The following is a 72,089-nucleotide window of genomic DNA, read 5'->3' as shown; positions in this document are numbered from 1 at the left end:
ATGGTTCTCCCTTTAAATGACTATGAGTATGCAAAAGTACAAAATCACCAGGTGGCATTTCCCGTTTGGCCCTGCTTCATCCACCTTTATAGTATGCAACTCACAGACCCATACAGCCACTCACACACCCACAAAAACACTCACACATCCAGTCACTGACCCATATGCCACTCATACACCCACTCACAGACCCATGCAACAACTCACAATCCCACAATCCCATTTACACACCAACACAGCCACTCACATCCACTCACCAATTCACAAATCCACTCACACACCCAATTGTACACCCATATAGACACTCACACATCCACTCAAAGACCTGTACAGAACTTACACACCCAGCCACTGACCTATACAGCCATTCACACACCCACTAACTGGCCTATACAGTCATTCACACACCCAATCTCAAAGAATACAGGTTACAGTTAGGATTTTTTTTTAAACCTTAGAAATCCTCTAAAAAATATAAAGGTTCCAGGCATGTTATACTTTGGAAATAACATTAAAAAGCCTTAGAAATTCACTGACAATTAAAAAGGTTACAAAGACATTATAGTTAGGAAATAGAATTAATAAACCTTAGATATTCATTGAAAAAACAAAGGTTAGAGGGTTGTTATAATTAGATTCAGATTTCACTTATACAAAACAGCAGTTATAGTTTCCTGATCTAACTATAATGTATAACCCTGCAATGCTCTGCTTATGATCTCAAATATGATATCACTAACAACATGGTCAGTGACATCACTGATCACATATCAAAGAACATCACTGATGACATAATCCAGTGTGTGAAAGTGTCTGGTAAACGTTTCTGAGACTTAAAGATATACAGTAAGCTGTTGAATAAGTTAAATTACTATTCTTTCTATATTACTAATGAGTGATACATTTTCTAAGTTATGTCATCAGAGTGGTTGTGTGACTGTCTGTATCTGTGTGTGAATGGGTATCTGATGCAGGGGAACCGGCTGGTGCCATGGGGCCTTGAAGCTTCCCCAGCAGCCCCCAGCGACAGTGTTGTGGGTGCCCTAGATGGGCACGAGGGCACCCACCATTTGTTGAACCAGGCCCCAGGGGGTGGGCTTCCCCAGGCTCAAATCGGCCCAAGGAGGGGGTTGCGTGTCTTTCTGCCTCTTTACAATTCTGCCAGCCCCAGGGAATGGGGTCCCCGGGGCCGAAATCAGCCCAGGGAGGGAGTACTTGTGCCACACCTCCCTCTTGAAGATACTAGCAGGCCCCAGGGAATGGAGTCCCTGGGGCCAAAATCGGCCCCTTAGAGGGGAGCTGCATGCTCTTTTCCAACCTGAATATGTTGATAGCCTTGGGGCCTGGGGAGGGGGGCCACGTGCCCCATTCAAAATTGCACCAGACCCTGGGGATGGGGTCCCTGAGGTCGAAATCGGCCTGGGGAGAGAGGCTGTGGGCCCTCTCCCCATAAAAGATAGCACCTGGCCTCAGGGAATGGGTTTGCAGGGGCTAAAATTGGCCTAGGGAGGGATTCCATGTGGCCCCTCCCATAAGAAGTTGTGACTGGCCCTGGAGGGTGGTGTCCCCGGGGAAGAAATTGGCTCAGAGAGGGGGGCCACATGCCTCCTCCCCCTACAAATATTCATGGGCACTAGGGATGGGGTTCCTGGGGCCAAAATAGCCTGGGAAGGGGGGCCACTTGCCTCTTTGTACAAAAATTGCAGCTGGCCCTAGGGGATGGCATCCCGGGGTTGAAATTGGTCAGGAGGCGGGGGGCTACATGCCATCTAGATTGCAATATGCAAAATGTTAGTTACTGGTTGATATATGCACATGCAAATAATATCTCAATAGTTTCTCAATAACTACTGCCACAGGCGATTCCTTTGTGGATAGACCCTTGCGTATCAGCTGCAGGTCCTGTCTCTTGGAAGATGGCGGTGGACCAGTGTCTCTAAATCTAGCATCTGATGAAAAAAGTAGGAGAAAAAAATTTCAGAATATGAAGAGAAATTTAACAAGAAAAGACAATCTTGCAGTACAAGGATTCCATCTGTAACAAGTATTGTCATCCGAGAGGCTGATAAAGGGGGTGAAGATGTAATCATCAATAGAGAACATTATTTATCAGAAAAAGATAGACAGTTGTCAGACATATCATGTAGTGACCCAGTAAAGAGTATTGCAATGAATGAGATCACTACATTCCTCATTGGAAAGATTCTCGATTGGATAGAAAGAGATTTAATCTCTGACACAGAACATAAGCATCTTTAAATCAGCAGCCCCAATTTCAAAGGCATCTATATACTTCTCAAAGTGCATAAAAAATCTGACTTTCCCCAAGGAAGACCTGATGCTTCCAGTATCAATTCGCCAACAGAGCGGCTTTAATTTGAATTGTTTTACCTTGGTACATAATTCCTGCTTGAGTAGAGAGCTGAGGAGTGCAGCAGCAGTGTGAACAACATTTCAGAAGGAAAACAATTCAACATCAAGGGCATCCATTTTGAACAAAGGCTATAATCCTTTTCTAAGGTGAAGACTTCGCTGATCAACTACTCGAGAAATACACAAAAGAAATTTGAATTTGAATTGTATCAACGAGTTTAAGAGTACCTGCACAACTAAGAATGCATCCAATTGTTGTCCTGAGGAGAACCCCAATAATGATAAGGGGGTACGAAACATGTCGGCATGGTACAATCTCTTGGGAAACATAACTGCAGTAATGGGACTATCCAGTGGGATTAGTGGCAATTTCCCAACCCTATACTACAGACTAAAATAGAGTCAGCAGTCCCCAAGAGTTACCAACAACAGATCAGAACCATTTGATTAAGGGAATTATGGTCTCCGCTGTTTGATTTCATGAATATTTGACTGGAAAAAGGTATTTGCGAAATTGTACACATGCATTGTTTCTAATTTGTGAATTTAGTTTCTCTGGTTTTCTGTGTCTGTTTTGCAATACGTTTTTCACATCTTGATTTTGATTGATGTATTTAAAGTGTTTGTATACATTTCCAAAATGATGAAAGTGGTCCCTTTTATGACAAATAATGAACTGTGATTTAATGGAAATGAATGAAAGAATCATAGTAAATTACTACAAGGGCCAAGTAAATTTAATTATTGGTCCTATTTTCAGAATTGGATAGGGGTGTAAATAAACATCTAGAACATTTTTGGGATGCTACTTTTAGAAAGTTGGCATTTTCCTGCCTTAGCAATTTAGTCCCTGTAGCCTGTCATGGGTCACTTGACTGGGTGTAGTTGACAGCTGGGCTTTGTGTATTCCTCCTAGACAGCCACACACAATAGAAAGCTTAGGTGCACCTGGATGGGCCATCACTGGTAGGATGGGAGGAATAAGCTGGATCCAGTCCTACGTACACTTGAATAGGTTGTGTCCTGTCTCTATCCAAAAGTACTGCATACCCCCCGTACTTAGTCTGTAGCAAGGGCACAGAAGACAGGATGCCTGGGTCTTCAAATGGAATCCTCTAGAAGCTTCCCCCTCACTTCAAAGGTACAACTAGGTATACATACTAGGCCTCATACTCTTTAGTACACTTCTGGATCTTTGGATACTCTGTAAGGAAGAAGGGCTGCTGTGCTGCTGCAGGCATGCCACTCTCAATTTTTTACACTCCCTCCTATACCAACCTATTTATGGATTGGTATGAGTGGGAGCATGGTTGGGGAACATTTGCTACAGATTGGATGGAACATATAGTTTTCTTGGGAAGGTGCATTGATTATATCATTATAATATGGACAGGGAAGATTGAACAACTTCACTGCTACCATAACTTCCTTTATGATAATCCATATAGTGAACATACCAATATTTTTTTTCCTGAGTTTTATATAGTGCAAACTTGACCCAGAGGTATCAGAGGACTTTACATGAGCACCAGGTGCACTATGAATTATGATAAAAAGGATATCTTTTTTAAGATCTCAAATTTTATTTTGAAAACACATTTTTTGTAACAGTATAGTGAATGGTGCCATTGAAAACATTTGTAATAATAAGCTTAAGCATAGAAGTAACTTGCCTATGGCAATGACTATACCCTACAATGGCTAGTGATGAAAACTTCAGGATCAAACAAAAGACTGGCCCTTACTATTGGAGGGGCTTGCCTTAAGAATTGATCTTACAGATAACCCTAAAATTGTTTCCCGTAGAGCGATGGTGTTACAAAACCGTTTATGTCCTAGTTACATTACCCTTGGCTTTAATACCACCGATTGGTTAAGTACCAACACATCTTGATGTTATCAATGCAATGATTGTAACATCTGTTAATGGGATATTCACATAAACAGAATTTTTGATATCACCCCAATAGGGAATACTATATCTTCCAATTTATTAATTGCATGCCTTGCTGTGTAATATATGTTCTTGGCTGAACCTGTAACAAGATATACATAGGTAGTGCCACAGCTTCATTAAAAATCAGAAAACAAGAACACATTAGAGCAATTAACCATGCATATATGCGATATCACATGGCTGCACTTTATGCTGAGGTACACAGTGATAACTCATTTTGGTTCCTATGAATGAAATTAGGTTATTTTCCCATGTGGGGGAAATGATTGTGCAAACAGTATATGCAATATTTCAGATGTGAATGAATTAAATGTCAATTATAATTGCATTTATGTTACACAGATAGGACAGCAATCAATAGGTCCAAGAATCATTCAATGGACCCGATTCTCAAATTGCACTTTCAAATAGGTTTTCAAGTACTACAAAACGTACCTTCAAATGTAAGTTTTGCCTGTATTTATATGTGCAGTGTTCTCTGCCCTGACTGTGGAGTCTCTGCAAATGTAAATTTAGATTTTAGTAGTAAATGTGGGAGGGAAACAGGGGAGTGGGTGGGAAAAATGGGCAGACTTACTACCAGAGGGGGTGGGATTACGGAGGAGTAAGAGGGGTTTAGGGAAATTGAGGGAGGGGCTTAGGGTTCGATCTCACCCACCCACACAGGAGTAAGACAATTGCATTATTCTGGTGGTGGAGACATGTAACTTACAATTTTGTAGCAAATTTACACTCTGAGTTTGTGAATATTGAAAGTAGTAAACCTACTACAAAGTGTTAACTTAGTCAAAAGTGTAACTTAGCTTTGTGAACCAGGCTCATAATGTTTATATGTATGTGAATGTTTTTATAACTTGTATATGATATGTTGTTTTATGTTATAATGAAAACTTCATGTATTACGTATAAGTGAATGTAAAATATGGCGTGTTTCTGTTAAATTGCAGCCTTGAAGAAGTCCGGAACATGTCAGAAATCGTACACATAGGCTGTTTTTTAATAAAATGAAGCATAGAATAAAATGAAATAAAATAAGACTGTACACTCCCTCGGCTGTGATTTATTTGTCTTTTTGCACTGTGTGGCGGCGATACCTGTTGCAGATGGGTATTGGTTGGTGATGCATCACCGGACATTGAGAAGACAAACTCAAATGTCTTTTTCTGTTGCCACAGATCCTAAATTGGACTGACAAATTGGACATCGGTGCCGAGACCCACCCTTATTTCTGTCCGTTACGTATTGGGATGGTGTTTGTCACTGAATCCTATAACCCACTTTCTAACTGAGCCCACTTGCACCAATGAAGAACTTCCAGTATTGCTGAACAACTTAGAGGAAAACAGACCTTAAAAAGTTTGGACCCAATACACATGCTCAAAACATTCTCATGTTTGCCTCTTGTCATTTTCCTGAAACAATGACAATGTGTGGCCAATAGAAGCCGACCATAAGTGGCCCGGTAACAAGACGCGGCAATAGCGAGGACCAGGGATTTAAGGGGGCCGGGTCTCACCGGGTCTGAGCACCAGCAGTTTTTTAAAGGGGGCCTCGAAACGGGTCTCTATTGGGCTCTGTTTTTGCCCTGGCACAGGCGGTCCCTATTTTTCCGGACGGCAGTGACTGTAGGCACATGATGTGTGTGTGCTCGCATTGCTCACTTCTCACTAGTGGAGAAGTTACGGCATGACGTTAGGGCAGGTGAGCGTTGTAGGGCGAAGGGAAATCCTTTAAAGAGTAAATTTCTCTCTGGATTTCCCCTTCTCTTTTTGAAACTCAGGAGCAGCAACATTGTTGTGGTGTCACCAGGGCTTTAAGTGGAAGCTTAGTCAATATTACATACAAGCCATAGTTGCTGCTTAATTATCTTTTGCAACTAACAACCATTGACAAAGCCAATAGTCCTGACTTGTTGTAGGTATATGATTTTTCTTGTTCTGTCATATATCTGGATACAATGACTGAAACAGCAAAATACGAGTAGGGCGGCATACTATGCTAAGCACAGATTTTTAGCTTAGGTGTTTTAAGCCACGCCCTTAATCACATTGGCCACGCCCTTTTGAGAGACCCCCCAGTTTTTTCATCCCACTTAAAGCCCTGCCGAGGACCATTACGGCTTCCGTATTTGGAATGGGCAGTGCAATGTGGCACTTTGTGTTTCCGGGTTTTGTCTCACGGGTTATTCCTCATTTATGGCTAGATTTTTTTTCACCCAGAAGTTTTGCCGTCTTTTAGCAGGTGAAATGCCCAGATGAAACCCCCTGCCATTGCGTTGTTTCTCATTATTCTGATTTGGCTATTTGGGGTTCGGGTCAACTCTTGATTGGACCGTGGCATTTACCTCCTGTGTTTTAGTCCATAGTTTTGTGTACAAAGGGAAGGGGTTCGGATTTGTGACAGGAATCTGGACACCGAACGCGGAATGAGATACAGTTATGTGAGTAAAGTCAAACAAGCACTGGACGTCTCTTTCTCTCTCTCTCTCTCTCTCTCTCTCTCTCTCTCTCTCTCTCCCTCCCCACAAAGAAACTTGACCTACAATATCTGCAGATTCCACCAATTACCTCCATCTTTGTGATCACATTCCTGTTTAATTGGATTGGCTCTCGAGGTTGTTCTTCTTCGCGTTTCATACCGATTGACCAAGATTGAAAGGAGTAATATTTTATTACGTGCCTTCTGAGAATGGATTTCAAAGTAAATTCCAATGTTATTGCAGAGCAATTTGTTCCTCCAAAACTGACTTCGCCAAACATGCTCTGTGCATGAATAAAATAGACTTTGTAACATTTGTGCGTTTCATGATGTTTATTATTAATATTGAAGATAATAGCAACTTAGATCAGAGCCCTGAAAATCTAATTAGTGTGGCCATTTTCCACTGCAAATTTCAAAATGTTAAAGGAATGCACACTTGGATTTTTCATCTATGAATGTATTTTAAAATATAATGATGCATGCTTGAAATACCGCAGGCACATAATTGGAGAAGATAGAAAAAAAGAAAAAAGAGTCTCCTTTTTATTATGTAACGCATGTCTCCATGTACTAACATATGCTCATATTTTAATGAGCCACTGACAGTCATATTTAATGGTGAACAAATAGAGTGAAACTTTTCGATGTCACTGTTAATGATGCTGTAGATAAAGAATCAGCAAAGATTAATAAGGGTATTCTGAATGCCAGAAAAATTGCTCAGTGAGCAACATTATTGCCAGTATCATCTTTATTGATTTGGAGATCACAGGATCCAATCTTGACCATGTCAATGCAGTCTTCCATCCTTCGATCCACTGAATCCTATTAGGTTCGTTTAAACAAATTCCTGTATTTCTCATTGGGCGCACTATCTTTGTTTGCACCAAGGTGCTCCTTTAAACAGGTAGGCCGGGAGCAAACAGGGAGAGTGAGCTCTAATATGATGATTGTGCCGCCCTCAGGTCAGTCGTGAACTTGCGCTGCCCTAAGTACAGTGCATTAATTGAAATGCAGAGTGGATGCTTCAAAGCTGCTCCATGTTAATCTGTTCTGGCAGCAACTCACCTACATCTTAAAGAGGGACACACCTGCAGACGGAAGAAGTGAGTGACTGCTCCCGCCTGCAGGAGGATGTCTGGGGGTTCCATGAATCCCCTTTCCCCCTTCCCGAGGGCTCTCTTCAGGGGTACCCTGACAATGCACCACCTTTTTGTGCTGCACTGTCAGTGCACCTCCTTAGGGCATGATTTCCTCTGCGTCCATGCCCATAATACAGCACAAGCGCAGAGTCTAAGTGATTCCTTCATTTACGTGGGGCCACGCTCCCTTGCAAATGAGGGAATGCCCTCTGAAGATAGCGCTGGTACTACATGTGCTGCATCTGAATCAGTAGTATAAAAGGGGCACCACAAGTGTCTCTTCCCATAATGTTATGGTACCCCGGGGGCACAAAAGCAGGTGCACATTACTCATGAATAGATGTAACTCATTAAAAGATACTCAAATATTATTATGTAGGGTTATAAAGAGCAATGGAAACCACAATGATTTTGTTTCGGCATCATATGTCACAGTAAGGAGTGAGTAAATGCTTAGAAAATGTATCCCCATTGAAATTCATTATAATAATGTTTGTAAACTATGAACTAAAGGCCAGATTTAACATAGTCTTCCATCGTTCTTCCACCACACTAGGGGGTGTAAGGCCAACGCAACACTAAAGTCAGCTCTATGAAGCCATGCAAGGCCATCTTTTTGTGGCCCTTTATGGCTTGATAAATCTAGAGCAACAGAAGGCTGACAAATTGCTGCCTTGAGTTACTCTGCCTCAAGGAGGCGTTCCATGAGTGGAGTGAGGGTGTTCCCCTGCATCCACCCATTGATTTTGGCGCATTCCCAGATTTACCATTAGCGGTAGACCTAGGAATGCGTCAAACTGCTGCGGCTCCCCAGGGGAGGCGTAATGTGGAGAAATATTTTTATTTCACCTACTTTCCGCCTCTTTCTATGTGTACTGTAGAATGCAGCACACATAGAAAGAGGAAAATGCTTCTGAGGATTGTTTTTGTGGAGGAAGGTGCCCCTTCTTCCACAAAAACAATCCTGACTACAAAACAGGCACCCTTGCAACATGACGCAAGGTTGCCTGCTTTAGTGCTAGGCAGGCAAATGTTTGCCAGCACAAGGAAAGGACAAGAATGCACTGTATAATGTTAACTGCAACACATTCCTGCACTTTTCATTTCATGCAGTGCAGCAATGTGGATTGCTGCACTGTGCTGCATGAAAGTTTGAAAAATGTGGCCCTGAGGGTGAGATGTTTGTTGTATCAAAATATTGTCGTCCTTTAAGAAATTGGGACAAACACAATAAAGGTTTTTGGGCTTTGCTTGAGCGCACACACCCGTTGTGCCCCTGGGCACTATCTGTAATACAGCCCCTGTTATATACAGTACTTAGACAAGGATAAAGTGCAGTTTCAACCACCCACATTTCAATACGAATTATTATTAGTCAGAGAGAAAGAGAGAGAAAGCGTGTAGCCGTCATTCATGCATTAGGATGTAAGCTATTTATCAAATAACTGCAATATTGTGTTATATTATTAATTCTATTATAGATAGTGTAGTTGCATGAAAATCTGTGAAAGAGTCTGCACACTTTGTGTTTCGAGTTTGAAAATAAATTGTGGCGTATTCAGGCACTGCATCTTCAGCATATTGTGGACCCCATTCACAATTACTTTTTTCGGCTGCAGTAATTACCTCGATTTACATCTGCCAGGAATTCAGAAAAGGATTTAGTTACAAATGGATTAACTACTATGGATTACTCTTCCATGAATGTGGAGAAATCCGTAATAGTAAATTCCACAAAAGCGTTGGGAAGTGGGCAAAACAAGTCATCATTAGCCTTATAAGTGTGCGAATGCTCACAATTGTGTCCATTTGTTGCCATTCCCAAGCTTCACACTGACACTGGCTGAGAATCAAAATGATCAGAAATGTACTCTAGACAGGTACTAGAGTCACTCCCCTTTTAGGATGTAAAGAGGACCACATATTCCAAGAGAGGTGTAGGGGAGGGCTTTGTCCAAAGTGAAAGAGCCACTCTGCTTTCCTGCTGTGGTGTTTTCGGTTCATGTGGTAACTAGTGCAATTTACAGATGCAGTGGAGACAGTGCCTTTTTCTAAAAATTGAATGCACTGCACGTAGCTTCACCAGCCACATTGCCTGCAACAGAGTTCAAGAATCTGAGGATACCTTAGGTCACACACAAGGTGTTCTGTTTGAGGACCCCAAATAAACTGTTTAGAAATAGATCTAAATTGTTAGAATGAAAAATAGAGCTGTCCATTTCTTACTTCAATATCATTCATTTAACATGAGATTTGGACAAGTGTGCCTCTTTATTGCAGCTCTCCATGAAGTTTGTGTTTCAGCCCATTGCTGTGATTCTGGAAATGATAAAGCATCCATCACTGGAAGTTGGAGAAAACTTATCACAGCTCTGAAAAAAACTATCTTATGATAGTCAACAGGATGTACACCTTTTCTTTGTTGTGTCTTGAAATAATGTTGAAGCCTATCTAGCTTCACGATACTTCAAAGTATTTTACAGATATTTGCCAATGCTTTGACAATATCATTTGTCCTTGACTGACTAAAGCTTTTATAGCATTATCTGTACTTTTTAACTATTAACCATCAAATTCGATTATGTGTCTTTCTTTTAGTACTTGATGTGGTGCTTAGATGTGACTATTTACCTTTACTATACATTCTCAAAGGTACTAGACTCCATGCTAGTCCCACGGACGCCATTCCCCCAATGACTGCTATGCCTCACACCATGGTAGGATCTTTAACCTGCACCCCCTGCCAGTTCTCCAGCAGCCATACACCCACCAACCCACACCCCACACAAATACTAACAATGCCCTCAACACCCCACCCAACATGCAGACCACACAAGCACCAACAACACCTACACCCCACCCTACACAACACAGCACGCCACAGTAAACCAGCAAATCAATACCCATTTGCATGCATGCTTCCCAACACATGAGGACTTAGCAAACACACAACGAAAATATGGGCCATCATAGAGAACCTCGGTCAACCCCTCATAGGCTCTCAACTGAATTCCAGCGGGCTACAACATCAATCGACAGGACCACCTTCACAGGCTAGGAGGGGGCTTGTAATCATCTACAGGGAAGCCATCAAATACACAATATACACAGAGTACACCACCCCACTCATGGAACACCTGCACTTCAATCGGCAAATCTCTGAAAACTTCACCCTAAATGGAACCCTCCCCTACTGATCACTTGGAACATGAACCACCTTTACCAACTTTGCCGCTCTGCTCCAAAGCCTGTATTCTCCTCGGTGACATTGTTGCCGGTTATGATAAGCAGAGAATCCAGCTTGACAGAGAGAGGACTTATCAAGGTCTGAAATAGAGAACAAGGCGGTTTCGTGAGGCATCTCTTGGATAGGAGAGATATGCGCCTTCCAAGAGGATAACATTATTGACAGTTGGGTTGACACCTCACCCTATATTATTATATTATATTAGCTTATCAAATCAACTCATACTATAAATCGGAAACGATTATTTCTTCTTGAGCCTTGAGAAAGCCCAGGGGGGGCGAAACATACGTCGGCTGCTGCTGTTCTCAATTCCTTAAGAAATGAAATAAAGTAAACAGAAGGACCTGATTTAAGAGTCTTTTTAGAATTCAACTTAAAGTACATTGAAACATATATTGTGAAGAAAAATAATTATCTTTACTCACAGATTGATTCTCCTATGCTTTTGGATAATAGTTACAACAATCTGGTGTGCTTTGGTGTATTTTGGTTGTATATTCTCCTCGGTGACCTCAACTTTCATCTGGAAGACCGAAACAACCGCTGCTCCACAGCACACTACTCAATTCTTGAGCAACATCGGTTTCATCCAGATTGTCTCAGAACCAACACAAACCACAGGATGCACACTGGACCCCATCTTCACCACGAGCAACAGCATCAAATACAACTCCACCACACTGCTGACATGGACTGGCCACTCCTTCATCAACTTCCAAATGAACACACCTCAACTCAACACCACTACTAGGTTCAGCATTCCAAGTTGCAGATGGGGCAACATCACAGATGCCCTCAGCACGGATCAACCTAGCCCCCCAGACAATCTAGATAAGGGCATTAACAACTTCAACAATTTGATCAAGAACTGCGTGGACTCCCTACACCCATCAAACCCAACAAGCATAGTAGATCAAACAAGCAGGCCGCCTCATACACAGAAAGCCTCTGAGACACCAAGCAACACTGTAAAAAGCTAGAAAGGAAATGGAGAGCCAGCTATGACACCACAGACAGAACTACCTACCAGACTACACTCAGAAGTTATCACCAACATATAAGAGATACCAAGACAAAAGCACTAGTGAACCACATTAAAGGAAGCTCTAACAGCTCCAAGGAGATCTTCTTGATCCTCAAAGATTGCACCTCACCCTCTGTCAACAACATCACTGCCTCCCAACAACTCAGCGACAACCTATCCAACTTCTTCCACAGCAAAATCGCAAACATTTACAGCAAATTCGCACACCAACTCAACCCTAGAGAACTCATTGCTAATCTAACCACCACCAACCAAGATTGCCACCTGACTGAATGGACAAACCTCATTAGAAAAGACACTGCGGCAATCATGAGGACCATTCACTAAGGGGCCCCAATGTACCCATGCCCCCACCACGTCCACAACCTGGGAAAATTGCCAATCAGCACCACCCTTGCCCATATCATCAAGACCTCCATCACGTCCGCCACTTTCCCGTATAAATGGAAACTTGCAGAAATCAACGCCCTCCTCAAGAAGCCACAGCCGACCTGAATCAAATGAGCAACATCTGACCCATCTCCCCTACACAGCCAAAGTGATTGAGAAGGCCATCAACAAACAACTCACAACCCACCTCAGATTTTGCCATCCTCTAGACAATACTCAATCAGGATTCAGAAAAAACCGCACCCCCAAAACAGCACTCATTGTTGCCACTGGTGACAGACATTCAAATCATCCTGGACCAATGAGAAACAGAGGTTCTCATCCTGCTCAACCTCTCCAAGGCCTTTGACACTGTCTCCCACAACAGCCTCATCAAAAGACTCCATGGGACTGGCATTCAAGAATCCACTTTCAAATTAATTAAAGAATGCAAAGTGTCAGTGCTACCTTTCACATCAGAGACCAAGACACTTATATGTGGAGCCCCAAAGGGATCGTCCCTTAGCCCCACCCTTTTCAAGATAAACATGACACCGCTTGCCAACACTATCCTATTGGAAGACTACAGCATCATATCCTATGCCAATGACACCCAACTCATCTTCTCCCCGATGGACAAGACAACCACCACCAGGACCAACTTAACCAACTGCATGGCCATGGTAGCAGACTGTATGCGAACCAACTGCCTGAAGCTCAACTCAGACAAGAGAAAGTACTGGTCTTTGGTAACAAGACCTCCCCATGGGACTCCATCTGGTGGCAATCGGAGCTAGGACCAATACCCTCACCCACAAACCATGTAAGAAATCTAGGGATCATCCTAGATGTCAAGCTCAACATGACAGTTTAGTCAATGCAGTGCACACCTCCAGCTTCCACATCCTATGAGTGCTGCAAAACATCTTCAAATGATTGCCTCAGGTCACCAGATGGACCATTACACAAGCACTCACCACCAGCAGGATAGACTACGGCAACACTCTCTGTGCCAGAATCTCGAAAGAACTTCTACACAGACTCCAGACAATGCAGAACACCACTGCAGGACTCATCCTCGACCTCCCACTACTCACCCACAACACACCACACCTCAGGAAGATTCACCTGCACAGCCAATACAAACTTCTCACTCACACATACAGAGCCCTACACAACACAGGGCCAGAATACCTGGACACCCATAAACAACCCACCAGTCACCTATGCTCAGCCTCAATCTCACTCGCACACAGTGCCTGCATCTGCAAAAGCCAAACTGGAGGCTATTCATTCTACATTGCACCCAAGGCATGGAACAACCTCCCTCAACACATCAAAGCCTCTTCCTCACTTCTTGATTTCCGCAAGAAGCTTATACATAGAGTGAATACTGGACTCTATGTATAAGCACCTTGAAGACCACCACACCCCCACACCCCTGTCCAAGCACCTGGACACCCTCTCATGTGATAAGTGCACAGAACAAATCAACATAACATAACAACATAACAATAAGTTTGACTGCCCTTATTTTATTTTCACATACCTTCTAAAACATGTGTAATCCTTCATTCAATGTGAGTGATGGTGAGATGTGCACCCTGCCTCGTGGGCCGAGAAGGGGAGTAAAAAGAAGGCCACAGTAAGCATTTCCCACTTTGATGCTGGATGTGGGTGATAAGAGTGTCTTGTCACAGAGCTAAGTATCCCTTCAAAACCTTAGCGTGGAATATCTATACCATATAAAAATAAAACCCATGAAATACAATCAAAGCTTATTTTTCACTGCAATTAGAAAAAGAAAAGTTAGATCAGATTGATACATGGCAAATACGTATAGTATTATGAAATAGACCAATGACCACTTTTCTTTCATGGTTTTGTCAATAACCTAGAAGTCAAGTTCTACTGGTGCAAAATTAGGCTCTTGGAAAAGGTGGCACTATTCAGAATGGGTGAGCAAGGTTGTTAATATCGAGGACTCTGCCGTGATGCATGAAGTAGAGGGGGACAGTGATCAAATGACTGCTAATGATGGTGCAACAGTGTGGGCCTCAACTCCGAGAGATCTCACAGCCTGGGCAGCATGACGGTAAGTGATAAATCTATAAGCAAGCTGGGAAACACAAAATGCACATAAAGGTTCGCAGTATGAGTCACAGCAGCAGACATCAAATAAGAATAAAGAGCAAACAACGCGTAAGAGTTGAAAAAACAATAGGGCATATCAACAACAACCGGCGATAATTATCGCTGAGCGCACTTAGCGCTCGGTTAATTATCGCCGGCTAGCACCGATTTTTATCGCTGAGATAGCGTGCTATTAGCAACGCTTATCTCATCAGCGATAAAAATCCTAGCGCTAACTGGCTAACGTGAGATTATCGCTGGAAACCCAGCGATAATCTCACAATAGCTAGTTGATAGGGACTCACAAACTTAGCCATGATATCCACCTTCCATAGGATATCACGGCTAAGTCAGTCCTGAAGCAAGCGTAAGGAAAGTAGCGATAACAGGGGTTATCGCTACTTTTCCTGACGCTATGCTTCATAGCGTTAGGCTTGCTGATAGGAGAAATGTCGCTTAGCGACATTTCTCCTGTCATGCCAGGTCAGGAACGCCCACTTTGCATCTCATTAGAGATGAAAAGTTAGGCGTTAGGAATCCTGACGCTAAAGAAAGGTTTCACGCGTCAGCGTGATCTTGCTGATTAGGCGATAAAATTATCGCTGCTTTTCGGCCAAAAACGGCCGCAAAAGCGGCGATAATTTTTTATCGCCTGCTTGTTGATATGCCCCAATGTTTGGTCAAGTTGCTCCTTTGATCCATTTGCTGTTCTCAGAAGTCTTAAATGAATGAGGTCCCTGAACTCTTCCCCAGCCCTTGAGGGTAAGAATGGTAGGTGGGTCATCCTATTGCTAACGGTGAAACAGAAAGAAAGCTAATGCAGTCCCTGGACAATCTGCAGTGGATGAAGCAGCATGTGCAGAGACCCACCCTGAGTGGCATGTACACCTGGCTTGTATTGTCTATCTTTTTGCCACAATTTTGAGTCACAAAACTGCATATTTCATTGGATCGTCAACTAAAATTTCTCCGCAACCCATTATGTCATTCCATTGACATATTTGTTGATTCAGAAATTATACCTCTTCATAGGCTACTGTGCAACTTCCAATGCAGTAATACCTCTTTAATGACACAGTGATGAGCACATGCATGAGCCCAATATTGATTCAGATATATTCAAAACACCCATAAAAATTCAAAAAGCGAACATAGACTTTGGACATAATGTCCAGGATATAACAGCCTTCGTGGGAAAAGTATTTGACTTTGTTTTTAGTTGCCCTCTGGTTTGTTTTCTTTTGAAAGAATGTAGGGTGTGCTCAATTATTGCATGATACGCATAAATGTCATTAAAGAAAAAGTTGCAGGGAAGTATTATTTTTAAGTGATAGTTGTTTATGGGGCTGAAGGATCAGTGCAAAATACACGTAATGATATTGACTTCATTGTATTGACATTTCTTGCAAGACTTGCGCTTACAATGCACCACAAGCTTGGACTATGAGACATTATGCTAACCGCACTCCCCTTGGTATAAAATTGCTCCCTTGTAGGTAAAATGAAATGACTTCACTGTCATCCACAGAAATACAGCACTAATTACTCAATTTCTTTGTGGCATTAAAAAATGTCAAGGTTTTAATGGAAGTCTTTTTTGACCGCTGACTAAATCAAATTGTGACCACATCGTATTGGGTATGCCAGCGTATCAAATTAAATTAAAGGAAATTACAACTCAGATAAATGAAAGATGAAAAGGTTGTTGCCTTCTTAGCGGGCACCAATCCAAGATATTCGAAAACACTCAGCAAATGCACAATACAAAATTCTAATGTTCCAAGGTGACCGCAGTTTGCGTTTTCCCACTCTTTTAATAGCACGGGTCAATTTAATGCATATATAGTACGACCTTTCATTAAAAAGCTGCTATTGAAAATGCTAGTGTAAGGTGCAGTGAAGAAGTACTTGAGTGATGGAAAATAGTTTTAAGGCAACTTTCATACCCAGGGGTCATATTTATGTAGCTCTCAAGCAGCGCAGCAAGCCACCTTTCTGCGCTGAATGAAAGGTAAAGGGCATGACTACGCCTTCTTTAACATAATATGACATATTCCTGTACATTCCTTGTGCTGGCGCCCTTTTGTCTAACTAGTGCAAACCCAGGGACAATGGTGCAAAGGTGCCTGCTTTGTAAGCAGCAATGTTTTTGTCCTGCACAAAAAAAATCCCCTGGTGCAGTTTCCTCTTTCTGTCTGTGCTGCAGAATGCTGCACAAGAAAAAAAGAACAGGAAGCATCAAGGAGAAATAAAGATATTTCTCCTCTTTAACCCTTATCTGGTGAGGCGTAGCATTTTGACACATTCTCAGGTTTACCACTGATGGTAAATCTGGGTATGTGCCAAAATCCCTAGGTGGATGCCTGGGAACACCCACACTCCACCTATGGGACGTCTCCCTGGGGCAAAGTAACGTAACACAGCGATTCGCGCTATTCTGGATTTATCAAGCCATGCAGGGCCAAACAAGATGGGCTTACATAGCTTGATAAATCATACTTAGAAGTTGCATCGCTCTTATGCAAGTCCCTGTCCCTGACCACAATATGCCACACAAATTGGGCATGCACAAATTGCCAATAGCACAAGGTTTGACATTTTCTGAGTGCATAATTTACGGACAGTTCAGACTTGCACACCTTAAAATGAGAAATGATGCTCTAATAGTGTATGCTATCCCACATTTCGAAGTATGACCTCAGTAAATGTATGGTATTGGTCTTGCCCATTTACCTCAGATGTGACTTGGTGAAAATTGGTATAAATTGCATTGAAGTAGTACTTATGAGTTAGGTGCACACATGGTTTTGCAGCAGACTCAAGGCAATATTAACACAAGTCATATTTTTGAAGTTACACAGTCATTTTGCATGGCTTTGAATGGCATAAAAGATATGGAGTAATGCCACACAGCGCAAATCGCGGCTTTAAATTACTCTGCGCAGGGGAGACCTTCCATTGACTTTGTGTGGGTGTTGCCACGCAGCTGCCAGGATTTTTTGACACATTCCTGGATTTACCATAACTAGTAAACCTGGGAATGCACCAAAAAGATATACCTCCTTAGGTGAGGCGTAACGAGGAGAAATGTCTTTATTTCTCCCCGTTGCTTCCTCTTCTATGTGTGCTGCATTCTGCAGCACACATAAGAACAGGAAAATGCGTCTCAGGGCTGTGTGTGTGCTATTCCTTCCTTCACAAAAACAATCCTGCCTATAACACAAGCACCCTTGCACTATGATGCAAGGGTACCTGCATTGGCGCTAGGCTGGCAAAACGGTGCTAGCACAAGGGAAAAGGACAGGAATGCACCATATTGGATAAATAAGGCACATTCTTGCCCTTTCCCATTGACGCAGTGCAGAGCAGCAAGGTGACTTGCTGCGCTGCCCTGAGCCACAAGGGTCATAAATATGGTCCTCTGTATTTGCTCTCAATCAGAATCTGGTACTACAAGTATTGCAGATGTTGAGGCACCCTATACTTGACTGACAGATTTTTCTTTAGCACAAGAAATCTCTTCACGAGTGCATAGACAATCATTCTTTTGCTATCTGAACTCAGCCCAAGATGGTCACTTGAGGTACTTAACACTACCTTGAGTTCACTTTATTTGACATTTGACCTCAGTCTTAATATTGACTGGAAATAGACAATATTCACACATCTGCACCCTGTCAATGAAATTGCCGTATACAATGGGACCTATGGTTGATGTTTAAATGATTACAGCCCTAACGTACACCCATCCTCTTTTGATCACTGTTTTTGTCCTTATTGGTCCTTATGGTGTGAAAGATGCAAGTGTTACAATATCACAAAATTGTGGTACTCAAGCAAAAAAGGCCAAATCAATTTGCACTATTGTTGCTACTTTTGTAAACTGAGGGGCACATTTATGGGAATTGGAAATGCAAAGCATTAATCCAATACGATGGTGGAAAGTGCCTGTGTTGTAGGCAAGATTGTTTTTATGCAAGAACAAGCAACTTCCTACCCATAAACAATCCTGAGAGGCATTTTCCTCTCTCTATGTGTGCTGCAGAATTCAGTACACATAGAAAGAGGGAAAAACGTGGAGAAAGAAACATATTTCTTCTTGTTAGGCTTCACCTGGTGAGCTGTATCTTTTTGGTGCATTCCCAGGTCTACCTAGTTTGTTTGGAACACCCACTGAAACGCCCATAGATTGCCTCCCTTGCACAGAGTAATGCAGCATAGCAATTTGTGATGCTTTGCATTACCCCATATTTATGAAGCCATTCAAAGCCACGCAAAGTGGCTTTGCGTGCCTTCATAAAAATGACTTGGAATTTTGCATCGTGTATATACCACAATGCGTGGTGTAAGCATACCTGGCCTGCTAAAATTTCCCCACGAGTTTGCTCCAGTCCACAATACAAAAACTAATTTCACCAGGGCTGAAAGCATATGCTCAATTATAAATATTTCTATGTGAGCCAAACGGATCATAATAAATACTAGGGCATATTTACAAGGGGATTGAGCCACTGGAGTGTCACTTTTTACAATGCCCCAGTGGTGCTATTCCCAGCTCCATATTTACAAAGTGGTGTTTACTCTGCTTAACACCACTTTGTAAATTTCATACCCTTTCATGGAGGAATCTGCATGAAAGGAGTGTGCAGTGGGTGTTGCTGTGAACGTTCCACTGCAACACCCATGGCTATTTAATGCTACCCCGGATTTACAAGGATGTGTACATTTAAGTCAGCACCAAAAACTAACGCCACTTGAAAGGCAGGCTTTAGAATGGCACAATCTCCTCGTTTGTGCTTTTTATATGTGTGCTGCATTGTGCAGCACACATAGAAGGAGGAAATCACCTTTAATGATTGTTTATGTGGTGGAAGGTGTCCCTCCCTGCACATAAACAATCATCCCTGCAACACAGACACCCTTGCACCATGGTGCAAGGGTGCCTGTGTTGCAGGGATGATGCCCTGAAAAGTAGGTACCCTTTCACCATAGCACAAGTTTCTGTGCTGGCGCTAGGCAGCTTTTTTTTAGAGTCGGAGCAAGGGTAAACACAGAGGTGCACTGTATTCTTGTGAATACAATGCGTCCCTGTGTTTTTGAAAATTATGCAGCACAGCACTGCTAAATTGCTTGCAGTGTCACACTGCACCATATCTTTGTGAATATGCCCCACTGTGTACCACAAAGCTGGATTTTCCTAAAGAAATAAAGTTACCTGATTCTGCACTACTTTTGCTGCTTATAATGAAACAAAACATAGAACAAACTGATTCTCCATCAAACACAAATCAACACGTCACATTTGAAAAGTTATGGAAACATATTTGTTCAACTTATAACTCAAATGAGTGCTCTTTAACAATGTGAACAAAAATTATTTTTACATAGACACTGGTATTCAACAAACAAAAGTGCTAAACATTATAACACTCAGGCGAAATCTTGATCAAGTCAATTTATTTCAAGGACATGATTACCCCCAGGTCCCTCCGTCCTCGACACCGTCATGGACTAGTGAGATGTAACTATCTCGCTGACAGAAAAAGAACGAAGGAATGCTGGACCTACCCTTCCCCCTCCCACTGGGAGTACATAAGGAGTACCGTCCCAGCATTCCTCCTGTTCTTTTTCTGTCATCCTGACGGTGTAAGAGGACGCGGCAGGAGCGGGGGCGCTCCTGCCTTCTTTCTGGATTTATCGTTGTGGCCGCTGGTTCTTACCTGGTGCCGGCGGCCCTTCCTTGTTGGCCTCTCCCTCCCTGCTGGGCTTGGGGGGAGTGGCGCGGGCCTCTCCATTTCCTAGTTCCACGCGGCGGTGTAATACCGCGTTGGTTTCTTCTTGGCCCGATGGCCGCCTCTCCTGGCCTGCTGGGCTTGCTAGGGGGCGCGGCCGTGATGCTCCTCTGGATTGGTTGGAGCTCCTTCCCCGGCCGGAAGTCGTCATGCCTGACTTCCGGTTTTTGATCGTGGGGACGGAAGTCAGGCGCCTCGAGGTTACCGGCTTGGGAGACTCGTTATAACGAGCGTTTGGGGTGAGTACCGCATAGCGGTTGTTATCTCTGGCGTTTTTGCTGTGTTTGGTGTATTCTTTACGATGGGAAAGCATTCCAGGAAAAGACATCACCGGGAGAGGTCTTCCTCTTCTTCTAGTGATTCCAGGTCTCCCTCTCCTGCCAGGTCCAGGCGCCGTGATGCTGGTGCTGATGCGCATATTAAGCGCTTAATCAGGGAAACCTTGACTGAGATGGGTGATGTTGGTTCCCGTCGCAAGTGTCCTGCTCCTGTTTCTTCAGCTTCTAGTGGCGATGAGTCTGCTGGACATTTGGGGGATGACGAGTTGAAGGGCAAATATGTGGACAAGGATACTATGACAGTTATTGTGCAGCATGTTAAAGAGAACATGGGGTTCCCTGACGGAGACGCGCCTAGTACCTCTAGGGGCCCTTTGTTGCGTCAATTTCAGAGTGCTGCCACTGTCGATGTGCCTGTCCATCCCTTCATCAAAGATGTTTTGAAGCGCGAGTGGGCTGATCCTGATCGCATTTTGATTCCTCGATTCATGACGAAACTCTATCCTCTGCAGGATATGGCCACTGAACTGCCTGATTCAATTCCTATTGACTCGTTTGTGGCTAGTTTGGTGGGGCGTACTTCCCTTGCTGAAGATGCTGTTCTGAAGGATCCGGTTGACAAGAAGGCGGATGTGGCGCTCCGTAAGGTGTATTCTGGCTCCCACCTGGCCTTGAGGGCAGGCATCTACGGGACTTATGTGTCGCAGTCCCTGTTGTCTGACCTGAAGTCTCTCTATCAGTCTATGGATAATGCCACGGACTGTTCTGGCTTGCTGGAGCAAATTGAGCGTCAGGTGGAGCTTCTGTCTGATGTCTCCTTTGACGTTGTGCGTGCTTCTGCTCTGTCCGGGGGGGCTTGTGTGGCTGCTCGTCGCAGTCTTGTCCTCAAGGACTGGAAGACTGACTCTGCGCAGAAGGCATGCGCTTTGAGGTTGCCCTTTCAGGGTACGATGTTGTTTGGAGGAGAGTTGGAGACGAAATTGCACAAGTTGTTTAAAGAAAAGAAACATTCTTCCTCTTTTAAAGTCTCTACTACTGCTCCTGTCCCTTCTAAACCCAAATCTTTCTTTCGCCCTGCTTCTCGTAGGCAGTTTGTGAGAGGCCAGGGTAGGTTTGCTTCTGGCCGTGGTCGGGACCGTAAGGGTAAGTCCCCTCCTCCTGCCAAGCCGCGTTCCTGACTCTTTGGCGGTGGTTCCCGGGTTGTTGGTGGGAGGGCGGCTGCACTTCTTCCTGGATGCCTGGGTTCAGTCGTGTTCCGACGTCTGGGTGTTGGACATCATTCGCCAGGGTTATGTCCTGGAATTTACGGCACCTCCACCAGACTCGGGTGTTCGGCCGACTCCTTGGCCTTCGAGTCGTGTGAAGCGGTCCCATCTTTCTCTCGGGATTCTGGACCTTCTTCGGAAGGGTGCCATTCAGGAGGTTCCTCCGTTGGAGATGGGGTTGGGTTTCTATTCCCTGGTCTTTCTGGTTCCAAAGAACACGGGGGGTTTCCGCTTGATTTTGGATCTGCGGGTCATGAACAAATGGGTGGCCAGGATTCCTTTCCGCATGGAGACCTTGCAGAGGGTGATTCCATTAGTGCTGCCGGGTCACTTCATGTGTACCCTCGATCTTCAGGATGCGTATTACCATGTCGCGGTCCATCCTCGATCCCGCAGGTTTCTACGGTTTTGTGTTCAGGGGCGTCATTACCAGTTCATGGTGTTGCCTTTCGGTCTCCGGTCGGCGCCAAGGGTGTTTACAAAGGTGGTGGCGCCTTTGGTCGCGTGGCTTCATCTCCAAGGGGTGATGGTGTACCCCTATTTAGACGACTGGTTGATCCATGCTCCATCTCGGGTCCTGTTGCTGGAGGCCAGGGAGGTGGTGTGCTCGGCGTTGCGGGCCCATGGGTTTCTGATCAACTTGCCCAAATGTCAGCTGACGCCGTCGCAGGACATGGTTTTCATTGGGGCCCGCTTCCGTTCGGATCTGAACCGTGTGTTCCTCCCCGAGCCTCGGGTTTTGACATTGGTGTCCCTTGCTCGTCGTTTCCGGGTGGGGGGTGCCTTTCCGGTGCGCCTTTGGTTGCGTCTTATGGGTCTGATGGCGGCAACAGTTTTCACGGTGGCCTGGGCTCGTTTTCATCTGCGCCCCCTTTGGGTGTACCTCCTGTCTCTCTGGGATCCCCTGTCCCGCGACATGGACGTTCTTATTCCTGTGTCTCCGGTGGTCCTCCCGGTTCTTCTTTGGTGGTCTGTGAGGGATCATCTGTCTTTGGGTCTGCCCCTGCAGTCTTCTCCTTCTCTGGTCTTGACATCGGATGCCAGCGCCTTGGGTTGGGGGGCGACCTTGGAATCTCACTCCCTTCAGGGTCGTTGGTCCCTCCTGGAGAGCCGCCGGTCGTCCAACTGGAGAGAACTCACGGCGGTGTCCCGAGCTGTGATGGGTTTTCGGGCTCTGTTGCTCGGTCGGAACGTGTTGGTGCGGTCTGACAACATGGTGACGGTGGCTTATCTGAATCATCAAGGGGGGATTCGTTCGGCTTCCTTGAATGCGATAGTGGTGCCCCTGTTTTGTTGGGCGGAGGGACATCTGCTGTCTCTGACGGCGGTTCATCTTCGGGGAGTGGACAACTTTGTGGCGGATGCCCTGAGTCGGTGCTTTCCGGACTCTCTGGAGTTGTCTCTCACCCCGGTTGCGTTTCGGCTTGTGTGCGGGAGGTTTGGGCGTCCCTTTCTGGACCTCTTTGCCTCCCGGCACAATGCTCAGCTCCCTCGGTTTTGCTCCCGGTTTCTGCAGGAGGGTTGCTGGGGGGTGGACGCTCTGTCTCTCCCGTGGCCGTCGCGTCTCCTCTATGCCTTCCCCCCCCTGGCTCTGGTTCCCAGGTTTCTGGCCCGTTTGTGTCAGGAGGATCGGGAGGTGGTGGCGGTCCTGCCGTTTTGGCCTCGGAGGTCTTGGTTTCCGACGGTGCGTCTTTTGGCGGTGCAGGGTCCCTGGTTTCTTCCCCTGTCTCCGTCTCCACTTCGGTCTTCCCCGTCCCTGTCGCTTCTCCGGTTGCGGTTGTCGGTGTGGAAGTTGAAAGGCAGGGTTGGAGACGGCGCGGTTTCCCGGAACATTTAGCGGTGGCTCTTCAGCGTTCCCGGCGGCCTTCCACCCTTAAGGCTTATGATAGGCATTGGGGTAATTTTGACCGTTGGTGTTCAACGTTGGGGGTCTCCCCTTTGTACTGTTCCTTGCAGGTTGTCCTTCAGTTTTTGTGGGAAGGTTTCGAGAAGGGTTTGGCTGTGTCTACTCTGCGGGCACAGTGGGCCGCTGTTCGGGCTTTTCGTTCCCCGTGGGGGAACCTTTCGGATATTGAGGACTTGGTTTCTCGTCTTCTTCGCAGTTTTGCTGTTTCTCGGCCTGTTCCTCGTCCTTCTTTTCCCCTGTGGGATTTGCCTTTGGTCCTGCGAGTTTTAATCGGTCCTCCTTTTGAACCTTTGGATGTGGTGGACTTAAAATTTCTGACTCTCAAGGTGGTTTTTCTGGTGGCGGTCACCTCTGCTCGTCGTCTTGGGGAGTTGGGAGCCTTGATGGCTCGGCCTCCTTTTCTTTCCTTCACGGAGGAGGGTGTGGTGCTCCGACTGGATTCTTCTTTTGTACCGAAGGTTTCTTCGCAATTTCACAGGTGTCAGGAGTTGGTTTTACCTGCCCTGGGCTCTGTTTTGGATTCTCCTGGTGGTCCCCAGTGGTCTTTGTTGGATGTGTGCAGGGCTTTGCGCATTTATCTGGACCGTTCGGCGGTTTTTCGCAAATCGGACTCCCTTTTTGTCTCCTTTGGTGCGGCTTCCCTTGGGAGTAAGGCTTCTTCTGTGTCCATCGGCCGTTGGCTGAAGCAAGTCATTTCCTTGGCCTACTCTCTGTCTGGTTCTCCTCCTCCTCTGGGGGTTCAGGGTCGTTCTACGAGAGGGGTGGCTGCTTCTTGGGCGGAGGTTCAGGGTGTTCCTCTCTCTGAGATTTGTAGGGCTGCCACGTGGGCCTCTTCCAATACCTTCATCAGGCATTATCGCCTTCTCAATCTGTTGGGGGATGATGGAGGTTTTGCATTGGGGGTGTTGAGCTCTGTTCGCTCCTGATTGTTTTTCTGCTTTATTCCAATAAATCTCTGGGTTTGTTTGCTGTCCTGGTGGTTTGTTGTGTTTTCTAGTATGAATGCCGGGGTTTGCTTTGGTATTTCTCACTAGTCCATGACGGTGTCGAGGACGGAGGGACCTGGGGGTAATGTCCTATTACTTACCGGTAATCTTCATTACTCCGGGTCCCGTAGTCCTCGACACCGTCATGACTTCCCTCCCTCCCTCCCTGTCTGCCGGCCTTCATTATGGCTTGGTATTTCAGGAGGAATGCTGGGACGGTACTCCTTATGTACTCCCAGTGGGAGGGGGAAGGGTAGGTCCAGCATTCCTTCGTTCTTTTTCTGTCAGCGAGATAGTTACATCTCACTAGTCCATGACGGTGTCGAGGACTACGGGACCCGGAGTAATGAAGATTACCGGTAAGTAATAGGACATTCTTGTCAATAAGTCTTCCATATGAAAGCTAGTCTTAAAATTTTCTTGAGACTAGCAATATAATTCATCCCAATGCATTTCGGGCTGAAACAGTAGCCCTTTGTCAGGGGCATCTACATTCAAAACACATATAAAAAAAATTAACATCCAGAAGTATTTGTTGAATATTAGTGTCTATGCAAAAATAATTATTGTTCCCTTTGTTAAAGAGCACTCATTAGAGTCATAATCAGATTATATTCCTGTTATGGGAAATAGTAATACACACAGTGTCTAGAGCACTTGTTCTATGTATTTTTATTGCATTATTTTTGTAGCACAATATTTTGTTCTTGATATTCTGACATATAACTCACTTTTTACAGGAATGCATTCACAGTGTGAGGATGAAAATCTCCTGCTTAGTAGACTTGTGCTGCCATGCAAATACATCTATCATTTCTGATGCATCATGTACGTTTCCTGTAGAGGAAACTCACATTCTAAGTGTCCTGGCAGCTCTCAAAATGTTTTTGTAAGTTGCTCCTTAACGAAGTCTTCAATTGTGCTGGAGCTGTTGTCCACACAAGGTGGTACTCTTATAGTATGGGCAATTATTTTGCCACTATTCAGGCGATCGCAATAACTCAATAAATGACTTAGCTCAGCTTACAAATATTTAAAAATGGCTGCAGAAGTTGGAAAGACTAATGTCAGGATGCAGCCTAGGACAAGGTTATTATAGTGAGCTGGTTAGCTCAATAGACTACTCTGATGGCTATGAGTGTGTATGTCTTTGGGAGAGGTAATAGATGGAAGGGTGCTCAGAATACAGGTACTGTTTGGATAGAAGACTTGTGTCTTGGAAATACACGTTTTATGAAATACTGGAGCAATGACAAGGAGGACAACATTTCTCAGAAGCACAAAGGATTCTTGGAAGACTCGCGGAAGGTGGTGGTTATCTTGAAGATTAGAGTATAAATTCCTTGTGGTCTAAAGTGTCCTTGCTAGTCAATTGAAATAAATTTTTGCTGTGGCTTGGAATTGTTTGTTTCCTGTTATCTGTTTTTCTGTGAGGTCATTTAGAAACCAGGGAAGTATCTGGCAACAATTAGATATGCACTTGTTTGATTTACACAGTCCCATTCCTACGGATTGCAAACTTGATAGTACTTGTTCACAAGGGGTCATTACTAGGGATTTTTAACTCCATAACACATGTTTGTTTCTAAAGGAGTCGTCTATAGGAATCATAAACTCTTTGACTCTTGTTTGTTGAACAAGAGCCTTACATCGGACTATGAACTACATTTAAACAACTGCAGTACATTAGCACAGAGGTTTTGCTGTTATTATCCTTGTGCCTCCATGAACTCAGGCAAAGCATGAAATGCTATTCTTACTTTTCAAGCTCATAAAAAAGGTCAAGTTTCAAAATGCAATAGAGAATGTAAATACAGAGAGTGTCAGCAGGGATATCATAGACAGCATTTCAAGTTAAAAAACATCAGTGTCCCCACTGTAGTTATACCAAAAGCTCTCCTTTGCTTTTTAGATCTCAATGCTCAGGTAGTGCAGATTGACTCCAGTTGCAAGATGAGGCGGTAACTGATATTTTGTGTCTCTCTTTTTCTTTCTACTCCATTTCCATTTCCATAGGCCAACTGTATAAATACACAGTAAGGTTGTGGATCTGGATGTAGGTTTGGTGAAGTGTGAAAATATAATCGCTTTTGGCAGTTCTGGATTACCAGGTTAGTGTGTTCTGACAGCTAGGTTCTGTCCCTCCCACTTATATCTGTATAGTCTCCATTAACTGAAGCACCTCACTTCCGCCACAGTATGGAATAAGTATAGAGTTTGATTTTGGTGTAGATGGAGAATTGGGGTATTCCACACTGGGGGACCCTCAGTGCATTTATAGCAGTACAGGTCACACAGCAAAGACTAACATGTACTGTTTCACTTGTCCCTTGATGGTCTCCGTGTTTTAGCAATTATAGCTAGATTATTGTAAGTCTGATTTAGGCTCAAAAACATTCAATGGAACAGAGCAAGATCCTTCGTCCTAACTTCAGTGGTCCTCAGCACTTTAAATAAGACAAAAGATTGCCAGCAAGGATAAACCACATTGACAAAAGATGTCACCATTGGTCGAGGCAGTGCTAAAGCCTTAAACAAAATGTTTTGATTTCCCATGACTACCTGCAGTAGCCAACACAACCAGAAGTTGGCTGAACCCTATCAAAATGTGGCTGATTTGCTGAGGCACTGCATGAGAATCCAGAAATCCTGAATATTTTAAGAGATAGCTTTTATCACAATGAGACCAGGCCCTTATGTATAATATTCTATGTTCGTTGTTAAAAGACAAAACTGAACTTTAAGTGAGATGCACTTTAATCTGACTTAATGCCTCAAAAACTGAAGTTCATCACCAATTCTGAGTTGCTAATTTGGTCTCCTAAATGCTCACTTTGTGATGATAAAATGTGGCCCTGTTAGCCATGAACATTTTCCATATTTAACTTCAAGTGTCTGTTCTGAGCCTTTGATGAGAACCCACCTTAAAAGATCACTGTCTTAAAGATCAGTGTCTGAAGCATACATTGCTGCTGGAAGCTTGAGCTGCTGCTTACACTGATCACAACTACAACGTCATAGAGAGTACCTCACATTTACCAAGAGAAAACAAAGAAGTAGCCTCTTGAGTCAGGGTCAAAAGATTGGGGAAAGGAGCATAAATACCTCCTGGGTGAACAGCTGTGCCATACAGCTTTCTGGAGTCACTGTTTCTTCCCCCAAACTCAGTGTTGTTCTTTATGAGCTGACTGACACATCTTACCCTTCTTGTGGTTCCCTGGAAGAAGACCATCACACCTTGATTCTGTTTTCTCCTACACTCTGAGGCTGTACATTTTCTCAAATTATACTGTAGGGACCACTGAAAACCCAGAGACCAGACAAATTAAGCTGTCCAAGTGCCTGAGTGAGTGGGGCAATTCTTCACTTATCCACAACTATACAGCACACAGCATCCTGCAGTTGTCCAACTACAAATATAAACATGTGTCTAACTACTTTCAAGGTCAACTGAAAATACAAAGTCAACTTAACTGAACAGTAAGACATTTTTCCTGTTGATCAAAGTTTTATAAACTCCTATCCTCCAATCCAAAACCACAACCTACACATATAGGTGCCGATTCCGATACGTTAAAAATATTCCCCGTACGAATCGTATCCGGATTTTTTTACGTACGAATCGTACAAGTCCCGTACAAACTGGCAAGTACGATTCGTATGGTAAAAAATCCATATGAATCGCATTGGGTAAATTCCCCGAGACGTCCTCGGGTCGGAAAAAGTGTCTGACACGTCCCCGGACAGTTTTACGTACGAATCAGTAAACTGAAGTCCGAGCGCGCAAGTACGATCCGTCACGTCCGTCCGAATGCACAACCGTATGGAAAAAACACCGTACGGAGCGAACTCCCATAGCAACCATGGAGACGTCCAAACATGTGCCCGCATACGTGCCGGTCCCGTAAAAATATTGCCGTGAGAAGTGCTGTGGGTACGAATAGTACTTGCTGATGTGTAAAACGCTGCCCGACTCCGTGCGAATGTCGCGTACGCGGTGTCCCGGATCCGAATTGTGGGTATATTTTAGCCGGTCGGTGTTTTTTACGATTCGTATGGAAATGATGTTTCTGTACGAATCGTACTTGCGGGTTTGGAAGGTGTTTTTCCCGGGTACGAGTCGACGGAGAAAACGCTCCGTCCGACGGTTCGTACCCGGTTTTTCCAGGATCGGAATCGGCCCCTTATTCGAAATACCTAATCCCTGTATTTACTTTTTAGATGCATACATTACCCTTGCATGCCTCACAGGGATAGAATGCTTCACTTATGCATATTTAACTTTACCTAATTTGGAGTAAGTAAAACATTTTACAGAGCCATTGATCGTCTAATTGTGAATTAATATTTTACAAATATCTAAAACTGTCTGGACATTATAAATACTGGGTGCCATTATAGCTTTGGGTTTATCTGAGCATTCAACCCAGGTTTACGCTTAAAGGGATGGCTAACCATTACACTTTGGTAGTCAAATTGGGAAGAATATTCTGAGAAGTCAGTTAATTTCCAGTAATAATTAGTTCTCCAGTTACAGAGACCAACAGACAAAATTGTTGTAAGTACTCCCCATATGCTTTTGAGTTCTCTGGGCCACAGATAACATGTCCTTCTGTTGTGGATGCACTACATGTCATCAAAATACTCTACATCTGCAGAGCTGTGTCCCAGAAATAGGTGGTTATTGAGCAAGGGTTTTGCCAGACTGTCAGAGCTAGTTAGTATGCCTGAAAGGGTGTTTCAGGTGCAAGAGAAGAGTTCCTGGTCTCCGGGACACACAGACAACTTAGTGCAAAAACAATACAAGTTGTCAGGAAACTAGAAAGTAGGTTGGTGGTCTTCACACCGAGATCAGATGATGTATTGAACATGGCTGGATTGTGGAAAGCCCATGACATCTATGATTATGGAGAAAATGGGGTGCAGCAGTCATGGGGAAGAAGATTGCAACCAACACAAAAGAAGTGGTTCATATGATAAGACTCTTGAGCTCATCCCTCATTCACTCCAGCATGGTTGCACAGAACAGGAATCTCATGTATGAAACATGAAGGGATTTATGATCCCCTTTTGCTTGTGTCTAGCTGAACAACTGCAGCTGCAATCTAATCTTGGGTGGCTCCTTGCTCTTAGTCTACATAACAGTAGTCAACTTCAAATTTCTTTATTTCGGTTCAGCTAAAACAATAAAAGATACATCGTAAAATATTCATATACAAATTATTTAAATACAATTGATACAGCTTCGCCTTCAATTAGTAACACTTTATCAAGGTAAGGGGCAATAGTAAGAATAGATAATAGAATGACCTAGCGGCAATATAACAATTAAAATATGTATTATGATAAATGAAGTGATCTTCTAAAAATACAGATACTTTTTAGTGCAAATAATAAAGTCACAAAATTACCTTGTAACACCATTGAATCATAAAGTGCGTATGCATGGATTACATAAAACCATGGCTCAAATACATATATTCGTAAATCATTAAAACTTCAGCCCAGCTTTAACTCTTAATTCACATTAAATAAATATCTGCTAACACTGAAAAAAAAATTGGGGATTTATCTGTTTTCAGTATTCTTTTCGCCTCTAGGCAGAACCTAGTATTCATGTTTCTACAAATGGGTTTAATCCATTTGTTCCTAGGTTTGCCGTATGCGGGACAGAAGAATAATACATGTAAATCATTTTCCTTAGTCTCATTTTGACATAATACACAGGTCTCATTGTTATTTCTATCACAATTACTAGCCCATTTTGATGTGTTCACATTAGTTTGTAGCACACCATATCTAAACTTCATGTATAAAGATTTGGCTAGTTGTGGACGTACTTCATCCAGGAAAGACTCAAAGCTTGCTACTTCTTTAAAAAGAAGGAACTTGGGGCCTGATGTAGGTAAATTCAATTTTGCGAGTCCTTAATAGCGTTTTTTACCAAATCGCTATTAAGGACTCGCAGAATTGAATGTAGGTAGGAATCGCAAGAATATTTGCGATTCCTTATGATTCGTTAATTGCGAATCGCAAATTGAGATTCGCCATCCTTGCCCTCCTTTTCTCTTTCCTGGAGGCTAGGGAGCAGAGCCTTTATTGGGATGGTCTGCAATCGGACAGTTTCCATCTTCCATGCGGGGTCCCACAGGGATCGGCCCTATCCCTGACGATGTTTAATATCTACATCACTCCATTGGCCAGACTCATCAGGAGGCATGGATTTCCCTGGTCTCTTATGTTGATGACTCTCAGCTTGTGATCTCCATATCCAATCAGCCGGAGGCCACAGCCGTCGGTATCCATGCATGTCTCACTGAGCTCATGACCTGGATGAACCATAGCTTCCTGAAAAGCAACACCGATAAAACAGAGGTGATAGATTTTGGCCAGGGCCGATCCCTTTGGAATGACTCCTGGTGGCTGGCTGAGGCCCTAGCCCTGTCTCTAAGGTTAGGAACCTCGGAGTCATCTTCGATGACCAGCTGAATTTCTCGGCCCAAGTTAACAGTCTCACTTCTTCCTGCTTCTTATTATTGAAAACCTTGAGGAAGATATTTCCTTTTATCTCACAAGAACTGCAAAAGACGGTCTTGGTAGACCTCTTCCTGTCCAGACTGGACTATTGCAATGCCCTTTTTTTGAGCATTGACAAGACCCAGATGAGGAAACTGCAGTCTCTACAGAACGCTGCAGAACGACTGCTTTTGAATATACCTAGAGGACAATCGACCTCGGCAGGAATTAATTCACTGCACTGGCTTCTTATTCAGCAGTGCGTGGAATTCAAGGCCTTATGCCTGGTGCACAAGGCACTTTACGGTGGTGGCGCCGATGACATCCCCAAAAAATTCCTACCTTATACCCCCTCTCGTGTTCTTAGATCTGCAAATTTGGGCCTAATCCAGACTGCAAAAATTAGGCGATCAAGATGGGGTGGCAGGACTTTATCAAACTGTGCGGCAAAGCTATGGAATAAAATGCCAGTGGCCATGAGATTTCAATCTAACCAGCAACTCTTTAGGAAGGATTTGAAAACATGGTTGTTTACTTCCACCTAGTCCCCCTGGTAACACAGGCTGTACTCCCTTTCACATACACTAGCGCCAAGACGCCATGGCAATCGAGCGCTCTACAAATATATATCCTATCCTATCCTATCCTAACAAGGAATCCCATCCCATTCATTCCTATGGGCTAAGAGGCCCATAGGAATGAATAGGATTTGCGCCGCAATTTGCAAGTCACCAAGAGGCACTCGCAAATTGCGGGCGCAATTTTGCAAGGGTTCCAAAAGGACACCGTGTTGAACCCCTGAAATGTGCATGTGTGTACATGTGGTGCACATACATGCCCTAAGGGCATGTATGTTTGCCACATGGCACTTTGTAGAAAGCCAAAAAGTGCTTTTTGAAATGAAATCGCAAAATACCACCAACTTGAAGTTGGTGGTATTTTGCGATTCCTTAAGGCAAAATCGCAATTTGCGATGCCTTCCAGCATAGCATTTAGGGAATCGCAAATTGCGATTCTCTAAATGCTTGAGCAGAATAAGGAATTGCAATTTTGCGATTCCTTATTTTGCGAGTAGGTTTAAACTTACCTACATTGCAAGCAGCCAAATAGCGATCGCATCTGCCTCTGGTTGTTAGTTTACCAGTGTCCAAGCTATGTAGCACACTATTTTGATTATAAGCCCAGAAGGAGGATTTTAACAGTTTCCTGGAAAGTAATGTCAACTGAGTCGGTTTTTCCCAAAAATGAGGTAGACCTAATTTCCCAAACCAAGAAGAAACATGCTTAAGCCACGGGATGCTCCTGCTCTGATCAATCTTTAGGATCTCCTCTAGGCTTTCCTTATAGTGTGTCAGCTCTATGGTTGACCAGAGTCGCACCCAAAATAGTAGAGGTCTTAGTATGGCGTGGTGGGCGGTACGTTTGACATTTAGGTCCATAACAATGGGAATTAAGGGTGTTCGTACAGGTAGACTTAATAATCTTCTAAAAAAATTGTTTTCTCCTAGTTCAAAACTCTTTTTACAATAGGCCCCCTTATTTCAGCCCCATAAAGAGAGGCTGATTGTGCTCTATGTTTAAATACCTCCAAGGCGGGGGACACCGCTTTCAAGATACTGCTCCCATGTCTCTTTATTATCGGTAAAGAATTTTGAAGCAAGGTAATCTTGTTTTTTTCCAATTGTGGTTTCCAAGACAATTTTGTATCTAGGGTTATACCCAAATAGTTAAAATTGTGCATGTACTCTAGCTTTTGGTTGTTAATCACTAAATTCTTTTGAAAAGATCTATGTGGGTTTATTGTCATATACTTAGTTTTGCTGGAATTTATTTCAAGGCCCTTCATATTGCAATATGTATGGAAAGAATCCATTAAGCATTGTAGTCCTTTGGGGGTTTGTGATATCAATATGGTGTCATCAGCAAATAAAAGAGCTGGCACCAGGTCCCCCCCAACTTAGGCGAATCGTGTGTGCACCTGAGCACATACCTAGGGATATCATTAACATATAATGAAAATAAGGTGGGTGCCAGTACGCACCCCTGGCGTACACCCCTTCTTACAGGGATTGCCTTGGTGAGTACGCCCCTCGGGCCCCATCTTACTTTTGCGAAATTATCCTTATGCAGTCTTATTATTTGCACGATTAATTCATCTGGCACCCCTTGGCATTTCAGTGATTCCAAAAGTAAATTTCGAGGTATAAGATCGAATGCGGCCTTTAGGTCCACGAAAGCAATATACAGATGGCCCTTTTTTAAACTTATGTATTTCAAGCATAAGCATATAAATATAAAAACCTGATCGATTTTAATTCTAAATCCCGCCTGGAATTTTGAGAGCACACTATTCTGTTCAAGCCAATTGTTCAATTTGATTAAAATATGCCTTGCAATTTTTTTTTGTAAAATGTCAAAGTAATTGGTCGGTAATTTGCGGGGTCATAACAATTACCTTTCTTAAGGATCGTAGTATTTTCTGCCCCTTTCCAAGATTCAGGTATTGGTGCACCCGAGGCTATTGCGTTGCATACGCAATTTATGTATGGGCCCCAGGCACTGCTGTCATGCCTCAGCAAATCTCCCGATATTTTGTTAGGGCCGGGCACTTTCCCTGGCTTGACTGCATCAACTGCCATCAGTGTTTCTTTCAAACTAATTTGGATTAGTTACAAACTCTACAATAGTAAATCATTTTTCAGTTTCAGCTGCCGCGTAAAGGCGGGAAAAATGGTCGACCCAAGTATTAGCATCAAGAAAAAGGTCCTTAGTGTCCCTACCTGTCTTGTTGCCTTTTGTTATTAGACGCCAAAAGCCTGCTTGATCTTTGGACTTAGCTGCACTAATTAAGTCCGTCCAAATATTATCATCCCAGGTTTTTTTTGCATAAGCAAGTATTCTCTTGTATTTAATTATATTCTTCCTTATGAACATTATGTTGTTATTTTTTATTGCCAATATAAGTTCAGCTTTTGCTTCAGGGCACTCCTTATTATACCAGGGTTTAATTCCTACGTTTAAATCATTTCTTCTTCCGCAACACTCCTTGGGTATTCTGCTCACAATCGGTGCTAAAGCATCTAACAGGGCATGGTGTACGACCAGTATTGGAAACTCTACTGCTGGTAAGTCTATGTAGGGGGAGATGGTATCTACAAAAGTATTATAGATCTGTGTCATAGACTGGTCATTTCCTAAAATGTGAGGCCATTTTAGGGCTCAACGGTTGTTGCTCACAAGGATATCATCCATGGAGATGTTATTATCTCCAGTGGCGGCTAGTGACATTTGAAAGAGGTGAGTGTAAAGTTATCGTGGTACTGCACTGAGGCGAGCGAGCTTAGCGAGCGAGCCGGAACAACCTAGGGGGGGGGGGGGGTTCTCCGAGTCGGCATAACATTTAATGACATAATTAGATGCAAAAAATTCATTCATTCTCAAGCTTACATCCCCCCATACAATCGGCACACGCGCTTTTAAACCCCTGAACCTCAAAGGGAGTAAAAACTATTGGTTGTCTCAAAACAACAACCAAAAACACTTCTCCAGAGTTGCTGGTCACCAAGGGCCAGAAACAAGATGCCCCCATTAAGAACTAGGCAAAACAGAACAACAGACCCTAATGTAATCAGGAAATCACACAAAGGTTAAAACCAGCCACAGTCACATTAAGCAAAGCTAACCACTTCAGGCATTAATATTAATATACAATAATCACGTAATGTCAATCGTCTGTGCAACAGGCATAACATATATAATATAGTATATATCATATGTGCTATTCAAACATAAGTCGTTATTTAATGCCTCCTGCTAAGAGAGCTTTATGTGCAACGGAACTGCCACCACTCCTTAAATGATGCATATTCTCCCATAAACAGAGAACTATATGAGTGGTGCTTTCAAACACGCAATTGTCAAAGAACTTAAAGCATGCCTCAAATTCCCAAAAACAATACATCAAATCAAAAAATATATTGTTTCCCCGCAGGGGATTACTGGGTTGTCATTGAAGTCAGTTACCTATGTTAAAGTAATCAAATAAAAACCGATACGGGGGGGTTTAGACTTAACAAGATGATAAAAGTGGGTTTCTGCTCCCAGACCCGCGCGCCGATGGCATTATTTCACAGGTAGCTGGGCACCATGCCGTGCATTAGTGACCCCGCTGCAGGAGAGGACAGGGGACTGGACACCTTGTGAAATGCCGGGGAGGCTGCTTCAAACACAGAGCTCCTTGAAAAATGTGCCCTAAGAAAATGTACGGATCACTGATTTTCAGTCATTTAAAAGGCCAGGTACGTCTCAATATGTGGAATAGATGCTGGTGATTTGTAATATATTTAAAATGTTCTTTTAAATGCTCTCAGCACATATCCCTCTGTGATAATGCCTGCTTTACTGTTGTAGTTATTGAGTGCTCACACAGGCAGGAGGAGGTTGCTTCAGGGCCCCAATAAAAAGGTATCAGTCTCAAACCTTTCAGATGGCAGTTTGCGAAACTGTACTCATGTCTCCTGGCATGATGCCCCCACACATGGTCTGGAATTCAAAGACACTTCGTAGTCAAACAGGCTCAGTGTTTGGCTTTTACTTGATCTGGTTTGCTCTCTGCTTTTTGTGTATTCTTTATCTTTTGATATTACAGTGTCTTCAGGCTTCCCAGGGCAGGGGTTGATTAAAAAGAAAAAGATAGCAACAGGCACAGGGAGCTCATTTGGTCCTGACTTCAGAATGGGCCTGTCTCTCGTTCTCCATGGTTGGGACAGAGACCTCAGTTTGACATGAAGAGGCAGAACATAAGTGACCATACAATCCCCTGAGTGGCAGCTTGTCCATGGGGTGGAGACTGGCAGGTTGGCAGGAATTAGCGATAAAGTCTGCCAGAGAGAGAGGGATAGAATCGGACAACTGTCCGGAGCCCACCCTGTGGCATGGAGAGAGTACAAGCCAGAAGAGAGCCCAGGACAGGAAGAGGAAGAGATGATCACTAAATATCATGCAAGGCCTCCACCGTAAGCTCAGTTGAAGGCACGAGCGAACAGCCTTGTAGTAGCCAGCACCGGCCTTCATTCATATCTTCTCCCTCTCCGTGTGGGTGATGTGTACAGAGAGAGTAGAGTGCTACAGAGAGAGAGAGAAGAGTGAAGTGGCTTTTTGTTCTCAACTCTGACACTAAGGGTGTCAAGAGGAAAAACCTATCGTATCAGACCAGACTAGTACCATCTCATACAAATCCCGCACAAATTAATCCACATAATCAAGATATGTGAAGCGAAGGGCTGAAACAAGATTTAGACACCGCAAAGATTCCCTGACAGGGCTGATACACACAGAAGCAAGGTTTCTATGTATCCAGGTTGTTTGCTCAGAGGCTACCGTCTACATGGGGGCGTTGTCACTGGACCGAGTACCGTCACCCGGCTAAAACGCTAATGTGCTAATTGTGAAAAGTGTTGTGCACTGGCAACAAAAGGAAAATCAGCTAGTCTAAAACCACAGTCGGAATTGCTGCTAGGTTATGGAGGAGCCATTGTAAGCTTCTTTCAGTTGTGCTAGATCCAGCCCATGCTAGCTTCTAATGAAGCTCAGATCCTTTAAGAAGATTACTTGCGGTCAACGCGTTTCACACTTAGGAGAGAACACCCATTAGAGGAATCAGAGAAGGATGTTGTTTATAGAACTTAGACATACATTTCAAGCTTCAGAAACTCCTGGAGGTCATGCACCGGCATGATGGGCAGGAGAGGGTGGAAATGGGGTCGTCACAGGGGGGAGGCGGGAGGGGTTTAATTAAAAAAAAAAATATAAAATAAAACTTACCGTCCTGCGCCAGCCACCTCAGCTTCTAGATGACTCCCTACTCCCGCTCCCGCTGTCCTCCTGCGTTTTCAAATCTAATTCCTGCAACACCAGCGTCGTCATCAAGGAAAGGCAGCCTCCCTTCCCTCCACCAATCACAACGCTGCAATGGCAACATTGTGATTGGTGAGGCGCAGCGGAGCGCGCCCCACCCGGGCCATTTTCTCTATGTAGGCTGCTGTATGTAGCAGCCTACATAGAGAAAAAAGGGAGAGTGTGCGGTCCTGCTCGAGGGCAGGGGGGAGTGGCTTGTCCACTGTTGTGGGTATTGACTGTTTGGTCGGCCGACCAACAGTCAGTACCTACAACAGTGGGCAAGCCACTGCCCCCTGCCCTCGAGCAGGACTGCCCACCCCCAACCAGGCACTTCTGCTTTCTCGCCGTGCGAGGAGCAGAAACATAAATGGTGGTAGCTATTACCATTTATGTTTCTGCCTTCTCGCACTGCGAGAAAGCAGTGGGGCAACGCTCCCACGCCCCAATGGGGGAGCCGCCACTGATTATCTCCACTACTCGAGGTGATGGCAGAAAAAAGGTGAGTTGCTAATGTCAATTTTAGGGGGCGGTGATCACTCTCGGTTCTGGTGTCTACTATTAAATCATGTACATTAGGCGAGAACTCAATGGATACCAGTATGTGATCTATGTTACTCTGGCAATTATCTCTACAAAATGTAAAAGCATTTGGTCTGTCCGAGGGTAGGCAGCCATTACAAGCTCTAAGTCCCTGCCCTGATGTTAATTTCATAATATGTGCAACCGCTACAGTGCAAGGCACTATCGGGCTACTTTCTAGATCGGGGATATTATTTGCTGTATCTTCATCTTCAAAGAGATTGTCAAAGCCCACCACTGGTTTAAATTTACAATTTAGGTCACCCCCTACAATTACCATTGCCCTCGGCTCTATTGAGTTTAAAAAAGAGTCGAGCTGTTCTATTACTAGGGATTCTTTCGTAGCTGGGCTTGGTCTATTATAAATATTAATTAAGTATATTTCTTTTTTATTCTGTGTGGTAATTTTCACACCAACCATATCCTGGGATGGTATGTGCAACTGGGATGTGTTAATTTCAAGAGTAATTTTTATCCATATGACAAGACCCCCTGATGGCCTGCCTCTTGCCGATGGAATAGCATTGACACTGAATGTCTTGAACCCAACCTTGTGAGGGGTTTCTAGTGCCCAGGACTCTTGCAAGAGGCAAATATCTCTTTGTTCTATGTATTCCAGCCATTCAGTGCCCCTAAGATTCCTGTTAAGTCCCGCAATATTCCACGAAGGAAGTCATATTTCTGACTGTTTATTTACTCCTATATCTGAGCCTAAACTAAAGGTCCCTTTTAAGCTTGGTTATATTTGTCATATGGGATTTAATCGTTGAATCAGGAGAGGACTCTAAAAAAATAAGTGGGAGAACATTTAGCTCATCTGCCCCCAGTCGTTCCTTTTGACTCTGATGTTCACAAGCGTTTAAAACGCCGAGGATCTCATCTAGGCCCTGTATGTTTAAAGAACATGTCTGATCCATACTACAATTATTCTGGATGATAGCAGGAAGGTGTATTTCATATTCTACAGGGGTTGGTTGTCAGTCTAAAGCATCTAGGACAGATAGTGCCGGAAACCTTATTTGAAAGTAAAATCGAGGCACCATCATGGACAGTGTTCCTAGGTGGTGGTTTGTAAAAATAGCCTAAAGGAAGAGCGCAAAATATAAGTGCTTTGGGAATATATCTCCTCTTGCATATTTAATAGACTTCGAATCATCTGAGGCCGCCGAAAATATATTACTACACATTCGCCATCTATATTCTTAGGGGAGTCGCCAACCCACCCTACTCTACGAACCATGACAATGTCTTTAATATTCCGTGGGTTGAAATATTTTAATTTGGTCAACCAATCAACGGTCTTGTTCTGTAAGTTAGACGAGGATTCATTCTGCTCGTTTTTAAGAGTGGGGACCCCAGCTAAAATTAATACATTGGGATGTGAAGCAGGTGACAAGCCCAAAACATCAGTATTTGGTTTCGAGTTGGTACCTTGTGGGCCATTACAGCCGAACCAATGCGATTTACCAATAAGTTAGAAGCTACATGTACAGGACGTGTGTCATGCATCCCCCTTGATTGCCATTGGATTGCTGGGCCCTACCCCTTGTGCTTCTCTACCTATTGCTTAATTTTGTCATGGGATTTATTGCAGACCTGTCTTTCCCTCTATTACTCATTTCAACTGGACTAGTAGTTAATGGATCTTCTGCTTGCGTTGATTGGCTCGACCCTTCTACAGCATCAGAGTGGATAATACCATTGCTACCTCTCAAGTTTCCTACAACAGTGTGCAGCTGTTCTATCTTTTCATCGACTAAACCACATTTTGTGTCCATTAGTTCATTATTCTGGCCTAACATAGATCCAAATGCAGATTCTAGTGTCAATGTTAGGACACAATCTAAATCCCCAATGCTCTCTTTCATTGTCAATTGAAGAAAAGGAGAATCTGCTTCTGTCTGTGTACTAACAGATTTTGTCAACATTACAACTTGGTCATCTGTATGAAACGTTGGTTGGACCATAGGCTGTGTTCCCCATGCGCTCTTGGTTTTAGGTTTTAGATTTGGAGTGACCAGCAACTCGATTCTGCTTCACTCGGTGATCTTTCTCCTTACGCTCTTCTAATACTTTCGGAACGTGTAGTCTGGTTGCTATGCCCGGTCTACTAAGACCACCTAATGCTGTAGTTGAAGATGTAGAAGGTGAATTTTGCGGAGCGGGTGTCGTTGGATTGTTTTGAACTGTTATTGTTGGACTTAATGTAAGCAGTTGTGGTGAATCACTCAGATTAAGATAGCGTGTCGGTTTGTGCGTTGGGAGATTTGAGGGGTCAAGTGACAAGCGCCTCTCTACCATTTGAATTTTGTGTGTCAATAGGGATTCCGCCCTAATAATAAAGGTATCTAGGGTGTCTGCAGCACCTTTATGCTTGCTCATGCTCTTTGGTATGTAAACGAACAGCAATTCAATCTTTAGGAATTATAAGTCCCAATCAGTTAGCATAGAAGCCTAGGGCAGTGTCTGAAAGTCTTACCGCACGGTCTAGAAGTGAGGCGGTTATCAGGGGTGAGGCCCAGCCCAGCCTCTTCCGGTCGCTGACTGGAGCAGACGGACCACTCTTTGCCTGGGCGTGGCCCGGGCACGCCTGCGTGTGTCCCGCGATGCGGGAGGTGGGCGTGGCTTTTATCGCACCTCAGGCGCGAGAGCAGCGTCAGGGTGGCCAGAGGCTGCTGGTAATTGAAGTCTTCTGCCATTCCCCTCACGGCGGTTAACTGCAGGGTAAAGCCATACCCTCACGGCGGTGAAGTTGACAGGTCTAGGGCAGAACCGGCAACAACTCAGTGTTTGAATGTCCCGCGATACGGGACGTGGGCGTGGATTTTATGGCGCCTCCGAACACGAGAGCAGCGTCAGGATGGCGCGAGGCTAGCGGTCATTGAAGTCTTCTGCCGTTCCCCTCACGGCGGTTAACTGCAGGGTAAAGCTGTTCCCCTCACAGCGGTGAAGTTGACAGGTCTAGGGCAGACCGGCAACAACCCAGTATTTGAACGTCCCGTGATGCGTGAGATGGGTGTGGCTTTTATAGCAACTCCGGGTGCGAGAGCAGCATCAGGGTGGAATGAGGCTGCTGGTAATTGAAGTCTTCTGCCGTTCCCCTCACTGCGGTTAACTGCAGGGTAAAGCCGTTCCCCTCTTGGTGGTGAAGTGGACAGGTCTAGGGCAGGACCGGCAACCACCCAGTGTTTGAACGTCAGTAGTCACAGTTGCTGAGCCTTAATGGTTCTTCAGATGAGTTATGACAGCAGTCTTACTCCTATTTAGCAGTTGCAAAATACAGCAGAATTGTCTTCTTTCAAGTTCTATAGTTATGCCGACAAGCTTCCTGTCCCTAGTTCACACATTTCTCCAATGCTGGTTCATAATTTTGCCAAAAAGTTTAATTAACTTCCTGAATAACAAAGACATCTTACATGAATCATTTGCGCAGTTTGTGCCATACCAACCAGCCACTCATAGATATTGAAACAATTCAGGGCCTGAATAGATATGCTCACATCACCCCCATACTGATGGAACTCTTTTGTCTCCCATTGCTAGTATGCACCATGTTTGAAATCAGATGCCTTATTTACAGAGCCATCACAACCAGCACCCGTTCTTATCTTGTGGAAAAGCTCCCCATCTCTGGTTATTCTTGGAACTCCAGCTGTCAAGAAACTGCCAGACTGCAGACTAAGTATATAAAAAAGAAAAAGAAATGCAGCAGTCCTTTTCCATCTATGCACATGGAAAATGAAACAACATTCCTGTATCCAGCAGGGCTGCTCAATGCAGATTCAATTTAGGAAAACGTTGAAGACAACATCTTTAAAGAACACTACTTCAAAATGCGTTAACATTTCACAAACCAGCTACCTATCCTATAACATAAGTATTTGTAGAACGCACGTTCACCCAAAGGCATCTTGGTGCTGAATAACTGTTGTTTATTGTTGCCCAATGGTACTCATTTCATGAACCTCACATGTGTGAAAGGCTAAGTGGACCCACTGGGATTTGAACCTGTGACCATGAGGTCAAACACAGATCCCTGCAGTGGATGCATTAGTCCACTGAGCCACCAGACATGGCTTGCTAGCACTAATTGACTTTATTCTTGTCTTTGACCCTGACAACCAATCACACAAAAGGTGATGGGAGGAATGCTTTAAAAAACCTATAACCACTGGAAATCACACAAGGTAGCATTAGAACCCATCGTTTTTCACCCAGTGTGCCACTCTAGACAAAGGCCCACCTTATGCATATCAGTATTGTCCCTGCTCCTCCTGGGACCAGTCCATCCCAAACTGCGAGACAAGACCACCTCCAGAACAGAACACAGGCAAACCAAGACTGATTTTGACCTTATTGGGTCAGTGAGGTATAGCATGGATACTATGGAAAAGTGAGCAAGGGACCTACGTCTAGACATATTCTTAGCCATTTACATCATATTAGTCACAAAGAAGTTGGTGAGAAAAATACTTGCAAAAAGTCTAACCACTGGCAATTGCTCGAGGTGGCATTCCAACCCATGATTTTTCGGTCACTGTGCCACTCTACAAAGGTACACGTTATGTAAATCAGTACTGACCCTGCTTCTCCTGAGGAGAGTCCATCGTGAACTCCCAGAGGAGGCTATTCCAGAAGGGAACACAAGCATCCTTGACCCAGTTTCAACTTTGTTAGACCTCGTCAGTAAGATATAGATTGGAGTCTATAGTACAGTGAGCAAGGAACACACATCTGGGCATACCCTTGGCCTCTTAGAGCATAACATCAATCACATAAAAGATGATTGGAGAAATGCTTGAGTTGCATTCTCTAATCCATCACTTTTCGCACACTGTACCATTTTAGATAAAGATTGATGTATTTGACCCTGCACAGCGCTCTGCTGCCTTTTGACCAGCAGTCCACTATGGAAAACCATACACATGCATACTTCAAGGTTTGCAGGGATACAGCAAAAGTGCATTTTTCCATCACATATTTAAATCCCATGGTGTCTGGCACAGCCCCATTCAGAGGGCCACGGGGCAAATGGGAGTGACTAGGCACAACCCTGGGGGTTGAGGCCTTTCACTCCTGATGTCCCAGGGCCTGACCAACTGGGCCAAGCATGCCTTTATCACTTGAATCTCAGTGGTAGCTCGGGTTGAGCAGTCCAAGGCTTCCCAAGGGGGAGGTGGATACAGGGGGTAGGATCTGACTCACAATTAACTGTTTATTCAATAGCAGCAATAAATTATTGTCCAGTCAAATACTTTCTTTAATGACAAAAGTAGCATTTATAAACAAACACAAAGAATACACACAGTCTCTTGAGGTCCGAAATCCAGCTTTTAATGGCAGACCAACGAGTACCAGTTCCCTCCCACTAGTGATAGTGTTTGTTTCCCACTCATTCTGTTTAGGCTTCACTAGCAGTCTGACTCTCAGGAGTCCCACTGGAACTCCGATAGAGAAGTCAAAAGTGTTCCAGGGCCGAAGCAGTATCTGTCAGACAAGCTCATCCAGGGCCTTTCAGCCCATAGCTCAGTCTAACCCACCCCAGCAGAGATTATCGGACCGAAGTCTCTGAGAGTGTTTCTTTTGTGTGTGTCGCAGCTGCACCAGCTGCCTCAGGTGTGTGTTAGACATGCGGCTCTGCAGGGGCCGTGACTGGGAGTCTTCAGCGCTCCTCCGATGCAAGTCCCCTTTGGTCTTCTCCTCAAGCAGGGGTTGTCAGCAGTTTCTGGTTTTAATCCTCAGTCAGGGTTCAGGCCCTCACCAGTCACCATAGTGGCCTCTCCTCACAACAATGGTATCAACCAGGCTGTGATCCTTGTTTACCTCCAGTGGACCCCTCTGGCATACGAACTCACCACACTTGCTCTTTTCTCTGGTAATGGCCCAATCAGCACAGCGGCATGTTCAGCTTCATGTTGGTTCTTCTGGCATATGGGGTCGCCGGTTCACACAGCAAATGGGTGATGGCCTGATCGGCACAGTAAATCTTCATGGCGGACCTCTCTAGCATACGTGGTCAAAAACTCACACAGGCGATGGCCTGAACAGCATGGTAATTCTCATGGCTGCACTCTCTGACATGCGGGGTCTCTGGCTTATACAGCACATAGGCAACCACCTGATGGGCATGGTAATCTTCATGCCTCACTTTGCTTGTTGTAACACTTTTCGCCCTAAGTGGGATGGGTATTCCCAGACGTGGGACCCGTGCTCATTACGCCACTGGAGTCAAGCTATCCTGGCTGATAATGGCTGATAGCCAGAAACCGGTCCTAGGATGCTTGATTCCGGTCCAGGGAAGACATGGCTTGGCAGTTCGGGCTGGACTGTTCCCATGAGGCACAGGGTCAAGACTGATTTGCATATGGCCATGTCTGAACTGGGGTGGCGTAGTGGGCAAAAGAACGATGGATTTCACCCAGATCTCTTGACTGGGGGAGAATGTCTGCATTGTCAGCATTCCGTCCATCATTTGTTTGTTGTAACACTTTTCGCCCTAAGTGGGATGGGTATTCCCAGACGTGGGACCCGTGCTCATTACGCCACTGGAGTCAAGCTATCCTGGCTGATGATGGCTGATAGCCAGAAACCGGTCCTAGGATGCTTGATTCCGGTCCAGGGAAGACATGGCTTGGCAGTTCGGGCTGGACTGTTCCCATGAGGCACAGGGTCAAGACTGATTTGCATATGGCCATGTCTGAACTGGGGTGGCGTAGTGGGCAAAAGAACGATGGATTTAACCCAGATCTCTTGACTGGGGGAGAATGTCTGCATTGTCAGCATTCCGTCCATCATTTGTTTGTTGTAACACTTTTCGCCCTAAGTGGGATGGGTATTCCCAGACGTGGGACCCGTGCTCATTACGCCACTGGAGTCAAGCTATCCTGGCTGATGATGGCTGATAGCCAGAAAACGGTCCTAGGATGCTTGATTCCGGTCCAGGGAAGACATGGCTTGGCAGTTCGGGCTGGACTGTTCCCATGAGGCACAGGGTCAAGACTGATTTGCATATGGCCATGTCTGAACTGGGGTGGCGTAGTGGGCAAAAGAACGATGGATTTAACCCAGATCTCTTGACTGGGGGAGAATGTCTGCATTGTCAGCATTCCGTCCATCATTTGTTTGTTGTAACACTTTTCGCCCTAAGTGGGATGGGTATTCCCAGACGTGGGACCCGTGCTCATTACGCCACTGGAGTCAAGCTATCCTGGCTGATGATGGCTGATAGCCAGAAACCGGTCCTAGGATGCTTGATTCCGGTCCAGGGAAGACATGGCTTGGCAGTTCGGGCTGGACTGTTCCCATGAGGCACAGGGTCAAGACTGATTTGCATATGGCCATGTCTGAACTGGGGTGGCGTAGTGGGCAAAAGAACGATGGATTTAACCCAGATCTCTTGACTGGGGGAGAATGTCTGCATTGTCAGCATTCCGTCCATCATTTGTTTGTTGTAACACCAATCAGCACAGCGGCATGTTCAGCTTCATGTTGGTTCTTCTGGCATATGGGGTCGCCGGTTCACACAGCAAATGGGTGATGGCCTGATCGGCACAGTAAATCTTCATGGCGGACCTCTCTAGCATACGTGGTCAAAAACTCACACAGGCGATGGCCTGAACAGCACGGTAATTCTCATGGCTGCACTCTCTGACATGCGGGGTCTCTGGCTTATACAGCACATAGGCAACCACCTGATGGGCATGGTAATCTTCATGCCTCACTTTGCTTGTTGTAACACTTTTCGCCCTAAGTGGGATGGGTATTCCCAGACGTGGGACCCGTGCTCATTACGCCACTGGAGTCAAGCTATCCTGGCTGATGATGGCTGATAGCCAGAAACCGGTCCTAGGATGCTTGATTCCGGTCCAGGGAAGACATGGCTTGGCAGTTCGGGCTGGACTGTTCCCATGAGGCACAGGGTCAAGACTGATTTGCATATGGCCATGTCTGAACTGGGGTGGCGTAGTGGGCAAAAGAACGATGGATTTCACCCAGATCTCTTGACTGGGGGAGAATGTCTGCATTGTCAGCATTCCGTCCATCATTTGTTTGTTGTAACACTTTTCGCCCTAAGTGGGATGGGTATTCCCAGACGTGGGACCCGTGCTCATTACGCCACTGGAGTCAAGCTATCCTGGCTGATGATGGCTGATAGCCAGAAACCGGTCCTAGGATGCTTGATTCCGGTCCAGGGAAGACATGGCTTGGCAGTTCGGGCTGGACTGTTCCCATGAGGCACAGGGTCAAGACTGATTTGCATATGGCCATGTCTGAACTGGGGTGGCGTAGTGGGCAAAAGAACGATGGATTTAACCCAGATCTCTTGACTGGGGGAGAATGTCTGCATTGTCAGCATTCCGTCCATCATTTGTTTGTTGTAACACTTTTCGCCCTAAGTGGGATGGGTATTCCCAGACGTGGGACCCGTGCTCATTACGCCACTGGAGTCAAGCTATCCTGGCTGATGATGGCTGATAGCCAGAAAACGGTCCTAGGATGCTTGATTCCGGTCCAGGGAAGACATGGCTTGGCAGTTCGGGCTGGACTGTTCCCATGAGGCACAGGGTCAAGACTGATTTGCATATGGCCATGTCTGAACTGGGGTGGCGTAGTGGGCAAAAGAACGATGGATTTAACCCAGATCTCTTGACTGGGGGAGAATGTCTGCATTGTCAGCATTCCGTCCATCATTTGTTTGTTGTAACACTTTTCGCCCTAAGTGGGATGGGTATTCCCAGACGTGGGACCCGTGCTCATTACGCCACTGGAGTCAAGCTATCCTGGCTGATGATGGCTGATAGCCAGAAACCGGTCCTAGGATGCTTGATTCCGGTCCAGGGAAGACATGGCTTGGCAGTTCGGGCTGGACTGTTCCCATGAGGCACAGGGTCAAGACTGATTTGCATATGGCCATGTCTGAACTGGGGTGGCGTAGTGGGCAAAAGAACGATGGATTTAACCCAGATCTCTTGACTGGGGGAGAATGTCTGCATTGTCAGCATTCCGTCCATCATTTGTTTGTTGTAACACCAATCAGCACAGCGGCATGTTCAGCTTCATGTTGGTTCTTCTGGCATATGGGGTCGCCGGTTCACACAGCAAATGGGTGATGGCCTGATCGGCACAGTAAATCTTCATGGCGGACCTCTCTAGCATACGTGGTCAAAAACTCACACAGGCGATGGCCTGAACAGCACGGTAATTCTCATGGCTGCACTCTCTGACATGCGGGGTCTCTGGCTTATACAGCACATAGGCAACCACCTGATGGGCATGGTAATCTTCATGCCTCACTTTGCGGAGGCTCTCTTCTAGCATACAGGGGTCACCAACTTAAATCTGAACAAGGGCAATGACCCGATAAGTGCAGGGATGTGCAGAACATGTCCTATCTTTCACATACACTGCACCCTGCGTATTGGAGTGCCTTGGACCTACCTGAAAGGTACCTTACATGTAAGAAAAGGGACGGTTAGGGCCAAGCAAGTCGGGGCACTTGCCAGGTTGACAAGGCAGTAAAAACTGCGCACAGGCACTGCAGTGGCAGGTCTGAGATTCTTTTGAAAGGCGGCTTGTGTGTGTGGCACAATCAGTGCTGCAGGCCCACTAGCAGCAATTGATTTAAAGGCCCAGGGCACACATGTGCACTATACTAGGGACTTAGTAGTAAATCAAATATGCCAAACATGGAAAGACCAATCCATGAACACAGTATACAGTAGGATCGCTTGCAATTTAAATCTGAACAGCAGCTTGAAAGTGCGCAGAGGCACTAAACCAGCAAAACGACGTCCGACGTATCATTAAAAACAGCAGGCCAGAAAGCAAAAAGAAAGGCAAAACAAGATAAAAGATGCCAGGTCTAACAGTAGAGGAAGGAAAAACACAGAGACATGCAGGGGGACGGAGTGGGGCAAGTTATCAGCAACATCTACAGCAGGTTCAGTGGTAATCCACAAACAGTGTTATCCATATTGAGGAGTCACAACCAGGGACAGCACAACAGGCAATCATGCAATACACATCAATCTTGAATTGAGGGGGAAGGATGGGCCTCATTCATGACAGACAGCAGAAATTAACCAAAGCTGGCCAATAGGCACTCCGATGCAGGTAAAACCATCAGGACTCCATAAATATCAATCAGCCTCCGCCAATTAATGACATATCATGGCTTCTTCATGATGACGGTAGTCACACGTTAGAAGTTTCACTGCAGGCATGCCATGTTTTTCAGCAGATAGGAGTTCTTTTTTGGGGAGCTACTTTACCAAAATCATGTACAGCGTCTGGAAGAGACTGGTGGCATGAGTCTCTTGAGCACAAACACATATTGGGTCATTAAAAAATTACTAAATGAGGAACACAGTGATAGCGGTCACTAAACAATTGAGTTTTTACCCTACGTTGAGAAGTAATAATGCACAAACTAATGGGCTACGATTCAGGTAATAAAATTATATAGTTCTATACACTTGAATACGGATATGTCGGATGAATAACTATGAAAATGGAAAATAAGACTTTGCTTTCCCTCAAGGACAGAAAGTAGCCCTGGATACCAAAGATAAGGTTGCCATTGATAGGGCATTTTTAATCAATACAAATATGTGCAATTAACGTGTACATGTAGGCATAAAACGAGAAACCACATTTTTAGGTCTCGCCTAGCGATGCAGCGCATGTGCGCTGTTTGTCTTGGCGAGATCTATTGTTGTCGGTTTCTTGGCCGAAGGCGGACAGGACATGTGCGTGCCTGGACAGGCGATGTGCACGCGCATGGCGACTCCTCCCTAGCAATGTTAACTTTCACACGCTCCCACCACACGCTTGATTTAGCTTTCAGTTTCACTGCGCGCTGCAACTATACAAGGCAGACACATACATTTCAGAGCTCAAGCATATCTACATTTTTTTTTGTAGATTTGCGCGCTTGATTTAGCTTTCAGTTAAACTGCGCACCGCCCTTTGCCAATACCATGAGGTTTAAGTTCTCTTTCCTGGCCATCACCTTCCAGGTTGCTATTTTTGTCACCTATGACACCCCTCACCATGACAACCATGGGAATAGTACACACATCGAAGGGGACGAGTTTATCAAGCTGTACCCATGTAAGTATTTGTTTCTGGCGTTCATGTATTTATTGGGAGCAGCATAAAGCACTGCGAGGTGTCTGGGAGACTTTAAGGCGCTATACATTAAAGAGTATGTGGTTTGTTCAGAAACCACCACTTTTAGATAGACCTAGTTGAACAACCCTTCCTGCATAAAGCGCTACGAAGCTATCAGCGCGGTAGGGAATATGATGTAGTATTGCTGGTAACTTCACATTTTGCAGTTTGTTTGTGCTTTCTGACACTGAACAATGGGACCATGATATACTTCCTGCCTTTCGAGGGCTTCTGCTCGACAAAGCATTAACTTTAATTATTTTAAAACCTAACGGGGTGGTCTGTGGTTCCTCACAAGAGTCCATTCACTCAGTTGATATTCCGATTAACAGAGAATGTGCGCGCGCATTTTTTATTCTCACTGAAGAAAGGATATTTGGAAGTGACCACGGAGAGCATCTCGCGGAGGTAGTTAATTTCATCGCTCCAGGCGTTCAAAGGCAAATTTGTTTTCTCTTTGAAAACTCGTAATGGTTTTCGAGTCCAGACGAGGCGCTATCTTGTTCTCCAAGACACAGTGCGTTTAGGGCAGCTCCGTGTCATCCAGCTGGCCGCGTGATATGACTCCCGGTTTTTGTAAATGAAACGCAGCTTGTTTTCTGTGCTGTAAATGCTGGGAGTCACCAAGTGCACACAAACACATCCAAGGCAGCCCGCGACCATCTCCAGGGCAATTTCAGGTGAGGCTCCGGAAATATTTTTTTTAAATGGGGCTAAATGGTTTTTATTGCAACACTCCAATACACAATCATCCGGCACATTACAATGGGCTATTCGTTTTCCGTGACAGTACATTATGAACGTGCAGATAAGAAAGTGAGCCCTCAAGGGTGTATGCGATTATCAGCAGCATGCACGTAACTCACTGAGCCATCTTGCTAACAGAGGAGGTACCGAGAATTCCTCATACAACGAGCCTAAAAAGAAGCTGATGCATCCAACCTACTGACCTTTTCCTGTGCCCGAATGGTAGTCCATTTTGTATGCTGCTAGTTTAATAATGGAGACAGAATTCATATTTGACCACTCTACGTATTGAATTAGGGTTGTGTTCGTGAGTCCGTTAATTGTATGTGATTCTAGAGAAGATGGACTCATGTACTGTACCAGGGTCACTTTTTCCGGGAGTCTTTTTGCTTTAATATCACGACGTAAATGTAATTCCCAAAATGGAGACGGGACTTTGGAGCACATCCTTCAAAAACAAGCATTTGCAATACAATAGGTCTCTCATTTACGCGAGTTTGAGCTATTGGCATTGATAATGACAATTCCTTTTATTTATGTTTTGGTTTTTGAAACATAAATAAAACACATTGTCATTTATAATGCCAAGAGCTTAATCTCACGTAAATGCGAGACCTATTGCATTGAAAATGCTTGTTATAAAGGCAAACGGGAGCACTAGGCTTTCGTAGTGAGCCATGTTAAGGTAGCTTTAGGATTCAGTTTTACTTTTAATTTTGTATTGACCGTAGGTCAGCCTTTGGTAATATAAAGACGTGAGGAGTTCAATATGCTGAACTAGCGTAAATTAATGCTAAGAAAGAAAGTTGTCAACCTTCTGATAGAGAAAATACAATAGTGTACTGAATAATGTAGTTAAAATGTATTTAAATGTTTCTTCATAGACAGAATCTTGCTAGTTAGTATATGTGAGAAAGTGATGATTTTATTTGTGTATTGAGAAACCTAACTGTGAACGTTTTTTCAGGAGAGGGGAGTGGGAACCAAACAATGACTTGCACAATGTTGTTAGTAATGAACACGTAACACTAAATATGTGTAAGTCTTTGTTTCAAGGCAGTGTGGACGATGGAAGAGTTCTGTTCCCATGAAGACATTGCAATTCCATTGGCTGAAGAAATCAGACTACTGCAAAACTGAAATAGTTTAGATACAAAAATGTTCTATTAGTGTGTGTTCTTGGACTAGAAACGACAACCTCTCCACAAACACTCTCTAGATGTTTTGAGTCATTTAGACCCAGACCTTCTGTGCTCTGAAGCTTTATGCTTTGAGCAAGATCTATGCTATATTTCTGAGACACCACTGCATTTCTGCACTTATTTTCATGAGAAGTACTAATTACATGTTTTAATACTTAATGCTTTCACCTCTCGATTTCAAACTCTTTATGGGTTTAAGACACTTTTCTCTTAATGTTTAGAATAGGGACTCTACTTATATGGAATGCGTTTATGAAATTGTTCTGTATTGGATTACTGATGAATTGATAATTCTTGATGACTAATATAGAAATAGTTCCTAAAAGAGAATAATATAACACTTTAAACTCATACTAAATGCTCATTATTGACTCCGAATAATTGATGTTTAACTGTAATTTGCAATTAAAATGTTGATTTGCAACTCCTGATTTATTCTTTACCTACGGCAAAGATTCATAGCCTTAGGGCCCAGTAAGACCAGGGACTTTATTTCCAGATCGGCTGAGAGACAATTTCTGAATCGTGAGCCAAATATTTATTTAGGTCCCATGCTCAACCACCATTATTATTGAATCAGGCAGCTAGAAAAAGTGGGCCACATTCTGCAAATCGCATCACTTTTGAACTTGTAAAGACATGTTGTAGAGGTGTTTTGAAAGATAAGGAAGACTGCATGCAATTGTGCTAGCTGCAGGCAATAGTTTTGGTAATATTAGTGCAATCAACAGTAAATACTACCAGACCTACAAATAGGAACACAAACAACCCAAAACCTGGTTCACACACTGACCTTACAGACCTGCCTTTTCCTGGTACTGTCAGATTGCCATGTAAGCCAGTCTGACCTTCTTTTTAGCTTATTGCAAGCCTTCCCAGCTCAGTCCTGGTGCAACTGCAGGCCTAACCAGTAAGTCCCCAACAGGTATAAATTGCTGAGATTCTAATCCCCTTCCATAAAAAACGCTCTTTTGCAGTGTCTTCAGTTTAACCCCACTTTTACCTTATTACACCCCCCGTTTATGACCCACTTCTACAAACCTCAGCACTTCTCACTGCACTCAATTTTCTCCATCATGGTAATTGAAGTTTAGTACCTACGACTGCAAGCATATAGTGCCAATAAGGCAATCCTTACTTTGAAAATGTACCATAATTTTCTTACTAAGTGTGCCATCTGTATTAAGTTATGTAGGGCACAATTTAGGCCAATATGCAATTTCATAAATGAGTGGAAGCAGAATTTGTCCTCATTATACTACTCACACATTGTAGGGTTGAGCATCAAATGCTCTAGTCAAACACTTCACACCAGGCTCTCCCTGATGGCACGTGCTCACGTTGAACATACAAAATGGTATTAACTGAAGCAAAAAAGGGAGAAAATTAGGTGCAAAATCCACCTGAGAACTCGTAAAATGTTATTTGTATTCGTTATGTTTTCACTTGTCTAAGGGCTAGATGTACGACCCGCCAATTAGCGAGTTGCAAATTGCGTCACATTTGCGACTCGCAATTTGCGACTCGCTAATTGGGATGCACAACAGTGTCTGAGACACTGTTTGCGATTCCCAATGTGGTCGCAAATTGCATGCCTCATGCATTTTAATGAGGCTGTTGCAATTTGCGACCCCATTGGGAATGGCCGACACTCCCAGGCATGGTGGCCTGCTGGGGTCAGCAGACCTCCATGTCTGGGACTGCTTTGAAATAAAGCTGTTTTTTTTTTAAAGCAGCCCGTTTTCCTTAAAGGAAAACCGGATGCATTAAAAAAATAAAAATTTAACTTTTCAGTTTCTTTTTATAAGGGCCTGGGACCATTCCCTGCCCTTAAAAAATATTTGCGCATGCCTTCGCAAATTAGGATTAGTACATAGGCCACTGGTTTTTTAAAGGCGCAAACGGGTCTAAAACCCATTTGCGCCTGCAAAAACCCTTTGTACATCTGGCCCTTAGGGCCTTATTTATCACCCTGTTTGCTTAGCTCTTGCACCACGCAATGTGGTGCAAGAATGACACAAACCTTAAATCAGATTTTTGAAGCCAAGCAAAGTCACTTTGTGTGGCTTTCAGTAGCTCCAAAGATCTGATATAACACTGTTGTTAGGTTACATAGGCTCCAGGCAACAACACTTCCATTTAATGTGCTCATGTTTAGAATTAACAACTTTTTAGACAGGGACTTTTAACACACATTTGCTTGCGTGGCCTCATGAGATAATGTACTCATGAATAGTTTACTTACCGTTACGTCTCTTTCTAGGTGTATTATCTGGCCTTAGAACATTCTGTACAAGAACTTAGTACACTGAACAAAATGTTGTTGTTTGTTGTCTGTGGGCGACGACAGCTCTAGGTGGATAGAATCAATGATGACAACAGGACCCGGACTCAGTCACGGAATGAATGGGTCCAATTCATTATATAAACTGCATTACGCCTCTGTGTAGACAGGTGATCATCTCAATGGATTGTCAAAGGTCGCCCCATGCCTGAATTCTAACCAGCTGAATTGCAAAACCATCCTGAAGAGGACGGTTGCATGTTCTACAACAAGGCTGACGACTAGATGACACAAGGCTGGCTGCTCAATGACACATGCCTGCAGATAAATGGGGAATTAGACCACTCCAAGGTATTCTGGCAGTCCCACACACTTTATGCTTCATAGGAAAGGTAGCACTAGGTAGGATTACAATTATTTATATTCACATAATCCAATTCAAATGCACAATGGGTAAATTGTTCATTCTGTTCACTATTCTTGTAACACTGGTAACATTGTTTGGCTCAATTCTAATTATCGTTGCAGAGCACGTATTTTACACAAGAGATCAATTGTTTCAATAAATGTTTAAAATTACAATTTGTGTACTTCTTATGTCTCCCTTTGGGCAAGTCTGAGCTACTAACAAAAAGGTAAGATCTGTTTCCTTGATTTCCTTGAAGAATCGGTTCTACATAGTTTTGAAAGTTAAGTTGCCTAAACACACAGGGGTAGATTTATGAGCCCCCTGCGCCACTTTTGCGTCACTTTTCCCATGTTAAAAGTGACGCAAAAGTGGCGCAAGGGGCTCATAAATCTGCCCCACAGTCTTACTGAGGAAGTAAGAACTGTACAACAACAAAGGTCAGAATGCACAATAAAACATATATTCTGGCAGGATACTACGCTCCAATGAGGATGATCCTTTCCCCCTACAAATTTTGTATACACACCTACTGGAAGTCTCGGCCCCAATAATCTTGGGCGTAGATTTTAAATTGATAATAAATCCTAGAGAGGACAGACTACTCATAAGAAAGACATCAAATATACCCGGAAAGAGGGAGTGGTTAAATCACTATATTAAGAATTTTTGGTTAGTAGATGATTGGAAAATGAAGTGAGATAAAATACACAAATTTATCTTTCAAAATAAAAAACACAGCCACGCTTCCAGGATAGAGTTGTTCCTGGTAGACAGGGGCAGGTTAACAATGTCAAGAAGGTGGGGCACTTACCAGCACATCTGTTCAATCATTCTCCAGTTCAAATGGAGATACGGGTAGAGAATGCTCCCTCAATCCTGAGATGGATGGTAGATCGTACTATACTAGTAGACCCGCAAAATAGGGAGAAGCTGAAAATTGAGTCAGAACAATTATTTTCACTAAACAGAGATGGGACCACTATTCAAGTGTCATGGGATGCACATAAAGCTATCATCAGGGTGAAACTACTTAACCGAGCGGCCTTCAAGCATAACAGCACAAGGAATTGAACCAGTCAACTAGAAAAGGAGAAACAAGCCTAGGGAGGGCATTATCGGGGGTGTGAACCCGCAAGAAGTCAGCAAAATAGAAAAATAAATAAATGAAAGGGAAGAAAGAGGCACTGTCTGAGGTTCTAGACTTCATAGTCAAAAGTAAATTGTAAGAAAGCAAGCACTCTCATTATGAGTATGGCAAGGGTTGCGGTAAAATCCTTGCCTGGAAAATTAAGGCGGAACAAAACCACAATAAGATCTCAGTTATCCAGAAAGAGAGAACCAGACTGACCTTATTATAGAGGATTCCGAGATGAAGAAGGCCTTTACAAACTTCTTTAAAGATCTCTACTTTTAAGACACAGTGTCCTCAACAGATCAAATAAACTGTTACCTAGCGAAGATAGCACTTCCAACCCTGACACAAGAGCAAGGGGATGATCTTAACGCAGAAATCACAGATGTAGAAGTGGCAAGCAAGATAGAAAAGCTAAAAAAGGCAAACCGCAGGCCCTGATGCCCTACCTAATGAAATATACAGTATATTAAAAGAAACCTTGGTCTCACTCCCCCCGACAGCGCTACTAAATGGCATCTTCCAAGATATTATTGAAGCCAGGGAAAGACCCAAAACGATGAAAATCTTACAGACCAATATTGCTTTTGAATAGCAACTATAAAATCTACACCCACATTGTAGCTAAAAGGTTGGGGCAAGTAGTTGAGCAGTTGATACATCGAGATCAAAACAGGTTTCATCAAGGGAAGACAGATCCAAGAGTTGACACATGAGCTGGTTGGTGCAATCCACGTGGCAACACAAGAGAAAAGCCCCTCTCTCACTAATCACCTTTGATGCAGTTAAGGCCTTCGATAGGGTTAGTTGTCCGTTCTCTCATATATTACTTGGAAAATGTGATCTGGAGAAAATATATTCTCAGGGGCGGTAAAATCTCTATACACAAATCCAACGGCCAGGGTCCTGGTAAATGGCAATCTCACAGAGAAAATAGTCATCAAGAGGCGCACCAGTTTTCCCCTGTCCCCCCTGCTTTTTAATCTATGTATTGAACCATTAGCCAGAGGCATCAGAGACAACCGAGAGATCACTCCCATTGAATATCAAGGGTGGGAGAAGAAAGTGGCCCTCTACACTAATGACCTAATGATGTTTACCAACAGCTTGTTAGAGTCACTCCCTATAATAGAGGATACCTGGGACCAATTCGGGAAGGTGTCAGGTTATCTAGTCAATCAATTAAAAGCAGAGATAATGGAATGGAACTACCAAAGTAATAATCCATTGGTAAAAGAAAGAACACAATACTTGGGCGAGGAGATAGTGAAGGATATAGATAAAATACCCCATGTAAATTTTTGAAAAACACTGTCAGAAGTCAGGAAGTTACTTAAAGTGTGAGGGGCCTCCCCTTTCATCTATGGGGTGCTCCAATATACTAAAAAGGTCAATCCTCCCGAAATGTACATACATTTTTAATTCCATACCTCTGGAGTTCAAGAAAGAATGGTTTAACAAGTTGCAAGAGGAGTTGAGTAGTTTGATATGGACCTCAAAAGTGATCAGAATAGCGTGGAAAAAGCTTCAGAGGAAAAAAGAGTATGGGGAATAGCTAGCCCAGATCTATTTGAATACTGCAGAGCATTCCAATTCAAGAATATAAGATTATTTTTAAAAGCGCACAATACCTACCCCACAAGCAATGACAAATCTGGAAGGAAGCCATTTGTTATATAAATTTGGACATCCAAAGTTTTTCAAACACTTAAAATTTAAGGTATTATGGTCAGCCTCTAAATTATGGTATAAAATCAGAAAATCATTGAAAATACCATACCATAGCGACTTTGTCCAATATGGGCCTCCCCAGAAACCCCAGAGTGCCTAAAAGTAAAACTTGCTATACCACTAGAAAAAGAAGGCATAATAAAGTGGTGACAACTCCTAGAAGAAAATGTTCTAATCAGATGGAATCAACTTACAACTATGACTAATGGCTCAATATCAAAATTCAAGTGCTGCCAGCTAGTAAGCTGGGTTAAGTCCCTAGGGGAAGATAAGACAGGAAATAGAGATCTTGAAAGGAAAAACAAGGAAATGTGGTGTTAAAGATGGAGGCATCAAGCTGGTATTGGTTACTTATATCAGCCGGGGAGGAAGTCTTCACCCTACCTGTTGAGATCTGGGCAAAGGACCTGCAGACGCTAGATGTACAAGAAACATGGAATGTATCAATGTCTGCATGTTGGTACACTATCAAATCTACCTCTCTAAGAAAAAAACATGTATTCTTCATACATAAAGCCTATTGGATGCCAAAGGTATTGTTCAAATGAAACAAACAGAATGTGAAAAGCTGTCCCAAATGTGGAGAAGAGATGGCGGACGATGTACACATGTTTCGGCAGTGCCACCAGCTCCAGAAATTTTGGAACGAAGAGGGTAAGATCCTCATGGAACTAAAGGGCCAACAAATAGAGGTAATCATAGATCTAGTTATATTTGGGGTTAGAGCACACATTGAAGGTCTCCCTAAACTAAGTGAAAAACAGAAAAAACCTCAGTTTAGTTTTAATTCTACTAGCTAGACACGAAATATGTATAAAGTGGATACTCTATAACTCGCCAACCCATTGGGAATGGTTAGCTTCGATTCAGAGGGTAAATAAGTTAGATCAAAGTGGAAGGCAAAGTAGGAGATTTGAATTTTGGGTTATTTGGGAGCAGGGACAGATTTCACAGAGATAGGTGCCGATTACGATCCTGTAAAAACCGGGTACGAACCGTCGGACGGAGCATATTCTCCGTCCGACGCGTACCCGGTCGTAACAATATACAAACATGGAAGTACGATTCGCACGGAAATACTGTTTCCGTACGAATCGTACAAAACCCCGACCGATGAAAATAAACATACAAATGTGATCCGGGAAAGCGCCGACGTGATGTCGGGACGCACGCAGCCTGCCATTCACGAACCAGGAAGTACGATTCGCACCGACGTCATCCCGCACGGAGAATATTTTCCGGCAGCCAAAAACTGCCGGGAAATCAGGACGATGCGAACAAGGAGTACCTGCACGCGGCGGACAGACATGGACCCGAACCTACGTGTCATCCCGGCCCTCATAGCAGTCGACCTCCTCTACAGGTTACGACGCAGACGCCGCAGAAGGTCAGAAAAACAAAGGGAGGGGGGAAAGGGGGGGGCAGGAGCAGGGGCAGGCCACAAAACCCCCACCCAAGTCACACAGCACACATGCCCTGGACATACCTGACCCCCAGGCCCTGGTCACTACGAGGGGGTGGGGGCGTGTCCAGCAAAGCCAGCGTCCACCACAACGGAAGTGGTTGACGACGCGAACCGGCAACACAACAATACAGGTACGTCCCATACCCACGCCTTAAGAGCGTGGGTACGAGTCGTACCACGCCCACACCTACGTCACCCCAACAATGGCGGGACGGCTGTACCCACGTGGCAAAGGCCTGGGTACGGCCTGCACAAGCATTCCACAGCGTGGGTACCGATATGTACGGACCGTACCCCCACCCCCATATGCATGGAGCGTACCCCCACCACAACAGTGTAAGTACGACCCGTACCCTCACCCGCGTATGTATGGAGCGTACCTCCACCCCAACCGTGTATGTACGACCCGTACCCTCACCCGCGTATGCATGGAGCGTACCCCCACCCCAACCGTGTATGTACAACCCGTACCCTCACCCGCGTATGCATGGAGCGTACCCCCCATGCCAACAGTGTACGTACGGACCGTACCCCCACCCCGTATGCATGGAGCGAACCCCCACCCCAACCGTGTATGTACGACCCGTAACCTCACCCGCGTATGCATGGAGCGTACCCCCATGCCAACAGTTTACGTACAGACCGTACCCCCACCCCGTATGCATGGAGCGAATCCCCCACCCCAACCATGTATGTACGACCCGTACCCTCACCCACGTACGTATGGAGTGTACCCCCCATGCCAACAGTGTACGTACGGACCGTACCCCCACCCCGTATGCATGGAGCGAATCCCCCACCCCAACCATGTATGTACGACCCGTACCCTCACCCGTGTATGCATGGAGCGTACCCCCCATGCCAACAGTGTACATACGGACCGTACCCCCACCCCGTATGCATGGAGCGAACCCCCACAACAACCATGTATGTACGACCCGTACCGTCACCCGCGTATGCATGGAGCGTACCTCCACCCCAACCGTGTATGTACGACCCGTACCCTCACCCGCGTACGTATGGAGCGTACCCCCCATGCCAACAGTGTACGTACGGACCGTACCCCCGCCCTGTATGCATGGAGCGTACCCCCACCCCAACCGTGTATGTACGACCCGTACCCTCACCTGCGTATGCATGGAGCGTACCTCCACCCCAACCGTGTATGTACGACCCGTACCCTCACCCGCGTATGCATGGAGCGTACCCCCACCCCAACCGTGTATGTACGACCCGTACCCTCACCTGCGTATGCATGGAGCGTATCTCCACCCCAACCATGTATGTACGACCCGTACCCTCACCCGCGTATGCATGGAGCGAACCCACACCCGTGTATGTCCTAAGCGTACATATCCTGAAATAGGAGGGTTGGGTGCAGAGTCCTCCCAGCAGTGCCCAGTCATAAGAGGGGTGTGTGCAGAGTCCTCCCAGCAGTGCCCAGACACAGGGGGGGTGGGTGCCTAACACTCACAGCAGTGCCCAGACACAGGAGGGGTGGGTGCCTAACACTCCCAGCAGTGCCCAGACACAGGAGAGTTGTGTGCAGAGGCCTCCCAGCAGTGCCCAGACACAGGAGGGGTGGGTGCAGAGTCCTCCCAGCAGTGCCCAGACACAGGAGGGGTGGGTGCAGAGGCCTCCCAGCAGTGCCCAGACACAGGAGGGGTGGGTGCAGAGTCCTCCCAGCAGTGCCCAGACACAGGAGGGGTGGGTGCAGAGGCCTCCCAGCAGTGCCCAGACACAGGAGGGGTGGGTGCAGAGTCCTCCCAGCAGTGCCCAGACACAAGAGGGGTGGGTGCCTAACACTCCCAGCAGTGCCCAGACACAGGATGGGTGGGTGCAGAGGCCTCCCAGCAGTGCCCAGACACAGGAGGGTGTGTGCAGAGGCCTCCCAGCAGTGCCCAGACACAGGAGAGGTGGGTGCAGAGTCCGCCCAGCAGTGCCCAGACACAGGAGGGGTGTGTGCAGAGGCCTCCCAGCAGTGTCCAGACACAGGAGGGGTGGGTGCAGAGTCCTCCCAGCAGTGCCCAGACACAGGAGGGGTGGGTGCAGAGTCCTCCCAGCAGTGCCCAGACACAGGAGGGGTGGGTGCAGAGTCCTCCCAGCAGTGCCCAGACACAGGAGGGGTGGGCGCCTAACACTCCCAGCAGTGCCCAGACACAGGAGGGGTGTGTGCAGAGGCCTCCCAGCAGTGCCCAGACACAGGAGGGGTGGGTGCAGAGTCCTCCCAGCAGTGCCCAGACACAGGAGGGGTGGGTGCCTAACACTCCCAGCAGTGCCCAGACACAGAAGGGGTGGGTGCCTAACACTCACAGCAGTGCCCCTGCAAAGAAAAGGGTGGAGTACCCACAGATCCAATGCCCACAAATGTCAGTCAGGTGCACAAAGATCCTGCAGTACATGTACCACATGTGTGCGAGGCTGCGAGTATACACATGCATAGCGCCGAGAAGAAAACATGTCCACATGAAGTCATGACAACAGTCTACATACACAAGTACAGTGACCACCAAGGACGCCACGAATGATGCAGGTGGAGACAACGCTCAGCATGCATGGCCCAAGTCTAACGGGTCCGTCACACACCCAGCCAATGTAGACACAGCTCAGCACCACATATTGGAAAGACCCTGCAGGGAAGATGTCAGGTTACACAGAGGAAGCAACACACCTTGGGACGATGTCACCATGCAGTAACTGCTTACATGAACAAAGTTATGTAGCCAACAGCTTGTGATGGCACACAGATACCAGGATCCACCCTATGACCAGCACAAGACTACAATTCCCACACACCCAACACATAATCACCACCCAAAATAATGGGGCCGGTCCACCAACAGCAATACCAGACAGACAGTAGTGTACTAAGGAAAAATAAATTGCTTTAGTCAGCATCCAAAAATCTGTTTGTCCCTTGAAAGTTCAAAATGTACAATGCCCATAGGGCAATCCAAAGTTCAAATCCAGGTGGGGGACACAGTGGGACGCGTGTCCCCTAGCTTGCCTGCACAGTCAGACTCCTTCGTCTTCCAGAGGGGGGAGGGCATCATGTGGGGGGGAAGGACCAGGCACCGCAGGGACATGAGGGCGAAGGGTAGGCGTCGTGGGTGCAGGGATGGAGGACTCCACCACAGGGGGTGGGGCAGGGCCAAAGGCGGAGGCCAGGATGGCGCTGCACACCTTAGCAAGGTCCTCCAGCGACTCCCCTGCACCCGAAGGAACCACCGGCCCCAAGGAGGAGGGGGGTCAGAGGGATGGGTCGCAGCGCCACTGGGGGAGGGTGTGGACAGGGGGGGGACTTAACCACCCTGACCAGGGACTCCCTTGACCGCTTGCGGGGTGGTGTCACTGTGGGGCTCAGGGACAGAGCGGCCATGAAGGAGTCTTTGCCGGATATGTGGCCAGGAGAGCTGTGGGGAGGGGATTTGGAGGGAGTGGATTTGGTGGAATGCAGACTCCCACTCTGGCTGCGTGTCTTACATTTGCCCCCCGACCCAGTGGGTGTGCCTACTTCACCCTGTGTGTGCGTGCCAGGAGGTGTGCGTTTGACCTTCCTTGCTGGTGTGGTGCCTGTGTCTGTTGTGGTGGGTGCAGGCTGACGTCTGGGTGTACGTGGGACAGGCATGGGAGTGGGAAGTGTGGATGGGTCAGGGGTAGGGGGTTGGACGAAGCGCTGCAGGCGACCCACTGCTGCAGTCAGTGTCGAGTCAATGGACCTCAGCAAGTTGCGTTGGTCAGCCTGCGATGAGAAAATGCCCTCCAAGTATGCCTCCATGTTGGTCAGCACTTGGCTGTGGCCATGGAGGACATTAAGCATCGCAGCCTGACCAACCTGCAACTGCCGCTGGATGTCCACAGACTCGGCATTGGTGGCAGCAGTGGAGACAGGGGCAAGGGGTGCGGTGCCTGGCAGGAAGGAGACATGCGGTGACTGGGCACGCTGGGAAGGGACACGAGCAAGTGGGAGGTGGCTGATGGCAATGGAGGGGGCGGGGAGAGATGTTGTGCCGCTGTCAGCTGCTGGTGTAGCCTCCACCCACTCGGAGAGATCATCCTCGGACCCGTCAGCTTCATATTCTGTGGTGGCAGTGGACAGGTCCTCAGCCTCACTCTCCTCCGCCTCAGTTCCACTCGATGTGCCAGGCACGATGTCACCGCTGGCACTGGTGCTCGGTCCCTCCGCTCCGTCTGTGCTGATGTCTCCCTCCGTGTCCCCTGACGATGCTGTGGGCAAGGTGAAGAGACAGCAATTAATCATACACCTGTATACATATGTCACATGAGTCCAATCTACATAGGTTACAGTGCATAGCCTGAAAAGAAAGATGAGTAACATCTACAAAACAAGGTACATATGTAGGGCATGCAACACACAGTTGGTTGACCCACCATGCCACTGAAAAACTATGGAGAGCATGACACAATAGCAAATGACATGAAATGGATTTTGACAGAGGAGCCAGGCCCTGGGGACAATCCAGCACTGCATCTGCACCACACAGCGTCGCCGAAAATAGGGATGAGCAGGGACCATATCCATGAACTTGAGGCACATGCTGCATAGGTAATACTGAAAACATGCCCACCATGACTGGCTCACTGCACCTTGAGTGTATGTCCAGACAAACATCACACACTGGCCAGACCTAGCAAGGAGATATCAGGTTTTGACATGTAGGCTTTGCCCGCACCAACCACCCCCTACATGAGACAATTAGTTGAGACACAGGAAGCACTTACATCTCTTAGTCTGGGTGAAATACACATGGGCTGCATAAATGCAAGATTGGACACCAAATACCCAAGGTGCGCCTGTCCAAATAATCATGTACAAATGGTCATCATCAGATGATTGTAACAAGACACACAGGCACTGGCCACCGTGAGTATGAACAAGAAAAATCAGGTCAGGCTGTACAGTGGACACTTGTACTACATTTTACGTCAATATACATGGTGCCAGGGGACAATGGCACAGAGTACAACCTATGCTGTGGACACTGAGAGTGTCCACATTTTGTGATGACACACATGACACCTATGAAAATATGCCCCAGGGGACAGTAGTGGCCACACAACTCCATGGTCCTGAATGGGAATGACTGCAACACACGCCACCATCCCTGCACCATGCGTATCGCACACTCATGCACATCATGTCACAGGCCACAACATAGGACATGCGTGCTGTAAGGCATAACACTTGAGAGACTAACTCCCATGTCTGGACTCAGCATCAGTGCCAACTGACATGGAACCCACAAGTACTGAACTGGACAGGGCACAGGCAAGGTCCCAAAACCTCTTACACACCACCCCCACACATGATGCTACAGGCATTGTTCACGTGGATAAAGTGCCAGCCTAGATAACCTTGTGAAGGAGTGACTACACACAGACCAGGGAACACATTGCAAGGAGGGGAAGGGAGGCAGGAGAGCACCGCTATACTGTGGGTAACAGGATCTGCACAGCACCTTTAAACCCTGGCAGTGTATCCATGCAACTGTGCACTTACAAATGCTGGTGACACACAACAAACACACATGTACCTACCCCCTTCCTGCTGCTGCTTCTCCTGTAAGCGCCTGTCCAAGTCTGGAAAGACCACCGCCAGCACACGCTTGTGGATGTGGGTCAGACGGCAGCGCCCACGGTTCTTATGGGTCTCAGGTGAGTCCCCCAGCAGGACCCGTGCGATCCTCCGCGTCCAGCACCGGATATCCTGCCAGCGTTTTCTCACCTGGACCAGGCGCCGCTTGCGACCCTCCGTCCTCCTCACGACACTGACGGCGTTCATCCAGATCTGCTTCTTGGCAGAGGCGCCTACCTGTGAAGATGAACAAGTGACACTACATCAGTACACCTGGCACATGTCACAGAGACACATATTAGAACAAATTTGCTGTTTACAACAAGGCATAGTATGCATCCAACGCATTGCACCTTTGTCATAGGGACATGATCCTCTGGGGAAGGGCAAAAGCAGTACGTGCCATTGAAAGTACACAGGTGGAATGAGGGCAACGACACAATCAATGATCCAGGCTCACACTGTGCATCACAAGCTACACCAGGATTATGTGCCGCACCTCTAAGCAGTCACATGCCACAGGCCACTGACGCTACCTCAGCAGAGTACACAGACACACACAGGCGCAGGACATTCACCTGCCATTGCCAAATGCAGCGACAAACCTCACTCTGCACATGTGCCACTAGACGGGGGGGGCTCACAGGTGTAGGGCTGGCTCTGCACGTCAGACACACAGCACTGCTCCCTGCTCACATCAGATGGGCAGGGTATCTCCATCCCTCATGCAGCCCGGGTGCTACACTCCACATATGCACCCACCCACATGACAGGGGACTTACACACACACCGATGTCCAGGGTACGAACACATCATGTGGACACTCTCAGCACAGGTACACAGAACTAACACACATCTGTGGGTACAGTCACCTGTCACACTGGGCTGACCACATAATCACATGAGGACTGTAGAGGCTACATTCCCAGGAGGATAAGACAGGCAGAATGTGGCATGCACCATGCAGTGATTGTCACAGTAAACACAATGCAAGTGAGGACGGCAGACATGCACCACAGCATGCTCTGGCTGGGAGACATCAGGCATTCCCCCCCCTGGGACCCCCCCTACAGTACATTGCATGTGTGTCACACCTGGACACAATGCCAGAAGTCACAGTCACAAAAAAGGGACACAGTCTGTGCTATTTGACTCTGCACTCACCTGATACCCTGGTCGCCCATACAGCAGGGGGTACTGTGGGAGGATCACATCCAGCAATGCCAGGTTCTCCTCCAGGGTGAAAGGCTGTGCCCTCTCCACAGACCTTGACATGGTTCCAGGGAATCAGGAGCAGCAGCTGGGTCGTAGAATCCAAAGATGTGCAGGCAAGTGCTCCCTCATGGGACCTGGCTGCCTTATACCTGCCTTGCTGGCCTGTTTCATGCACAGGAGTACAGAGTGATTGGTCACTCACATTTGCATCCTATGTTTCCTCCAATCCCTTCAAACCTAGCACAGTCAGTGGGTTTTTATTGTGCATTTTCATGAGCATGATGTCAACTCCAGAACCACATTGCAACAAAGTAGATTCATTCAAACTGACTTCTGCTGTGCACCTTCCGGAAAAATTCAAACTTTAAACTTGGTCTCCATGACAACCAGCATGCATGTAGGCCTTTATACTTGTCCCTCATGTGTCCCTTATGTAATTTGGAGTTTCACACACAGGTACGGTGCGTACCGGGGCCCTACGGCACCCCAAACGCATAGCAACGGCCCGTACAGTCGTGTGTACGGTCCGTATCACTATGGGTGTGCTCGCGTATGCGTACCCATAGTGATACGGACCGTACACACGCCTGTATGCTCACTATCACTATGGGTGTTCTCGCGTATGCGTACCCATAGTGATAGTGAGCGTACAGGCGTGTGTACGGTCCGTATCACTATGGGTACGCATACGCGACCACACCCATAGTGATAGTGAGCGTACAGGCATGTGTACGGTCCGTATCACTATGGGTACGCATACGTGAGCACACCCATAGTGATAGTGAGCGTACAGGCGTGTGTACGGTCCTTATCACTATGGGTGTGCTCGCGTATGCGTACCCATAGTGATACGGACCATACACACGCCTGTACGCTCACTATCACTATGGGTGTGCTTGCGTATGCGTACCCATAGTGATACAGACCATACACACGCCTGTACGCTCACTATCACTATGGGTGTTCTCGCGTATGCGTACCCATAGTGATACGGACCGTACACACACCTGTACGCTCACTATCACTATGGGTGTTCTCGCGTATGCGTACCCATAGTGATTCGGACCGTACACACACCTGTACGCTCACTATCACTATGGGTGTGCTCGCGTATGCGTACCCATAGTGATACGGACCGTACACACGCCTGTACGCTCAATATCACTATGGGTGTGCTCGCCTATGCGTACCCATAGTGATACGGACCGTACACGCGTGCGTACATTCACTATCACTATGGGTACGCATACGGCAGCACTCCCATAGTGATAGGGAACGTCCACAGGCCCTCTGAGCGAATGTACGGTGCCTTTCACACATCTCAGTGGTGACAGGCAGCACACAGGAAGGAATAGAGCTGACATACTTGTCCATGGATGGACATCAAGGCATTGTCTGGGCAGTACTACATGTGTGGGGCACAGGTGTGAAAGGCTGTGATGTGGCACATTACTCCTGAGTCGAGAAGGCAACAGATGTATGATGAGATGTGTACAGATGTTATGTGTGACGGTGCAATGTGTGCCAGGCATGCCCTTAACTCCTTTGACATGTGTGCATGTCGTACTGCACACTTGGGATGAGCGTCACTGGCATGGCACAGTCAACAACACATGCAAGTGTCCCCTGATGCCCGCTACAGGGGTTACCACACCAGACATGTGACTACCCACGGTGCACGATGTGTCTATGTCATGTATGTGTGGGGTGTTCCCATTAGCTTGATGTTGGTGCTCCCTCAAAAGCATCAGCTGTTGCAGCAACCAACATGTGTCTGTGTGTAGATAGACATGGCACACTGTTACGCACACCATGCCACATGTGGTATCGGATGTGAGGTGCGTATGTATGCATGGGACACGGAGTAGCGTAACAACGACATGTCTGCATCCTCTCAATGAATGTGTGGTGAGTCTTTACATGTACACCTTATTGGCAAGGTGTGTGGGCTGTCCTAGTGTAATGTCATGTGACCTGTGGCTCTAGTGTTCCGCTACCTGTCTCTGAAATCGACATCCTACTTCTGCTGATGTGTTGATGTATGTCACTCCTGTGTTGCGTCTGGCTGTTCACTTACACTGGGACTCAGCTAATCCCATGCCATGGCATGTGGAGGTTCACAATCTCCGTGTGTAGCTGGGTCTTGGTAGGAGTGTCACCTGGCAGCCATACGTGTCCAGGGCATGTGGCACATACCTGACTCCGTATGTAGCATATGTGTATTGACAGATTAACATGTGCTCAGTACAAATAAATTGTAATAAGTGCACTCACTCTTCCTTGTCACTTCCAAATTACTGCAGAGCACCGCCTCTTCCCCGACCAATTCCGGACTTGGCTGACATGCGGGAGAATGACTGTATACGGTGCTACCGCTTCCCCCAACCGTTGATTGAGGAGTTGATGGCAAGGCTGGCACCACACCTGCAACCGCTGCACAGGTATCCTACGGCACTGACACCCAAGCTGAAGGTAATGGCAGCCCTACATTTTCTTGCCATGGGTACCTTTCAATATACCATAGCTCATGTTGGTGGCATGTCCCAGAGCATGTTCAGCCGTGTGCTGCATGATTTCTTAGAGGCCATGTTGCTTCACCTGGATGAGTTCATCCATTTCCCAACTCCTGAACTGTTGACTGGGGTCAAGCGTGGATTCTATGCCCTGGGAGGGATGCCCCATGTCATTGGGTCCATAGATGGGACACATATGGCTTTGGTACCACCACAGGCACAGGAGGTAGCATACAGGAATCGCAAGCACTACCACTCCATCAATGCCCTTGTGGTGTGTCTGTCCAACATGGTGATTTCACATGTCTGTGCTCGTTTTCCAGGATCAGCACACAATGCCTACATCATGAGGCGTAGCAGGGTGCCTGAAATGATGACGCAGCTGCGCAACGAACGAGCATGTGTTGTTGGTGGGTACACTCTGTCTGTCCTGTATTTTGCGTAGACTTCCAGCACGACGGCTTCTCCTGTCCTACTTATGTCCATGTGGTTTCCATGTAGGGGACGCTGGCTATGCCAACATGCCATGGCTGATCACACCTCTCCGCAACCCCATCACGCCGGCCCAGCTCCGCTACAACACCGCCCATGGCCGGACAAGGCGAGTGATAGAGAGGACCTTTGGCCTCCTGAAGAGCCGATTCAGATGCCTCCACAAGACCGGCGGCGCCCTCCCATATGCCCCAGCGAAGGTCTGCAAAATCTTCATGGTCTGCTGCATGCTGCACAACATGGCAGTTGAGAAAGCTGTGCCACTCATCCTTGATCAAGATGATCAGGACCATCCACCCGTGGAGGACGAAGGGCTTGGCAATGGGGCTAGTGATGTGGAGGATGTGGTTCCGCAAGAGGACATCCGGAGTCGGCTCATACGCGACTTCTTTGCTTAGTGGTGAGTACCAGTGTCTGTGTGTGCACGCATTGGTCCCCGTGTGGCATGTGTTGCGATGTGTGTGTCCATCTGCATGTATGCCACGTGAGTCAGAGGTGTGTGTGGATGTGTCACTGGAGTGATGGTGCCAGTGATGAGTGTATTTCCCCAGTCATAATTGTGACCTAGCATGTTGTCATCCTTACATGTGTCGAGTACATGCACATGCAAGTGGCTGTGCTTTTTGTGGCTGACTTCTTGTGTGTCTCTCATCCCCAGGTACTTGCGCATGCCGTCTGCTGGTTGCATTGTTGTGGCACTGCTATTCCTCATGGACACGTCATCGTGTGCTGACTCAGCGTTACACGCACGGACAAGTTTGGAAGTCTCCTTAGGGTAAGGGATGCATCAGGGGTGTATTGGGTGTGGCAGTTGTTTACGATGTGTGCACACTGCCCCTGTCGATGTTTGGTTCCTCTGCAGACATATCGCATCACCATGGGACACATGACATGTAGCTGGGTACACCTGAATAGATGCTCAGACTTGTTGACAGTCATCTGTGATGGGATAGTGGATTGTGATGATGGCATCAATGTGTGTAACACTGCCCTCGGACACATACGGTTTGCCTTGGCTTGACATGGTGTGGGACTTCCACATCAGAGGATCAATGGTGTATGGCAGCCTCTCCGTGAGCAGCAGGGGGTGTTTAGCTGTTAGCCAACACTTGTGTGCCAGTTCCGTGGCTATCACGCATTTGTGCTGCAGAAAGGGGGTGCCAGTGTTGGACCCACATGTTACTCCACATGACCTGTTTATGTGTACTCCGAGTTGCCTCTGCATTCCCGAATACATGAATAATAAAGGTGTCCCTATGCCTCCAAGGTGCCTATTCTCAGTCAATGCTGGTGTGTTGCCACGGTGCATCCGGCATGTCTGGCATGGTTTTCCGTGATAGTGGCTATGTGTCTATGTGTCGAGTAGCAAGATGCAAGCTGTTTGTGTGGGATTAGACTGTGTATTGTGCATGATGTCCATGACTGTGTGGGTATTGTGACATGTGCCATCCCCATGCATCCAACATTGGCCAGGCCAATATTCTCTGCATCCACCTGACTCACGCTTGCAGGACATGGTTCTGCCACCTGTCCACACATACCTGGGTGCCCCCCAGGACACTCCACATGATCCCTGACCTCTGCGCATGGCTGTGGCTGTACTCAATATGTCTGTCGGCACGGTTGTGCGTCCACCCCTTCAGCTGGTTGGGCCCATCACGGGTGTGTATGGTGCTCCATGTCTGTCTTGCCTAATACATTGTGACCCATGTGTGTCCTGTGCCAGACTCAGGCCCCAGGGTGTGGATGGTTGAAGTCAAATGAGAACTCAGGCATTGTTAGACTTTACAAGACACATGTAAGGTAATAATGCAAAATGTAGGCATCCTCTCTTTATCGTGTAACTTTTTATTTTGGTTGGGGTACGTGGGGGGGGTGGTATGACATGAGGGGCTTTCCGGGTGTGTGGAATCCAAAGTTCACTAGGGGAGTTTAGTGTCCTTGCCATTGGAAATCCTCAGAGTCCATGCCACAGTCTTTGTCAACATTGGTCAGACAGTGACCAGCAAGTCCATGTGGCAGAGAATGTCTTTTGCTGCTGTGCTGCTGTTGGTCCAGTAGGCCAGGTGCCAAGCCAGGTGTCCTGGGAGATGGTGCTGTTGCGCTGACCCTCACGGTCTTTTCCGTGGACGACCCGCCCTCCTGCGGGGACCCTCAGAAGCAGGCCGTGACGATGTTTGGGATGCTCCGTCGGATGTCTCCTCCTCCTCCTGATCCCTCCCTGTGGGTGGTGATGTTCTACGCCTGGTGGCACAGGGAGGGTTGCCCATGTTGTCGGCTATCCGACAGAGTGTACGGTGAATTCCCGTGAACACCGTCGCGAGCTCAGCCTGTCTGTCCTCCATCCGCCCTTGGTGTCGCAGTAGACAGGCATGTTGCTCTGCATGTTGCTGGGCCTGCTGGGTCTTGATCTCCTCGAGGATGGACACAACCTGGGCCATGCCCGTGGTGTCCTGCCGGTATGTGTCCAGGATGTTTCTGACATGGGAATATACCGGTTCCGCAGCCAACTGGTCAGGCTCGCGCCTCTGCCGTCCTCTACTCCCACCACCCCTGCCCACTTGCACCTGGCCTGCCCTTGTGGGCACATCGGGTCTCCGGGACCCCTGAGGGGTGGCATTGGCGTTGTCGGCTGCCTCCTCCTGGGTGCCCGGTACACCGTGTCCCTCCTGGCCAGCCTGGCTGCATTGTGGTGGTGGGGCAGGGATCCTGGGTGTCTCCTGGGATGTGGCAGGAGTGGGGGTGGTGGTTGGCCCAGTTGTACCTGATGCAGGTGCTTCAGGTGGTTGGACACCAGAGGGGCCAGGTTGGTCGGGGTCGTCCACAGAGTGGTGAGAGTGGTCGCTGCCGGTGGGTCCGTCATCCCGCCGAGCCGGGTCCTGTGAGTCTTCCCCCCCAGTGTTGGAGGGTGATCCACGACGTTGACCTGTGTGTGAGAGAGACAATGTTAATTTTGTTCCATGCAACATCCATGTTTCATTCGTTTCTAAGTTGGCACATTTCCTCTGGGAATTTGAATATGTCTTGCATTCCACTCACAGTGCACTTGTGCATGGGTATGTCCCTTGGCCACAGCTTTTGCGACTTTACCTATGTGTGGCACAGTCTTACTTGCTGCGTCAATTGTGACTGCAGTCAGCAGTGGAGTGGGCAGGTGTGGCGAGCCATGCATTGGCGCCTTCCGTGTTGCACTGTACGTGGGCACATGGAGTTGTTCCACACACTTATATAATGCAGGTAGCTGGCGTTGTGCTCGTGCACAGGTTGAGACATGGCCCAGTGTTTTGCCATGGAGAAGAGAGGGGGATTCAGGCACTGGCCACCCTTGTCTACATGCACGCAGTCCACCTGCTAACGAGCAGACATTCCCACACCCCCCAAGGCTGAATTGGTCTCCCTGTGTGTCCCTTTCTCACTCCCTCTCTGTCCCCCTCTCCCTCCCTCTGTGTGTCACCCTCTGTCACCTCAGCCCAGCTTCCTAGGCACACACTTTTTGCAGTTCTTTGAATGGCCCTTGGCTTGTTGATGTGAGTTTGTTTCTGATCTCCAGGCACCCATTGGGTGTAGTGTCTGTGTCTGCGCTGCTGCTGTGGTGGTGTGTGCTGCCACTCTTTCACAGTGTTGGCTGTTCATTAGCTGCTGTCATGTGCAAAAACGTGCCGTCACCCCCATGTCTTAATGCAAGGCGTCCACCATTTGCTGGCAAGTCTTTCCTGTGTGGGGACACACTGTTTGTCTGGCTGTGACCTAGGCTATATGGGCAGAGGGCATTGTTGTCTGCTTCTGAGTTGCACTATGTGATTTTTGGGGCCCACACTCCCGCCATCCGGCTTACCGTGTCTTGTGTTGGTTTTTTCTGTGGCCTGTGACTTTGCATTGTCCAGCTGGGTGCATGGGGCATGGTGGCGCCAGTGGCATGTGCGTGTTCATGGAGTGTGGTTGAGTCATGCGATAGCTTGGGGTGGTTGCATGCCTGATTGTGAGTTTGGTTGTGGATGACGTTCCCCCCATGTGAGGTGAGTTGTTTGTGTACTCACCCGGGTCTCGGAGTCCTTCTAATCCGTCCACTGACACCACCGGCAGTATGGCCATCACCCTCTCCTCCCAGGGATGGTATTGTACAGGTCTGCGGGGCGGCCCTCCTCCAGTGACGTTGGCCTGGTT

This window comes from Triturus cristatus, chromosome 5_2 (assembly GCF_964204655.1).
Source record: "Triturus cristatus chromosome 5_2, aTriCri1.1, whole genome shotgun sequence".
Lineage (NCBI taxonomy): Eukaryota > Metazoa > Chordata > Amphibia > Caudata > Salamandridae > Triturus > Triturus cristatus.
The sequence above is the reverse complement of the archived record's forward strand: the minus strand, read 5'-3'. Positions refer to the sequence as shown.